General features: G+C 43.5%; 2 protein-coding genes and 2 pseudogenes across 4 annotated transcripts; 2 read left to right on the forward strand and 2 right to left on the reverse strand.

Moving 5' to 3' along the window:
- Nucleotides 1-8,547: 8,547 nt before the first annotated feature.
- Nucleotides 8,548-9,059, reverse strand: LOC308247589 (non-histone chromosomal protein HMG-14-like; annotated as a pseudogene). Its single transcript has one exon. The product of its transcript is annotated as a non-histone chromosomal protein HMG-14-like (transcript).
- A 10,577-nt stretch (nt 9,060-19,636) lies between these two features.
- On the reverse strand, nt 19,637-19,925 carry LOC308250202 (thymosin beta-4-like; the record flags this gene model as incomplete). Its single annotated transcript, XM_080672593.1, has 1 exon — nt 19,637-19,925. The coding sequence occupies one exon, from the start codon at nt 19,923-19,925 to the stop codon at nt 19,791-19,793; it is 135 nt and encodes a 44-aa protein (XP_080528719.1). The 3' UTR covers nt 19,637-19,790.
- Nucleotides 19,926-22,611: 2,686 nt separating this feature from the next.
- On the forward strand, nt 22,612-51,743 carry LOC308238769 (ribonuclease 4-like). Its single transcript, XM_080651094.1, has 2 exons — nt 22,612-22,740; nt 50,213-51,743. Exon 2 carries the CDS (start codon nt 50,230-50,232, stop codon nt 50,710-50,712), a length of 483 nt encoding a protein of 160 aa, XP_080507220.1. The 5' UTR covers nt 22,612-22,740; nt 50,213-50,229; the 3' UTR covers nt 50,713-51,743.
- Nucleotides 51,744-58,889: 7,146 nt separating this feature from the next.
- LOC308237240 (U6 snRNA-associated Sm-like protein LSm3) lies at nt 58,890-60,630 on the forward strand (annotated as a pseudogene). Its single transcript has 2 exons — nt 58,890-59,160; nt 60,331-60,630. The product of its transcript is annotated as a U6 snRNA-associated Sm-like protein LSm3 (transcript).
- The last annotated feature ends 318 nt before the right edge of the window (nt 60,631-60,948 follow it).

Below are 60,948 nucleotides of genomic sequence, written 5' to 3' on the forward strand. Positions count from 1 at the left end.
TGCCACAGGCTTTCCCTAGTGGAAGGGAGTCAGAATCTCCTGACTGCACTGAGCCCCAGTTCTGACTGCACTGAACCCCAGTTCCAGGCGAGCCCCTGGGGACCCATGCTCTTGTGGGGGGAATCTGGACTCTCGGGCGGAGACTCGGGAGCCGGGGAAGGCAGAGGTCTAAAGGCGCACGCACAAGGGCAAGGCTGACTGGAAGCCAAGACTGTCTGCTCCGCCCTGAGACTCCACCCCATTCAAACTGAGCACAGAGGCTATTGCAATTTGGCAAGTCTAATCTTATAAGGCTGTCTCCAGCACCGAACTTCTTCCAGCATAGACACAGCTGATCCTTACAGCCAACTGGCCTGGAGGTCAATTCCTCCCAGTGATACCAACAACAATCAAGACTTAACTACAACAAGGCTGTACACACAGTCCACAAAGGGGTGCACCAAGAGTATCCACCTAAGGTTAACTGGGGAGGCCAACCCAATGGGCCATATAGGAAACCTAGCACACAAATCTACCCTACCAACTCAGGGAATCAGTGAAAATGCGGTGTCAAAGAAACAGATCACAAAGGAAAGAAATGGAGGAAAACAAACGACTGGATATAGAATTCAAAACCACGGTTATAAGGCTTTTCAAGAATATCCTAGAAAAGGCCGATAAATATCATGAGACCCTCGAAGATATGAAAAAGGACCAACTAGAAATTAAACATACACTGAATGAAATAAAAAATATTATACAGAGACCCAACAACAGACTAGAGGAACACAAGAATCAAGTCAAAGAATTGAAATACAAAGAAGCAAAAAACACTCAACCAAAAAAGCAAAAAGAAAAAATCCAAAAAGTTGAAGATAGTGTAAGAAGCCTCTGGGACACTTCAAGCGTACCAACATCAGAATTATGGGGGTGCCAGAAGAAGAGAGAGAGCAAGATACTGAAAACCTATTTGAAGAAATAATGACCGAAAACTTCCCCCACCTGGTGAAAGAAATAGACTTACAAGTCCAGGAAGCGCACAGAACCCCAAACAAAAGGAATCCAAAGAGGACTACACCAACACATATCATAAGTAAAATGCCAAGAGCAAAAGACAAAGAGAGAATATTAAAAGCAGCAAGAGAAAAACAGTTAGTTACCTACAAGGGAGAACCCATACAATTGTCATCTGATTTCTCAACAGAAACTATGCAGGCTAGACGGGAGTGGCAAGAAATTTTCAAAGTGATGAACAGCAAGAACCTACAACCAAGATTACTCTACCCAGCAAAGCTATCATTCAGAATTGAAGGGCAGATAAAGAGCTTCACAGATAAGAAAAAGCTAAAGGAGTTCATCACCACCAAATCAGTATTATATGAAATGCTGAAAGGTATTCTTAAAGAAGAGGAAGAAGAAAAAAGTAAAGATAAAAATTATGAACAACAAATACATATCTATCAATAAGTGAACCTAAAAATCAAGTGAATTAAAAACCTGAGGAACAGAATAATCTGGCGAATATAATAGAATCAGGGGCATAGAAAGGGAGTGGACTGATAATTCTCAGGGGGAAAGCGGTATAGGGGGGTTCATGAAGAGACTGGACAAAAATCATACACCTATGGATGAGGACAGTGAGGGGAGGTAAAGGCAGAAGATGGGGTGGGAACCAGGTGGAGGGGAGCTATGGGGGGGAAAAGGAGAAACAATTGTAATAATCTGAATAAAGATTTATTTAAAAAAATAAATAATAAAAAAAGAAAAACTAATTGGAAGTTCAAAAAAAAAAAAAAGAAATGAAAGAGGTGAAATAACAACCGATAGGACAGAAATACAAACGATTATGAAATTATACTATGGACAACTCTATTCCAACAAAAAGGACAACCTAGACGAAATGGACATCTTCTTAGAAAAATACGAGCTCCCAAAACTCAACCAAGAAGAATCAAAACACCTGAATATACCGATAACTACTGAAGAAATTGAAACAGCTATCAAAAAGCTTCCAGCAAACAAAAGCCCTGGGCCGACGGCTTTACAAGGGAGTTCTACCAAGCATTCAAAGAAGAACTAAAACATATCCTCCTCAGACTATTCCAAAAAATTCAAGAGGAAGGCACACTGTCATGTGCTTTCTATGAAGCCAGCATTTTCCTAATCCCAAAACCAGATAAACACACCACAAAAAAGAGAACTACAGGCCAATATCCTTGATGAACATAGGTGCTAAAATCCTCAACAAAATTCTAACAAATCGGATTCAGCAATACATTAGAAAGATCATACACCATGACCAAGTGGGATTTATTCCGGGCATGCAAGGATGGTAAAATATCCGCAAATCAACAAATGTGATACATCACATTAGCAAACTGAGAGACAAAAAACACATAATCATATCAATTGATGAAGAAAAAGTATTTGACAAAATCCAACACTCTTTCTTGATAAAAACTCTCAGCAAAGTGGGAATAGAGGGATCATACCTCAACATAAGAAGGGCCCTATATTACAAACCTACAGTCAACCTCATACTCAAAGGCCAAAAACTAAACCCATTTCCTCTAAGAACAGGAACAAGACAGGGATGCCCACTTTCACCACTCCTGTTCGACATAGTTCTAGAAATACTAGGCATAGCAACCAGACAAGAAGAAGAAATAAAAGGCATCCAAATTGGAAAAGAAGAAGTAAAACTGTCCCTATTTGCAGATGAGATGATACTACCGTGTTTCCCCGGAAATAAAACATCCTCCGAAAATAAGACCTACTTACAGGTTTCCTTCTGAGTGAAATATAAGGCATCCCCCAAAAAATAAGGCCCCCAGGCTCTGTCTCAGAATAAAAATTAATTTACTGTAAACTGGTCGCTAGGGCCGCCCCAACTGGCGTCTAGCAACCAGTGACGTTACGCGGAGTCCTGACGTCACTGCTGTGTGGAGGCGGAGCGGAGGTTGGAGTGAGCAGTGAGCACGGGGCGGGAGATAGGAGGAGACTTTCACAGATGCGTGTAGAAGAACAGGAGGATTAGAGCGGACGGGACGCGGCGAAGGTGGTGAGTGCTGGTCTGTCTCTGGTGACACTACCTGATGCTCGCAGCCGCCTTCATGATGACTGAAGGTTCTCAGTCAGTGGCAGACCCTGCTCCAGCCCAGATCCAGGCCCCAGCAAGCCCAGTGACAGTCCCCAGGCAGGCCCCAGGGGGTAAATGTCTGATAAAGGGGTAGGGGAGATGTCTGGTGAAGGTGTTCAGTGGCACAGGGGTGGGGGGAGGGGATCACTTAAAATGACACAGGAGGATCAGAGGGGACAATCAAAATGACACAAGAGGATCAAAAGGGGTTACTAAAATGGTAATCCCCCCTCTGATTCTCCTGTGCCATTTTGATTCCCCCCTCTGACCCCGCTGTGTCATTTTGAGTGATCCCCTTCTCCCCACCTCAATACCCCAATTCCTTTTTTTTACCCCTAGAAATGAGCGCAAAAAGAAAAAGCTACTCCGTGGAGTACAAGAAAGGAATCATGGAAGACTCTTGGGGCCAAAATCTTACTGCTTTCTGCAAAGAGAAGATGTTGAGTATCCGATTGGTCCGAAAATGGCGAGCAGAGTATGGTAACCTCATTGAACAAGTGGACAAGGGAAATGCTAAAAAGCTCAAGTGTGGATCAGGTCGGCAACCATTATTTTCCGAGCTGGAAGACCTGATCTGTGAATGGGTTGTTGACAGGAGAGCAAAGGCTTTGGTTGTGAATAGGGCTCAGATTCAAGAATTTGCCCTTGCAATGGCACCACAGTTTGACATAGCCCCCAAAGACTTCAAAGCATCACAACACTGGCTGGATAATTTCCTTCAGCGAAGTGAACTGTCTTTAAGAAGATCTACAACATTGTTTAGGTTGGAAGATACTCAAGTTATTAAGGGAGCACTTGCATTCAAGTCCTTTATTGATGATGCTGACTTCTCTAAATACAATCTTTCCAACATGATTGCTATGGATGAAACTGCAGTGTTTATGGGCCAATCATCTCAAACAACAATTGAACAGCGGGGTGCCTCCTTAGCGTACATTCCCTCCACTGCTTACGAAAGTGCACGTGTTTCCTGTATTTTGGCAATTCGTCTGGATGGCACTAAAATCCCACCTTTAATCATTTCTAAGGGCAAGAAGGAAAAGATTGAACGTGTTTTGGGCGTTTTTATTCTTGAAACTGAAAAAGCCTGGGCCACACAAGCAGTTATAAGGAAGTGGGTCGATTTAATGCTGCCGCTTGTTATGCGAGGGAGCCAAAGAGGTCTGCTAGTCTGGGATGCAGCCAGCACTCACTGCGCTAAAGACATGAAGACATTTCTTCACGAAAGAAAAATAGATCAGATAATGATTCCCGCAGGAATGACGGCCTATCTCCAGACTCTTGATATTGCAATAAACAAGCCATTCAAAGACAATTTGCGCATGGAAATTAATGACTACATTGAAAATAGAATGGAGAGAAATCAGCGTGGAAACTTTGTGAAACCTAAACTGCAAGAAGTTGTGACTTGGGTGAAGAATTCATGGGAGAAAATCACTGACAGTTGCTACCTTGACAAGAAGTACTCATTTAAAGACAGTGCTATTGCTAAACATGAGAGATTTGGTCCACTGATTCTGAAAGAAGTGGAGTCACAAGAAATTCACCAGGAAATTCAGAAATTGGATTGTTATGATGATGTTCCAGAAGATGATTGTCATTGAATAAATGAGTAAATTCTTGATACTGTAGGATTCACAGTTTGTCTGGTTTGTGTTGACAACTACCGTACTACCGTACCTTATACAGGTAATAAATTTCCTTTATTTTCATTTAACAATAAATGTGTACCGTATTGGAAATGTGTACCTTATTTTTCATGGAAAAATAAGACATCCCCTGAAAATAAGACCTAGTGTGTCTTTGGGGGCAAAAATTAATATAAGACACTGTCTTATTTTCGGGGAAACTCTATCAAAAAACTACTAGACCTAATAAATGAATTTGGCAATGTAGCAGGATACAAAATTAATATCCAGAAATCTATGGCCTTTTTATACACCAATAATCAACTCACAGAAAGAGAGACTAAGAAAACAATCCCATTTACCATTGCACCAAAAAAATTAAGATATCTAAGAATAAACTGAACCAAGGACATAAAAGACCTGTACTTGGAAAACTACAGGTTATTTAAAAAAAAAGATAGAGGAAGACATAAACAAATGGAAGAACATACCATGTTCATGGATTGGTAGAATCAACATCATTACCTAAAGCAATCTATAGATTTAATGCAATATCTATTAAAATAACAATGGCATATTTCAAAGATCTAGGATAAACTCTTCAAACATTCATCTGGAATAAAAAAAAAAGACCCTGATTAGCCACAGCTGTCCTGAGAAATAAGAACAAAGTTGGAGGGATCACAATACCAGACATCAAACTATATTACCAAGCCACAGTTCTCAAAACTGCCTGGTACTGGCATAAGAACAGACATATAGACCAATGGAACAGAATAGAGAACCCAGAAATTGACCCAAGCCATTATACTCAATTAATATTTGACAAAGGAGGCAAGAGCATACAATGGAGTCAAAACAGCCTCTTTAATAAATGGTGCTGGGAAATTTGGTCAGATACATGCAAAAAAATGAAACTAGACCACCAACTTACACCATACACAAAAACAAACTCAAAATGGCTAAAGGACTTGAACGTAAGATGGTAAACCACAAAAATTCTACAAGACTCCATAGGTAGCAAAATTGCAGACATATGTCATAGCAATATCTTTACAGACACAGCTCCTAGGGCAAGAGAGACTAAGGAGAAAATAAACAAATGGGACTATGTAAAAATAAAAAGCTTCTGCACAGCAAAAGAAACCATTAACAAACAACAAGAAAGCCCACTGCATGGGAGAACATATTTGCCAATGTTATCTCTGATAAGGGTATAATCTCCAACATTTACAGGGAACTCATACAACTTAACAAAAGGAAGATAAACAACCCAATCAAAAAATGGGCAAAGGACCTAAATAGATACTTTTCAGAAGAGGACATTCAGAAAGCCAAGAGACACATGAAAACCTGCCCAAAATCACTAATCATCAGAGAGATGCAAATCAAAACAACAGTGAGGTACCACCTCACACCTGTCAGAAAGGCTATCATCAACAAATCAACAAATGACAAGTGCTGGTGAGGATGCGGAGAAAAAGGAAACCTTCTTGACTGCTGGTGGGAATGCATACTGGTGCAGCCATTGTGGAAAACAGTATGGCGTTTCCTTAAAAATTTAAAAATCGAACTGCCATTTTACCCAGTAATCCCACTGCTAGGAATATATCCCAAGAAACTAGAAACACCAATCAGAAAGGATATATGCACCCCTATGTTCAGAGCAGCACAATTTACAATAGCTAAGATTTGGAAACAGCCTAAATGCCCATCAGCAGATGAGTGGATTAGAAAACTATGGTACATTACACAATGGAGTACTACGCTGCTTTAAAAAAGAAGGAATTCTTACCATTTGCAGCAGCATGGATGGAACTGGAGACCATTATGTTAAGTGAAATAAGCCAGGCAATGAAAGAAAAATACCACATGATCTCACTCATTTATGGATAATAAAGAACATTATAACCTGAATAATAAAAACACAGATACAGAGGCAGAGAAGTATTAAACAGACTGTCAAATTACAGCGGGAAGGCTGGGGAGTGTTGGGAAGGGTGATAAGAGATCAACCAAAGGACTTGTATGCATGCATATAAGCACAACCAATGGACACAAGAAACTGGGTGGGGGCGGGGGAGGTGAGGTCATGTGCCAGGTGGTAGGGGAGGCCAGGCCGGGGAAGGCATGGGGGAAAGCCAGGCAGAGACCTCACCCTCTAGTGGAGTGACTCGCTGACTTTTCCGTCCCCTTTGCTTTTATTTACTAGAATATATATTTGCCCTTTTGTAAAGCAAACACACATATTAAAGGTAAGGTTTGGTAAACAATAAAATATCAGGTTAGGAGATTGCCTTCAGCCATCATTGTCTCGACAGAACAATCAATGCATAGCTTTTAGCCTTTGCTAAAGCCCAAAGGTCCATCAGCCTCTGACAGACCTCTCACATTTATTATGCTAACTACTTGTTGGTCTTTGCCTCCAGCAAGATGGGAACAAAAGGATTTAGAAATTTCTTGCTTTCTTCCTGTCATGCCTAAATGTCTAAAACCTTCACCAACCTCACCATTCTTTCATTCCTTGACATAAAGACACCTTAATTCTGGGTTCTCTTAACATGTATTTTCAGAAGCTATAAGGTGTTAAGTCTGATCAAATAATTGAATCAAGCCCCGCCCCCCACCCAGAACTGACCTTTAGACCATGTTACAACCAATATTCCCTTTTGCTTAGACCACATTTCACTTGCTAAGACCACATTCCTCTTGCTAGGCCATTATCTTTCCCCTCAGGACCCATCCAGAGAATTCTCTGCCCAGAAAAAGCCCACCTAGAGTCCTTTAAAATCTCCGACACCCTGTCCATGGGTGCTGGCACCATTTTGGGGCTCAGTTCAGCTGTTTTTTCAGATGACTTAATAAATTCATAATTCTTTTTTTTCTTTCATAATTGAGATTTTATTGTTTTGAGGATCAGTACACAGACATTTCAATTTGTACACAATTCTTAACATATGTACCAAAAATGTAAAGTCATGTAATTGTGATTCTTTTCTAAACAGTTATTCTAGTGACTTTTCAGCTTAAAATTTAGAGGCTAACTTTCCTTAATAGAGTATCAAGTACCAGTATCTTCAAATGTTGATACGCTGTTACATCAAAGTTCCACTAATACACAATTTAATATCATATATACTACATAATCAAATTTTCAATCTTTCACAGCACATTGACAAAGTTACTAGGAAAACTGGACTACCACACCAAAGATGTTACAGATTCACAAAATTCTGACAGGGAGAGCCAAGATCAAGGAGTGGTTTTCTTTTTTTTTTTTTAATATATTTTTTTATTGATTTTTTACAGAGAGGAAGGAAGAGTGATAGATAGTCAGAAACATCGATGAGAGAGAAACATCGATCAGCTGCCTCTTGCACACCTTCTACTGGGGATGTGCCCGCAACCAAGGTACATGCCCTTGACCGGAATCGAACCTGGGACCCTTCAGTCCACAGGCTGACGCTCTTCCACTGAGCCAAACCAGTTTTGGCAAGGAGTGGTTTTCTTTAGGAAATAATTCTACCAAAAACACGTGAACAGAAGTAATTTAAAATGTTCAAGACATAGCAAACACATGACTGACTCCAAATTGCCATTTAGTATGCTTTGTTTTATAGGATATAAAATTACCCCCATCTATGGAATGTTAAGTTGACACCCAAGACAATCAAAGTCTGCCATATTCAATATCCCACTATTTTCTGGTTGTACCAAAAAATAAACAACCAGCAAATGATTTCAGCTCTTAAAAAAAAGCATTTACACTTTAAAAAATGGGATGAGGTGGAATTCCCTCCTTCTTAAAAATGTTTCTAGAGCTGCTAAAAAACTTGCATTTACAAAATAATTGATAAAAATATTCCTCTGGATTGACAAGAAGGGAGACAGGGACCACTGATAAGACATGGTATATGACATTAATCAGACTTGGCTTCTTTTTCTCCTGCTTCATCTGAGGTTGGACTCACCCCGTTTTTAGTTTCTCCGTTTTCCTCAGGTGGATCTTTAGGTTCCTGGTCAGCCACTTCGGCCTGCTTCCCCTTTGCTCCCCTTTTCCCTTTCGTTTGCACTTTTTTGTCCGCAGACTTACCCTTCCCTGCCTCCTTTTTGGGCTTCGCTTCCACTTTTGCAGGAGCAGGTTTTGCTGACTACCTGGCCGACCTCCTCTTTGGCTCCTCCTTGGCCGCCCCCTCCGCAGAGCTGACCTTCCTCTTGGGCATCGTGGCGGCGGGCCGGGCGCGTGCTGGGTGCCTGAGGGCCATGGCGCGCCTAGTGGCTTGGCGAACCTGGGTTTCCTGGCCGCTACCGCGTCTCCCCTAAATTCATAATTCTTTATCCCCTTTGGCCTCAGGCGTGCTTCCTTCAGTGACACTAACATTTGGTGCCAAAATCCTGGAGGGTTCCAGGGGGATGGGGAGCCATCCCCCTGGCTTTGGTCACCCCGAGTTTGCTACTGGGAGAGCAGTAGGTAGCGGCAGCTCGATCTGGGCTTACCTTTGAATGCTACTCTGGTGACATGATTGCCAGCTTCAATTAGGCCTCCCTCCCTTAAGGGCCCTCCTGAACCAGCCAAGGAGGATTATGGGACATTGCTGATCCCACACTCAACACCAGCTCATTTCATCTCGGGTAAGTGACAATTGGATCACCCTTCTGGATTTCTGATTTGCCATTTGTCTCCAACACTAGGTCAGAAATCCTATGCAGTCCGGCTTCAGCCCCTGGGACCAGTCCCAGTCTTCCGTGTCGCAGAGGACACCCGCCACATGGAATAGTTGTGGGGATGCCCTCCCTCTAGTCTAGCTCCCCGGGTCTCCCTTTGTTGCTTAACTCCTCTTCCTAATTTACACCATGGAGAATTTTTTTTTCCGTCCCATCGCCCCCAAAAAACACTCCTCTGGGATATCTCCTCCACAACCTTAACACACTCAGCCTTTACATGGAGGTCCGGCAAAGTGCTTATCCACAATATAAATTATTCACACTGGCCTGAGATTTTCACATTCTCCAGGACTTAATTTCTGTCACTGCAATGGAAAGTTGTCAGAGAGCCCCTACATCCAGGCCTCTTTACACTCTGCATTCATCCTTCTCTTTGTCAAACTTGCTCTACTTATCAAATCCTACTTCTCCACTCAAAGCTCCCTTCTTTTAACCCCGGATCTTTCCACCCTAAGGCTTCTGATCATTCTTCTCCGACCCATCACGTCCCTCAGACCCTCCTGATCACTTGATTCTCCATTCTCCTCCAGGTCCCCAGAACCCACCTCCTTATGTCCTTCCTCTGACTGACCCCCTATCTCCACACTCAGCCTCCAGCCCCTGTTCTTCCTCTCTGAGAGGTTGCCAGGACCAAGGGTATCATCTGGGTACATATCCCATTTTCCAAGTACGACCTCATACAGATTGAGAGGCATCTCAGGTCATTTTCCACCAACCTGACCACCTTTACTAAGGAATTTAATACCTGACCCAGTCCTATGACCTGACCTGGCACAACATTTATGTCATCCTGTCCTCCTCTCTCACCCCAGAGGAGAAGGAGCATGTTTGGCTAGCAGCGCAGGACCATGCCGATGCCCCCATAGACAGGACATGGTGGCCAAATCAAGTTGTCACTGACACAGTACCCCAAAATGACCTGAGTTGGGACTATCAGGTCAGTTCTCCAGGTTGCTGGCTCTGTAGCCATATGACATCTGTCTCATTTCTGGACTCAAAAAGGTTGCCCACAAGGCCGTCAACTATGACAAACTTAATTAAATCACTCAAGACCCTGATGAAAATCTAGCTCTCTTTCTCTCCCTCCTCACAGAGGCCTTACAGAAATTTAACACCTTTGACCCCACATCCCCTTCTTCTAAACACCCATTTTATATCCCAATCAGTCCCCAATATACACCACAAACTTTGAAAAATAGACACAGATCCACAAACCCCTCTAAAAGACCTCATTAATCTGGCCTTTAAGGTCTTTAATAATAGAGACAAGGAGACCCAAAGCAAAAAACAAAGGTGAGATCAGGCCAAGGCTGAGGCCCAGAAGGCCTTTCAGCTCCTAGCCACTGCTTTCATGAACCCCAAAGAAGTGCCGGTCCTCCAACAAAGGTAAGTCAGGGGCTAAGCTTCCTTCCGGCCAATGCTTCAAATGCAACAAGGAAGGAAACTGGGCCAAGTCCTGCCCAAACCCGAGGCCCCTGCCTGGGCCCTGCCTAAGGTGCGGAAGGGAAGGCCAGTGGAAATCAGACTGTAGTCTGGCCCCTCCAAGCCAGACTTCAGCCAGTTCAGCAATCCTGCCCTTTGTATCCGGTTTGGAGCTCCCAGACGTCCTGGGACTGGCCACCGAAGACTGAAGCTTCCAAGGTTCTGACAGGGCCCCACAGACTTACGTCACCAGGACAGAGCCTCGGGTAACGATTATGGTGGCAGATAAGCCAATCTCTTTTTTAACTGACACCGGGACCACTTATTCTGCCCTCTCCGAATTCTCTGTGGCACTTGTCCCCTCCTCAGTCTCTATTATGGGGGTTAATGGACTAGTCTCACAGCCATTAGCCAATTCACCTCTACACTGCAGCTTACTAGTGTTAACATAAAAAAACAAACAAAACAACAAAAAAAAAAAAAAAAAAAGAAAACACACACACCAAAAAAAAACACACACTCAAACCTGTAAAGAATTTTTGTGAGTTTATCTGAGCCAAACTGTCAACAAATGCCAGGAAGCAGTATCTCAAAGGATTGGGATTATGCTCCAGAGAATGGTGGTTTCTCATCTGTTTTATCCACTGCAATCACGTGAAATCCATTGGTGATACCGTATTTCCCCAAAAATAAGACAGTGTCTTATATCAATTTTTGCTCCCAAAGATGCGCTAGGTCTTATTTTCAGGGGATGTCTTATTTTTCCATGAAGAAGAATACAGTACACATTTATTGTTAAATGAAAATAAAGGAAATTTATTACCTGTATACGGTACAGTAGTACAGTAGTTGTCAACACAAACCAGACAAACTGTGAATCCTACAGTATCAAGAATTTACTCATTTATTCAATGACAATCATGTCATCATCTTCTGGAACGTCATCATAACAATCTAATTCCTGAATTTCCTGGTGAATTTCTTGTGACTCCATTTCTTTCAGAACCAGTGGACCAAATCTCTCATGTTTAGCAATAGCACTGTCTTTAAATGAGTACTGCTTGTCAAGGTAGCCTGCTCACAGTGCATTTGCAATGCATCTGTCAGTGATTTTCTCCCATGAATTCTTCACCCAAGTCACAACTTCTTGCAGTTTAGGTTTCACAAAGTTTCCACGCTGATTTCTCTCCATTCTATTTTCAATGTAGTCATTAATTTCCATGCGCAAATTGTCTTTGAATGGCTTGTTTATTGCAATATCAAGAGTCTGGAGATAGGCCGTCATTCCTGCGGGAATCATTATCTGATCTATTTTTCTTTCGTGAAGAAATGTCTTCATGTCTTTAGCGCGGTGAGTGCTGGCTGCATCCCAGACTAGCAGACCTCTTTGGCTCCCTCGCATAACAAGCGGCAGCATAAAATTGACCCACTTCCTTATAACTGCTTGTGTGGCCCAGGCTTTTTCAGTTTCAAGAATAAAAACGCCCAAAACACGTTCAATCTTTTCCTTCTTGCCCTTAGAAATGATTAAAGGTGGGATTTTAGTGCCATCCAGATGAATTGCCAAAATACAGGAAACACGTGCACTTTCGTAAGCAGTGGAGGGAATGTACGCTAAGGAGGCACCCCGCTGTTCAATTGTTGTTTGAGATGATTGGCCCATAAACACTGCAGTTTCATCCATAGCAATCATGTTGGAAAGATTGTATTTAGAGAAGTCAGCATCATCAATAAAGGACTGAATGCAAGTGCTCGCTTAATAACTTGAGTATCTTCCAACCTAAACAATGTTGTAGATCTTCTTAAAGACAGTTCACTTCGCTGAAGGAAATTATCCAGCCAGTGTTGTGATGCTTTGAAGTCTTTGGGGGCTATGTCAAACTGTGGTGCCATTGCAAGGGCAAATTCTTGAATCTGAGCCCTATTCACAACCAAAGCCTTTGCTCTCCTGTCAACAACCCATTCACAGATCAGGTCTTCCAGCTCAGAAAATAATGGTTGCCGACCTGATCCACACTTGCGCTTTTTAGCATTTCCCTTGTCCACTTGTTCAATGAGGTTACCATACTCTGCTCGCCATTTTCGGACCAATTGGATACTCAACATCTTCTCTTTGCAGAAAGCAGTAAGATTTTGGCCCCAAGAGTCTTCCATGATTCCTTTCTTGTACTCCACGGAGTAGCTTTTTCTTTTTGCGCTCATTTCTAGGGGTAAAAAAAAGGAATTGGGGTATTGAGGTGGGGGGAAGGGGATCACTCAAAATGACACAGGGGGGATCAGAGGGGGGGATCAAAATGGCACAGGAGAATCAGAGGGGGGATTACCATTTTAGTAACCCCTTTTGATCCTCCTGTGTCATTTTGATTGTCCCCTCTGACCCTCCTGTGTCATTTTGATTGTCCCCTCTGATCCTCCTGTGTCATTTTGATTGTCCCCTCTGATCCTCCTGTGTCATTTTGATTGTCCCCTCTGATCCTCCTGTGTCATTTTAAGTGATCCCCCTCCCCCCACCCCTGTGCCACTGAACACCTTCACCAGACATCCCCCCTACCCCTTTATCAGACATTTACCCCCTGGGGCCTGCCTGGGGACTGTCACTGGGCTTGCTGGGGCCTGGATCTGGGCTGGAGCAGGGTCTGCCACTGACTGAGAACCTTCAGTCATCATGAAGGCGGCCGCGAGCATCAGGTAGTGTCACCAGAGACAGACCAGCACTCACCACCTTCGCCACGTCCCGTCCGCTCTAATCCTCCTGTTCTTCTACACGCATCTGTGAAAGTCTCCTCCTCTCTCCCGCCCTGCACTCCAACCTCCGCTCCGCCTCCACACAGCAGTGACGTCAGGACTCCGCGTAACGTCACTGGTTGCTAGACACCAGTCGGGGCGGCCCTAGTGACCAGTTTACGGTAAATTAATTTTCATTCTGAGACAGAGCCTGGGGGCCTTATTTTCGGGGGATGCCTTATATTTCACTCAGAAGGAAACGTGTAAGTAGGTCTTATTTTCGGAGGATGTTTTATTTTCGGGGAACACAGTAGATTAGAGATGCGGGAGAAAGCAAAGCGAGGAAACCTCTGGGATTGGACAAAAAGTAAAATGATAGACAGATACTTAGGTGGGTGCAGGAACAATTAACATGATAACAATGAAGGCATTTGTGGTATCTGTCCTGGCGCCCAGCCACATTAGGTTGTGCCCCAAGGGATCCGGAAAAAGGGGTGTTACAAGTTACCCAGACATTTCAAGGATATGGTATTATAGATGCAAAAAGACAGATAAGCTCAGTTAAGGTAAAGGTTGTCCTTGTCAGTGAAGATACCAGCCTAGAATGTAACTGCCCACCATAACTGCTTTTAGTTAAAGTTTAATTTCAGACCATCCTTTGTGGTTACTTTAGGTCTCTGAGTTTGCAAGACTGCCATGCAGGCCTCCCCTGAGCTTGTCAGGTTAGCATGTGGCCCCTTTCCTCCACACTAGACATCCCCTTTGCCACGCTTTTCTCTTCTACCTCAGTACCCGACCAGGGCTCCCGTGTATCCCTTCTGAAGCCCAGTTGTCCCAAACCACAATCACCTACCTCAGTTTCACTTTCACTCCACAAAGTCGAGCCATTAGCTTAGATCATAAACACCTTATCTCCTCCATGACTGTACCCTCCTCTAGATAGGAAATACTCTCCTTTCTCAGCCTCGCTGGGTACTTTCGCCTCTGGGTTCCTAACTTCAGTCTTCTCACAAAGCCCCTATATGACACAGCAAAGGCACCCCTCACTGAGCCTTTAGCAGTGGATCCCAAGGTCAGCATTCTCACCCCTTTAATGCTCTGAAATCTGCTCTCACCTCAGCGCCTTCTCACCCCCCTTCCCAAAAAGCAGTTTCTTTACTGAAAAACTGCAAATGTTTACTGAACAGTCTAGCTATTATCAGAAGCTGAACTCATCATGTTGTGGCAGAATGCACGGGAGAACGATGAGCCAGCACTCTGAGGGAGGAAAGTTTAATCTTTATTTCACAGATCTGCTAGTCCAGTGGAATTCTGGATCCAAAGCCTGAACAGAACTCGTGGGGAGGCTCTGACCTATATATCTCCTCCTGTGGTGGGCCCATGAGGGTCCCCACAGCTACACCCGTCAGTCTTGGCGGGGCCTTGGGGGCATGGGCCGCAGCTCCACCCAAGTCAGTCAGAGTGGAGAAGTAAGATTACAGTTTTAACCAGATATTGAACTAGGTTGTAAGTCCCCACCTCCCCTCCCCCCATTTTCCTTTTCAACTATCACCCAAACCTTTGCATGTTATTTCTAAGGAAAAATGTGGCAGTTTTAAATCCAAGTGGCTGGAGGCCTAGAAACTGCAGTCCTACAACAGGCTTCGGGGCCAGATCCCTCCCCCTCTCTGACTTTTCTCCAGCCTCATAGGCCTATACATCATTTTCCAAAGTCTTTGGTAACTTAAAAGCTTTGAAGCATTGCTGGGTTAAATGATAAACATCTAAATATTTCAAGTTTTAAGTTCACCTGATTTTAGCTTTTGTTATAGAAAATCTATAAAATAGATTTGGAACTGTTAATGTAATGTCTGGTGCTTTGTTAAAGGTATGTTTCTTGAAAGTGAGAGTGTTCATAAATGTCAACCTAAGAAATGCTGGCTGTTTACTTTTTGGTTATCATTGGAAATTAAGGTTTCTAAGAGTTAAGAATTCTAATTAAATTGGAAAGAAATTGTATGGTTTTGATAGCAGAAGGCATAGACATGCATTTTCTTTGTTTTTGGACGCATTTTGAAGGAAAAAGAAAGTGAGTTAAAGTTGTAAGAATGTTTGTGAAAGTTGTAAGAAGGCTGGCGAAGTTATAGAAGGTTTGTAGGGAGAAATATTAAAAGGAAGTTAGATAAGTGACACAGGCCAGTAAGCCAGGACAAACAGAACAGGGAAACTGAGATAGTTAAAACAGCAGGTAGCTGTTAGAAAATCCTATCTTCCCTAAACCAAGGACACGTGAGAGTAAATGATTTAAGAATAAACCTCATTTTGGTATAGTAGACTGCAACCCTCCAAACTAATGTCTCTTTTCTTCCAACAGACCATTTGTCATAATTCTTATTGTTATAGCTTTTGCCCTAGTAATACTAAAATTTATAGAACAGTTAGTCTCCATCAGGTTACAAGCCCTACTTGTACTCAGGAAATTGCAAACCTAGACACCATCACAATTTCCTTTTGTGTCCAGTCCTCATTGGCCCTTTGACCCCTAGAGCAAGGATGATGGGCCAGGTACAGAAATCTATCAGGGCAGAAAGCTCCAGCTGCCTAGCAAGGGAAAAAAACTGGGAAAGCAAGTACCTCACTCCTAGGGTAATCTGTCCTCCCCTTTCATATCACTAGTCAGGCAGTTTAGACCCCTTATCTTTTCCTCCCTGAAGAGAACATCTAGGCCTCAGTTGTATTTCAGTTCCAGGCCCAGAAAAGCAGTAAAACCGAATAAGTGATATGTGGCAGCATCGGGATCAGCCTTTACCTCCCATAAAACTCAACAGGACCGCTTTTGAGCCTTCAACCAACCAGTCTCTTGTGAAATCATGCTGCTACAACCCCTCACACCAACCATGAGGGATCTGTACAGTGTTCTAGCCGACTACCATCAAAGTCCATCCCCCTGTGATCTCAGCGTCTCCCCTCAGCAAGAGGTAACTATGGAAGATATGACCTTCATCCCTATCCCATAAAACAAAAAGCCTGGAATGATCAAATAATTGAATCAATACCCCCTCCCCTGGGAACTGACCTTTAGACCATGTTACAACCAACATTCCCTTTTGCTTAGACCACATTCCACTTGCTAAGACCACATTCACTTGCTAAGACCATTATCTTTTCCCTGGGAACCTGCCCAGAGAATTCTCTGCCCAGAAAAAGCCCACCTAGAGTCCTTCAAAATCTCTGACTCCCTGTCCTGGATGCTGGTGCCATTTTGGGGCTCAGCCCATCTGGTTTCCTGATGACTTAATAAATTCATAATTCTTTACCCCTCTTGGCCTCATGTGTTCCTCCTTTGGCAACCCTACCATAAGGCACCCTCCCCCGCCCCACCCCCATCTTCTTGAACTGGATCTCTTTGGTCAATGAGTCTTTGCTTACTTCAAATTCTGATGTTTTAAATATTGGCATTTTTTTTTGAAGCATTGGGCACACAAACCTTATACTGATAACATACCTTCTAGGTAGGATCACCATCATAAATGAGTTGTGCATGTGGAAAGCTGTCCCACATTCATGATCAATTCCCAAAAACAATGTTAAAGTGCTTTCTGGCATGAGTGAATAAATTCAGAGCCCCTAGTGATCCCACTTGCTCTGTGAGGTCTGACTCGGACTAAGGAGGCAAGCGTGGGGATTGGGAGCAGGCCTTCATTTCACAGAGAGAAAGCTCAACAAGCAAATACTGATGAGGCAGCTCTGGGAAAGAAGGAATCTGATATGATGATCACTTACTGTTAATTGAAGGACTCATTTTATTTATTTATTTTTAATTCTCTATTGTTGAAAGTATTACATATGTCTCTTTTTTTTTTCTCTCATTATGAAGGACTCATTTTAATTGTGGATTAATAAAGGACTGGGGGACTATTGACCGCTGGAAATGAAGGAAGAATTTACCACAGAGAGAGGCAGGAGAGAATCGACAGGCCAAGAGAGCAGAAGACAGTGTGATTTTGTTGATATGTAAACAGAGAACTACAGCAGATATTACACCTTGGTCCTTGAGTTGGGCTAAGAAAAAAAAATTCAGAGCCAAGAAACTTTAGTATAAGCAAAAGTTTATTTAGAAAGTCACAGGGGATAGAAGAAGTGAGCCATGGAATAAGTGAACCAGCTAGACTGCATGGACTCAGGAAGCAAGTTACAGAGGCAAAGAAGGGCCCTTGGAGCTTAGAAGAAAGAAAGCAAAGATAACTTTCCTAAGGGAAGAAAGGGGGAAGGAAAGGCTTTGGCATGCTCTAGAGCAGTGGTTCTCAACCTTCCTAATGCCGCAACCCTTTAATACATTTCCTCATGTTGTGGTGACCCCCAACCATAAAACTATTTTCGTTGCTGCTTCATAACTGTAATTTTGCTACTGTTATGAAACGTAATGTAAATATCTGTGTTTTCCGATGGTCTTAGGTGACCCCTGACAGCGGTTCTCAACCTGTGGGTCGCGACCCCTTTCACAGGTTGAGAACCACTGCTCTAGAGAAAGAGTGCACCTGAGCGCAAAGAAGGGGAAAGGGAAGGGTGTGTGTGTGTGTGTGTGTGTGTGTGTGTGTGTGTGTGTGTGTGAGAGAGAGAGAGAGAGAGAGAGAGAGAGAGAGAGAGAGAGAGAGAGAGATCTGGTCCTTCATCTCTAGTTTGACCCAAACTCTCTCTATGGTTAACAGATCCAAGGTTTGTTCATAAGATTATTTCATGTGGGTCAGAACCTCATTGTTCTGGGGCTTAATGCTTAAGGGAATGGTCATGCAACGGCTTGTATGGGAGTTGCATGATGCTATTCTCTGACCCCATGTTCCTCTTCTAAGGGCGTCTCTCCCATGACTAACAAGATACCAAGGAATGAAAGGTCAGAGGAGAATCTGAACTGTGTGGCTAACAATATGAAAGGTCAGGAGGTCTAAGCTGCATGCCTTCTTGCACTGCAATCTGGTCTGGCAGGAGTTCCCTCTCTCTGAGGTCTCACTTCTCCCGAAAGTATCATCCCTAATTCCTCTCTGCTTTACTGGTACTCTACTTTTCCCCCCTTTTTCCCAGTTTATCTCTCACAGAAGATCTAGAAAAGCAGACCTCAGCGTGCTATGGTTGTTTTATATGAGCAGGAGAGAGTATCCCACTCTCAGCAAGCGTGGGTGTGTGAGCATAAGTGTTGGTGCAGGACACCCAGCCCCCTCCCCCAGCTGGGACTCAAGGCCTCTGTCAGCAGGTCATGCAGTGACTGTGGTCAACCCACGTGACTTCTCTAAGCCTTAGAATTGTTTTCTGAGAAATGAAAGCCTGAAGAAAGATGATTTCTAAGATTGCACTCAGTTAAAACAATTTATCATTGTTTTCTTTTTCTAAAGATCTTCCTCTCAATACTTCCCAGAAAGAAAGATTGGATCTCAATATACGATCTATTTCCTTAAGACCTTTATGTTTTTCAAAAAGCCAAAGTTGCTTTTGTGGCAGTATTCACCAATTAACTGCCTTCAGTTTAAGTAAAAAACAAATATCATTCACACAGAAACACAGAAAGAGGAAGAAAAATTGTTATTTACCGCCACTCCCACCCTTCTTATTTCCTGTCAAAATGCCAGCAAAAGATGAATTTTTATCCCAATAAGGAATTTTTATATTTTCATATTAAGTGAAATGCACAAACGCTGTCTTTTAAAGAAAGTAAATGTCTTTAGAGTAGAAGTTTAAAGCTTTAATTTCAGAGCTGAGGTGACACAAACAATAAGCATTGCTATTTCATACACTACTTTTTTTCAGGTTTTAAAACTTTTTATTTGCATATTTAAAAAATTGTGCATTCCAATAATTAAAATCATTTGAACAAACAAACAAATAAGGCACTCTGATTAAACTGCATTTTACAGCCCGCAGGACCCCTTAGACCAGCTTGGTTTTTACTCTGGATTTCACCCTCGTCCCACCCAGCTTGTTCCTTCACCAACATGCAAGTTCTCCCCCTTCCCAGCCAGCCCAGCAGATGGGAGCGGCAGGTGCGGCCTTTGTTGTCAGTAGTTCTGATGTGAAAAGGGGCGGCACAGTCACTTAAACTGATCCAACCTCTTTGCATCTTACAAAGTTAAACAGCTAAATGAAGTAAAATAAGAAGGCAATGCTTGTGGAATGTACAGTGCATATTGGCGGCACGTGCCTCATTACAATTCGCCTGCTTGCTTCCCCTGTTCAATCGTTTCTTTTGAAGGCAGTGGATTTTTCTCTTGCGTTTCTGTCTTCTTCAATTTTGACTTATCGAATTTCTCAATCTCAGCCATATCGCGTTTATCAGACATGGTTGCAGAGGGAAGCCAAGCGAGCTGCACGTACGAGAGAAGTCCGATCTGCTCAGTGAGTGCCGCCGATTCTACACTAATTTATTATGTTGATTTCTATAGTGAGAAAAAACAATGTCAGCCTGTCTGTGGCTCCATCATCAATTCATTGAGTAAATGAAAATTTCAGGAATACAGTCTTATCAGAGATCCATAAATTAGAGATAAACCTAGGAATAGAGTTCATAGAACTACAGGCTCACGTTAATTAATTTTGGGAACAATTCAATAGAAAGTAATTATTCAATTAGAAAAGTTCCAGTATATATTTCTCTAAGTTACCAAGTGGGTGGTAAATATTGAGAAAGACATCAAATAATAAAATTCTTGATAAACAAATACAAATATGTTACTTATATTTTCATCACCTATAAAAACATTGATGTTTTAGTGCATAATTCTTTACACTTTTATCTATGCTATGTATATGTTTTTATAAAATATAGGAAGTTGTATACTATATGTATACGGCTTCAGATTCTGCTTTTTCTCTTAAAATGCATCTGGGCTCCTGTTAAAATTTAGTTTCTTAACCTAGATCGTAGTGAACAAAGATATGTTCACTTTGGATTAATTTATTGAGTTTTATACTTAATTTTGTTCATTTTCTGCTTGTAAGTTATCCATATAATAAAAGCCTAAGTGACCGTCAGGTAGAATGACCAGTCACTATGATGTGCACTGACCACCAGGAGGCAGACACTCAATGTAGAAGCTTCCCCCTGCTGGTCAGTGTGCTCCCATGGGGTGCATTGCTCAGCCAGAAGCTGGGTGCATGGATGGCGAGTGCAGCAGCGGTGGCAAGAGCCTCTCCCACCTCTGCAGCAGCACTAAGGAGCCGCCAGCCGAGCGGTAAGGAGCCAGCAGGTGGGTGGTAAGGAGCGAGGGGTCCCAGACTGCGAGAGGGATGTCTGTCTGCCAGCTTAAGCCTGATCCCTATGGTGGACATCCCCTAAGGGGTCCCGGACAGTGAGCGGGTGCAGGCCGGGTTAAAGGGGACCCAACACCCACTCTCCCCACCACCAGTGCACATATTTTGTGCACTAGGCCTCTAGTATTACTGTATATATAACAAAAAAAGCTTATTAAAAATATGCATCTTATTTATTCCAAGTAAAAAAATATCTATATTACTCTGAATGGCTCTGTAGTATTTCTTGTTAGGAATGTAGCATGATCCATCAAACAAATTCCCTATTTTGGATATTCATAGCATTTACAACTTTTTACATGTATGCATTCTAAAGTAAAAACCCATCTCGCCCAGCTGGTGTGGCTCACAGGTTGAACGTGGACCCATGAACCAAGAGGTCGTGGTTTGATTCCGTTCAGGGCACATGCCTGGGTTGCAGGCTGGATCCCCAGTAGGGGGTGTGCAGGAGGCAGCCAAAGGATGTTTCTGTCTCTCTGTCCCTCTCCCTCCACTCTCTCTAAAATCAATAAAAACATGTTGAAAAACAAACAAAAAACATCTAGCCCTGCTGGGTAGCTGTTGCTTGGAGCGTTGTCCCACACACCAAAAGGTCATGGGTTGGATTCCCAGTCAGGGCACATGCCTAGGTTGAGGGTTCCACTCCTCAGGCGGGACACCTATAGGAGTCAGCCAATGGATTTTCTCTCTCACATCAATGTTTCTCTCTCTCTCTCTCTCTCTCTCTTTCTCTCTTTCTCTCTCTAAAAATCAATAAAACCTATCCTCAGGTGAGAATTAAAACAACAAAACATCACATTTGCATTTATATTCTTTTTTAAAAAAAAACAACACATTTTTATTGATTTCAGAGAGTGAGAGAGAGAGATAGAAACATCAGTGATGAGAGAGAATCATTGATCTGCTGCCTCCTGCATGCCACTTATTAGGGATCAAGCCTGCAACCCAGGCATGTGCCCTTGACCAGAATCAAACCTGGGACCCTTCAGGCCCCAGGGTGATGCTCTATCCACTGAGGCAAACCAGCTAGGGCTGCATTTATATTCTTGTGTCATAAGTCAGGTTCCCTGGCTAACAGTCGCTGAGATAAAGATTTTCATTCAGGAAGTTTACTGAGAAGTGGGCTTGGGATCAATACCTATAGATGGGTCCAAAGGGAATCTAAGTGTGGGTCACTACTTAACTGGGTACTTTAGTGTAGGCGGTACAATTCTTGCTTTGGGTGCAAGAGGTTCTGGGTTCAAATCCCAGGCTAGCCCCAGCTTTTAAAACTTGCTTTTCCTCCTTTAAGAGCTTCTGCGAAAAGCTCTGTTCCCTGCCAAAGTTCTCTGTGCCAAACTGTCCTGCAAAGGAGAGGTGCACTGAACGCGAAGAGGAAGCGGGCTAATGACTTGCACTGGAGACGAAATTGCCTGGCTTCCTGGGTTCTGGGGGCCTGGTTGTTCCTGGGAGCAGCAGCCCCGGACCCTTCGGGCTTCTGCAGGCAGGGCGGGTGTCCTGCAACTTGCAGTCCCAGCCGGCCTCCTCTTCGCTGACCCTGTGTCTCCAATGCAGATCTCCAGGGTCGCTGGAGGGCTGGGCAGGGTCTCTCCCACTGCGCCTGGGGCGGGGGCTGTTGTGGCGCCACCTCCGGAGGCGGGGCCCGGACGCTTGGGGTTTTCTCAGAGAAACTGGGCGTGGTACCAGCTACCCAAGAGCTCGCCCCTGGGTCTCCCCTCCACACAGCACCCCAATCCCGTTAGTGTACATGCACGCGGACTCCACGCAGATCCAAAGCAGGAGTCAAAACAGCATCTTCCCGTTTTCTACCAGCTCCCCGTTTTCTTACAAAGGAGGAAGAAGCAGGTGAGAAACAAAAACTTCTCTTTCTAAGCCCTGCCCTTTCTGCAACTTTGTTCCCAGGCCCAGATGGGTTCAATTTCTGTTCCTCCTCCTGCTTCGTGTCCTCACTTTACCAGGGGCGCTTTGGCCGGGGTAGTCCCTTCCTAGCGGAGGTAACTGGGGAGGAGTTTGTGGGACCAGACTGGGAGCTGAGGAACGCGAAGGAGGCAAAAGTGCAGTTTTGTAAAGTTAGCGGTGCTACATCCCCACCCCATGTTTACTTCCCGCAGCTGGGCAGAGATGGCAGCGCGAATGCCTGTAGCCTAGAAGGCAGAACTGGAAGGGACCACTGCCTGGGCAGCCCAGGGAGGCCCGCACTTGCTCAAACCAGGGATTCTTTGCTTGCTACTAGGTTGATCGCCAGATTTATGGCGCAGAACTTGTTCAGTTCTTGCAAGTGGAAAGGACCTTTGATGCTTTCATTTTCTGTTTCTTCACCTCTGTCTCCTCACCCTTAACCCACCCACAGCCAGCGCGGTGAAATTCTTGGAGACACTGCCAACAGCCTCCTCTTTAAGCTTTCTTACTGCACCATTGGGATCCTCAGCCTTCTTACTGGGAGACAGCACACCCACACCACAGCACATGGGCATGACATGACATCTTTGTTTCCAAAGGACAGTAAAAACAGTCTCAGCACCATTGTGGGGACTAGGGAAATCTTCAATTAGCCAGGACCCACCCTTTGTGTCATTAAGAACCTTATAATCAAGTCATAAATGTAATCACTAGAAACCCAAGTGATATAATTATCTGAACAGCAGGTGGCCAGCTTCCCAGAAGCAGCCTCAGGTATTCCTAGAGCTACTTAAACTGCACAGCTACTCACTAGTTAGTTAGTGCAGAATAATTGTGTTACACTTCATTTCAAGCAACTTCATTTTTTACAGATAAAGTAATATATTTTTTTTTAATTCAGGGAAATACTCAAAGTAGGTTTCCCTTAAACAGCAACTTTCACAGGCACCTTTAGAATTAGCTTGGATTTTCTAGAAATCACTAGTTAGAAACTTATAGTTGAGTAGTGCATTGGGAAGCTTTTACTCTAGGAACCCTTTCAAAAAGTACCTATTTAGGTCCGTTGCCCATTTTTTGATTGGGTTGTTTATCTTCCTTTTGTTAAGTTACAAATAAAGTAATATATTTTTTGAATTTAGGGAAATATTCAAAGTAGGTTTTCCTTAAGCAGCAACTTTCACAGGCACCTTTAAAATTAGCCTCGATTTTCTAGAAATTCCTAGTATAGAACATGAAATCTGTGTAGATGTTCCTTGGGCCACACATTGTTCTCTTTCTTTGTTCCTCAGTTTCCTCATCTGTAAAATGAGGAGTTAACACAATGGTCTCTGAGGTCCCTCTCTCTCTCTTTTTTTTTTTTAAATAAATCTTTATTCAGATTATTACAATTGTTTCTCCTTTTTCTCCCCATAGCTCCCCTCCACCTGGTTCCCACCCCACCTTCTGCCCTTACCTCCCCCGCACTGTCCTCATCCATAGGTGTATGATTTTTGTCCAGTCTCTTCCTGAACCCCCCCATACCCCTTTCCCCCTGAGAATTATCAGTCCACTCCCTTTCTATGCCCCTGATTCTATTATATTCACCAGATTATTCTGTTCCTCAGGTTTTTAATTCACTTGATTTTTAGGTTCACTTGTTGATAGATATGTATTTGTTGTTCATAATTTTTATCTTTACTTTTTTCTTCTTCCTTTTCTTTGAGAATACCTTTCAGTATTTCATATAATACTGGTTTGGTGGTGATGAACTCCTTTAGCTTTTTCTTATCTGTGAAGTTCTTTATCTGACCTTCAATTCTGAATGATAGCTTTGCTGGGTAGAGTAATCTTGGTTGTAGGTTCTTGCTATTCATCACTTTGAAAATTTCTTGCCACTCCCATCTGGCCTGCATAGTTTCTGTTGAGAAATCAGCTGACAATCGTATGGGTGCTCCCTTGTAGGTAATTAACTGTTTTTCTCTTGCTGCTTTTAATATTCTCTCTCTGTCTTTTGCTCTTGGCATTTTAATTATGATGTGTCTTGGTGTGGTCCTCTTTGGATTCCTTTTGTTTGGGGTTCTGTGCGCTTCCTGGACTTGTAAGTCTATTTCTTTCACCAGGTGGGGGAAGTTTTCAGTCATTATTTCTTTCAAATAGGTTTTCAGTATCTTGCTCTCTCTCTTCTTCTGGCACCCCCATAATTCGGATGTTGGTATGCTTGAAGTTGTCCCAGAGGCTTCTTACACTATCTTCAACTTTTTGTATTTTTTTTTCTTTTTGCTTTTTCGGTTGAGTGTTTTTTGCTTCTTTGTATTTCAATTCTTTGACTTGATTCTTGTGTTCCTCTAGTCTGTTGTTGGGTCTCTGTATAATATTTTTTATTTCAGTCAGTGTATGTTTAATTTCTAGTTGGTCCTTTTTCATATCTTCAAGGGTCTCATTATATTTATTGGCCTTTGCTAGGATATTCTTGAAAAGCCTTATAACCGTGGTTTTAAATTCTATATCCAGTCGTTTGTTTTCCTCCATTTCTTTCGTTTGTGATCTGTTTCTTTGATGCCACATTTTCACTACTTCCCTGAGTTGGTAGGGTAGATTTGTGTGCTAGGTTTCCTATATGGCCCAGTTTGTCGGCCTTCCCAGTTAACCTGAGGTGGACACTCTTGGTGCACCCCTTTGTGGACTGTGTGTACAGCCTTGTTGTAGTTGAGTCTTGATTGTTGTTGGTATTACTGGGAGGAATTGACCTCCAGGCCAGTTGGCTGTAAGGATCAGCTGTGTCTATGCTGGGAGAAGTTCAGTGTTGGAGACAGCCTTATAGGATTAGACTTGCCAAATTGCAATAGCCTCTGTGCTCAGTTTGGATGGGGTGGAGTCTCAGGGCGGAGCAGACAGTCTTGGCTTCCAGTCAGCCTTGCCCTTGTGCGCTCGCCTTCAGACCTCTGCCTTCCCCGGCTCCCGAGTCTCCGCCCAAGAGTCCAGATTCCCCCCACAAGAGCATGGGTCCCCAGGGGCTCGCCTGGAACTGGGGTTCAGTGCAGTCAGAACTGGGGCTCAGTGCAGTCAGGAGCTTCAGACTCCCTTCCACTAGGGAAAGCCTGTGGCAACCTCCGCAGCGTTTGTGTGCACTGGCACGCGCGCCTTCAGACCTCTGCCTTCCCAGGCTCCCGAGTCTCCGCCCGAGAGTCCAGATTCCCCCCACAAGAGCGTGGGTCTCCAGGGGCTCGCCTGGAACTGGGGCTCAGTGCAGTCAGGTGCTTCCGACTCCCTTTTGCTAGGGAAAGCCTGTGGCAACCTCCGCAGCCTTTGTGCACACTGGCACGCGCGTCTCCAGACCCCTGCCTACTGGGGCTTCCCCGGCTCTCGCCCGAGTCTCCGAGTCTCCGTGTGCCTTTCTCTCTACCTGACAGTCCAGACGCCCCCTGTATGAGCCTGGGTCCATGGGGTTTCACCCGGGACTGGGGTTCAGTGCAGTCAGAACTGGGGTTCAGTGCAGTCAGGGGCTTCCTTCCCCCTTCCGCCAGAGAAAGTCAGCCAGGCTCTCAGCCACCCTTCCTCTCTGCGCGCACAAAGACCCTTTGCCATACCTCCAATTCTCTGTGAGCTTTTCTCTTTCCTTCTAGTTGTAGAATTTTCACTCAGCCAGCTTTCCTGTGGTTCTGAATGGTGTCCATTCTGTCTTTTAGTTGTAGTTTTGAAATTGTTGTGCGAGGCAGCAGTTTAGGTGCTTACCTATGCCGCCATCTTGGTTTCTCCATCTCCCTCTCTCTTATTCTATGACTGCACAAAGTGGCCAGGTATTGTAACAGGACTCATAGAAAAAGAAGGTACTCCAGTCATGAGGAGAAAAACTATCATTTGGCAAAGAGGATAGGAAAAGCCATTCCAGAAAAAGAGGAAGGGCTCTGGCTTTTGTCAAAAGTGCAGATGTCAGGTTATAAGCAGGCAAAGGTAAGAGGCTGGTCAAGTTATTGTGGGAAGTATTTACCAGTGTGATTCACAAATGAAAGTAGATGGCTAAGAAAGGGACCAAAGCAGGCTGGCAAAACCCCTCTTTAGGAGTTTCTATCATACTGTATTTGAGCAAAAAGCAATCTCTGTAAATAGTTATTCTCAGAAGAACACCTTGAAACATTTGGGAAAGAGAGAATGGGCATAAAGCCCCGAGTTTGTTGAAAAGTGAATGATTACTGTTTGTCTGGAAATAGAGCCATGTCAGCAGGCCTGTGTCCCATTCTCCCTCTAGCAGAACTGTCTCCCCTTCCTGGAAGTGGAGGCATGATCCTTCTTTTCACATGAGCATCATCCTCTTTAACCATTACTTCTCCTCTTAAGTAAGTTTCATGCCTATAGACTCAAACTATGTAAGAGTTATAAAGAAATGTGGAGATTAACCTCTTCCCTCCATCACACAATTTTACAATTAGTTTTTAGGACAGAATTAAACATATGTACTCTGTATAAAGGGGGAGAGTACACCAGCACTAGAGTCCTTAGAAGAAGAACCCACCCTGTATGTGCAGGGAAACTACTGGCTTGAAGAAGAGACAGAAAAACATTTCAGAAAAAGAAGAAAAACTTTCAAGTTCAAGCTGAAGAACATTTTTAAATATATGAGTGAATTTTTCTATTGGCAATTGTTTCACATCTATTGCAATCACTGTCGAAGATACAGTGTTTATTAATCATAGACTATAATTTCCTATTATATTTTGAAACACAAATGGATAAGCACTTCGATGCACTTTAATAAAATTGTAAACTTTCTTCTCAAAAAACCTCATTTTCTGTTCCTCATAACCTCATTGTGCCAAGCTGAAAATAAAACAATATGAAAGCAACCATTCACCCTTCACCTGACTCTGCACTGTCAACCGTGTAGGCAGGTTGTGGATCTCCCCAAGGCTGTTCAGTGAAATCCTCAGGCAGAGAAGGGATGTGGCTGTGGTCAGAGGCTGGAGGCTGCTCCCCGCCATCACTGCCAAACTAAACCCAGAGGCTGACCTGTCAGTGTGAGCTGGGCTGGACTGGTGTTTCAGGCCATGGGACTGTTTGTGTGTGAATGTGACATTGGAGTGGAGTCCCTTGTCTCTGTTGTTAGGCGATTCATCAGAGAAGGGTTGTGTTGATCAAGTCGTCTTGTCCCCAAGGCTGTGGGAGGTGGCTGCTGCCTCAGTCTCCTGGGACTGCTGAGGCACTCAGGGTGTTGGACTGGGCCTGGCAGCCATCTTCCCTAGCAAGTGACTGGTTGATAACTTTTTAGAACTCACTTCTCAGTGTCTCTTTAAAAAGTGATAAGTGATTAATTTAAAATAGGTCCCACTCTCAAATAGCTTGTCTGCCCACAAAGGACAGTGAGGATTTGGGCACTCTGCTAGGTGCTAGTAGAGACCCCACTCTAAGGACCCCATATCCTGTTACCTCTCTTTGCTCCTAAAAGACATTGAACTTTGGTGTTTGGCAGAACAAATGTTCTGGTCAGAGTCATGCCTGTCCCCCTAACTTTCTCCTTTTAGCTCAGGATTTGGTTGGGGATGAAGTCAAGCAAGGAGACAACAGGGAGGAAAGTGAAGCTCAGGCAGGACTGTGTCCTAACACAACTGAAAAGCAGGGGAAGTTTGTCCTTTTTGGGTTCTCCATGCTGCCCATGACACCAGAAAGGGACAGGACTAGGCCATCAGGACTGGGATGTGTGGGTTTTTGACTTCTGCTGCAAAGAATTCAAGTCACAAGCCCAGCTGATTTTGAGAGTATGTTTATTAAATGTTGGGACAGTGACACAAAGGACGAGCTTTGGGTAGAAGAAGCAAGATCACAGTAACATATGTGAGCCTAGGCTGGGCTGGGTAGACTCAGAAAAGGAAGACACAGCAACAGATGTGAGCCTAGGCTGGGCTGCTAAAGTTAGGAAAGGAACTCACAATAACAAAGTGAGCCTAAAAAAAAAGAAAGGAAAAGAAGTGAGCCCAGGCTGGGCTGCTAGATCACTGAGAAGGAAAAATCTTGTTATGGCAGATATCAGGCTGGTGAGGAGCAACAAACTATAGTCACTTGGAGGTTCAGAAAAGAACTGTTTTATTTGCACTGATGCTGGCTCAGCAGAGTCCCCTCCAGAGGCTGAGCCCTGGCGTCTGGGTTCTGACCTGTTTTTATACATGACTAATGGCCCGGTGCATGAAATTCATGCATGGGAGTAGGGGGAGGGTGTCCCTCAGCCTGGCCTGTACCCTCTCCAATCTGGGACTCCTCAGGGGATGTCCGATTGCCAGGGGATGTCCCTGTGGGATAGAGCCTACACCGGAAGTCAGACATCCCTCTCGAAATCCGGGACTACTGGCTCCTAAGCCTTCACCTGCCTGCCTGCCCGATCGCCCCTAACCACTCTGCCTGCTGGCCTGCTCACCCCAACTGCATCCCGCCCCCCCCCCACTGGCCTGATCGCCCCCAAATGCCCCCCCCCCTGCCAGCCTCATGCCCCACAACTGCCCTCCCCAGCCGGCCTCATGGCCTCCAACTTCCATCCCTGCTCCCCAGCCAGAGGCCCTCCGTACCTGGCCTGGCCAGAGGCCCGCCTACGCGGCCAGGTGTGGAATGCTTGCCTCTTCACTGGGGCAATGACGCAAGGGTTCAAACCCCAACCCTCTCAAACACCCCCCACTTCCCCCGGCTGCTCCATGCCCTCTGCCCAGAGGCCCTCTGCAGCCTGGGTGAAACACTTGCCTCATGGCCATGGCCGAGGTGATGAAACAAGCATTCCACCAGGTCGCTCACGCTGCCCGCTCTCAGCCACCCCCTCATCCCCCCTCCCCCCGACTGGGGGACTCCCACGGGGCTGAGAGGACTGGGCGCTGCCATCTTGTGGCTATGGGCACCGCCATCTTTGTGGCGGAGTGGCTGTGAAGTTGCATATTCCCTCTTTATTAGATAGGATAAGCTTCCGGGTACTCACGGGTCTTTTTATACACGTGGCAGCCTGGGCGGTTGGCTGAAGCAAGAAGCAAGCGAGATTACATAAGCCAAGGGCATGGTTATGGTGGAGCAAGTAAGGGGCGGGTTATCTGCTATTGGCATGCCTTCTCAGTCTGAGTGACAGAAGTGAGCCAAGCAGGGCCTGTTTTGGCTCACTAAAAAGTTAAAGAAGGGGAGGGCCCTGGGAGCTTAGGAGGAAGAAAGTAAAATTATGTGCCTGAGGAAAGGGAGGCAAGGGTGTGCTCAAGGGAGAGCATTCACTGGGTCCTTTGTCTTGAAGATTTTATGTTTTCTGTAGACAGGAATTTTAGTGGAGGACAATCAGAATACTGTATTTTTCCGTGCATAAGACACTATTTTTTTTCTAAAACTGTTAGCCTGAAAATCAAGGTGTGTCTTATACACACAAGGAGGGAGCCATCTGGATGGGTAGCTGCCCATTCCTTGTCAAACAGGCTTCCTCCAATCACAAGCCTTATTGTTACTGACATCAGCTGATGCCATGATTGGAGGTGAAGATGGAGAGTGTGCAGATGCAACAGGGACCAGAGTGTTCTGGGCCCATGAATATGTCAAAAAGTAAAAATAATAATTAAAATGTGTTCTGTTTTATGTTTAAAATATTGATTTTTAATTTTGGGTTGCAAAAATTGGGGCATCTTACACAAGGGGATGTTCTTATACATGGAAAAATACGGTAGTCATCAGCTTTTTAGGCATGTCTTTTAACATGCTTCTGTATCAAATGAGCTTATAGTGGGGTTTGAGATCATTCTCTCAAAGAGTGATGTCTGATTAATTGAAAATAGGTCCCACTCTCAAACAGCTTGTCTGCCCACAAGAGGAAAGTGAGGATTTGGGCATGCTACTAGGTATCAGTAAGGCCCCACTCTATGGACCCCCTATTCTGTTACCTCTCTTTGCTCCTGAAAGACATCAACTTTGAAGAAGAGACATAGAAAAACATTTTAGAAAAAGGAGAAAAACTTTCAAGTTCAAGCTGTCAGAACTTTTTTAAAATATATGAATATATCTTTCATATATTTTATCTCTATCTTGGATTTCTCTGCCACTAATTGTTTGTTGTTGTTGTTGTTGTTATTGTTGTTGTTTTATTTATTCCCCTGACTTCATTCATACTTGGGTTTGGCACTAATGGCACCACTGGGTCACTGTTATCTATCTCCCTGACTAGGGCGATTTTAGCTACTCACTCTCTGGTTGGTTAGGTGTCCTTCCCTAACCAAGAACACCTGCTCCTAAGTGCCCTTGGTTAGGGAAGATAGAGTCTTATGATTTATTAGTTGGCTGTTGATTGCTTGGCCCTTTGTTTAAATATTTTGTCTCTGTTTTCCTCATTCTACTTGTTAGGGAATTGCCCTAGTTTTTTATTAACCTGCCTCATCCACTTTTCTTCCTTCTTAAGTCCTCAGGCCCTTCCTGTTACCAAAACTGTTCCTAAGATAGGCTCTAGAGCAGGTGCCCAAGCATGTGTAACCCACTGGCAGCTGTTTAAAGAGTTAATCTCTCTAGGAGAGAGTGCTTTGGAACAGGGACCATACCTCCAAAGTGAAGGCACATTCATGGGTTTTTAGGATTTATCAGTAAGCTAGAAGCAGGGCTTTCCTGGGACTCTTGGAAGCCTTTCTACTCTACCTGTCTTGTTTGGTAACCACTACCAAACCCAGTTTTGCTGGTGAGCCCTGAGAGAAGCCAGGAGAATTTGCATGGTTGGGGTCCCCAAAGTGAGATCAGAGAATGTATTTTTAGACCTTGAAGATAATAAAAAGACATTGGGCCCTAGGTGTCAGCCACTGCTTTAGAAACTAAGACTGTAAAGATGATAAGACAGTTATTCTTCTCTCAAGGGGTTCTATCAAATGGAGAGACAATGAGATCAATTAACCATTAAAGGAGTGGTGGTTATCAGTGGAGATAATCAGTTTTCCAGCTGTGCTACAAGGAACAGAATATTGGGGGCTCCTGATTAGTCTCTTGTGAACAGCTGAGGATGAAGTAAGGAGAAGCCCAGGGATTAGTAGCTGGGAGGTTGAGGTCAAGGGCAGTGGGTACTAATAGCTGTCACATAACCTTCTCTACAAGTGCTTTCCTGGTTCTGTGAAATCTATGAATAACCTTCTTATTCGCATGGCATCCTTTCATGAAACAAAATTATGTGGGTAAATAGACAGTGCAGGGGAACAGCATTCTGCTGGGAGACTGGATTTACTCTATGGGGTTCTTCCAAGGCAGTTCTTGGAGTTGGCCCATAGATAAGAAACAATGTGTTCTGGATCCAGATAATATATGTGAACAATGAAACCTTGGTCCTGTCATGGGCAAGAGTAAGAACCACGGACATCAGAAAAAGGGCAGCTTTGGGACAAAGGGCCATGCTTACCAATATAAAAATTGCCTCCCAGAACAAATCTTTAATCCACTGCAATTGGTAAATAGTGGATCTAGTCATTCCCAGGAAAAAAGGTGGATTTCTCTCCTGGTTTGCCAAGGGCAGTGTCCTTGGTTTCCATATATCTGCCAGGATTAGGGATGTTTGGAACTAGTTTCCCCACCCAGTTCATTTGATCACTACTTCATCAGAACCAGAGGGACCTCAGTTCACACAGCTGGAACCCATCTCCAGTAACAAAGAGGTGGAAACCATCTTCAGTTGGAGGGACTCTTCCAGATTTTTGTAAGATTCTTACCCCTGGGTACTCTAGTGCTCTGTTTTTTTATTTGTACATACTATTTCTAGCCACTTAGCTATTTCAATAAAACAATTTTTCCCTTTTTAAAGCCTCTGGGGCCAACGTATGAATTAAGAAGAAAATGAACCAGATTCTAAAGTTTAAAATGAAAGCAAATTTCTTTTGGGATTGTCTATATGTGTGTGGATGAAGGGATATTAGTGAGACTGGGAGCAAGTGGAGGTTTAGGAGGGATTCCTGAATTGTGATAAAATCCCCAAAGTCCTGGGGAAGCCATTTGCTGAAGGGCATCTTGATGCCCCCAGGGAACAGGCATTAAATGTGGCAGAGCGAGGAAAGGAAAAAAGTAGGCTTTTAGCTCTTTTTTCTTCTAATGTTCCCTACTATATTTTTTCCTTAAAAATAAGTTTGATTGCTCTTTAAGAGCCAGGGGGAAAGAAGGTACCCTGGCAGGTTGAAGGGAAAAAAAGAAGAAAAAGAGATAAAGGGAGGAATATGTATTGGGTGTTATGCTTTCCGTTTTGAAAGACATTGTCCTAGAATATATAAAAGGTGAAGCTACATGTATGGAAATTATAAGCATAGTTACTTATCATAGACTGTCAAATTAACTCCCTGGTGTATAAAGTTGGATGGATCTCTTGAATATAAAACATTGCCTGTGAAGAGAGGAAGAGAATATTCATTCTTGTAAAGATTAAAGGATTGGTTTGAGACACGATAAAGTTAGTCTGAAGAACAGTGAGGACATATTTCACTGACAAAAAGCTGACTGACACTTATGTGCTTGAATATGGAAGGTTATCTGTGAGTGAGTTTGACCACCAGACGTGAGGCTCTAAACCAGTGGTTCTCAACCTTTCTAATGCCTCGACCTTTTAATACAGTTCCTCATGTTGTGGTGACCCCCAACCATAAAATTATTTTTGTTGCTACTTCATAACTGTAATTTTGCTACTCTTAATGAATTATAATGTAAATACCTGTGTTTTCCGATGGTCTTAGGCTCTACAGCAGCGGTTCTCAACCTGTGGGTCTAAACCAGCCGTGGGCAAACTACGGCCCGCGGAGCCGAAAGAGTGGAGGGTTCTCTTGCTCTCCCCTCCGCTCCTTCACCAGCAGCAGTGTTAACATGGCAACGTCGGGAAACACGGCCGCAGCTCCTTCTTCTGAGTGGGCCGATTTATATCCGCCCATTCAGTAGAAGGAACAACCTCTCAATCTTCCAGAGGCTCCTTGTAATGCCCGCGGATGCGTCCCCCGACATCACCCTGGGAATGCGTGGACACGTTATCAGTGATGTAGGGAGACACGCCCCTGGAGAGCACAGTATCAGAGCATTAGCTAAAAAGGAGACCAACAACACTGTTCCCACTGAAGTTGATGTTTTAAAGACCAAAAACCTTTCAACCCAGTCTACATTGCCATCTACATCTACGTCCTGGGCATAATTTGGAAATTGCACTAAAGAAAATGTTTAATTTACTGTTTACACATTTTGTTCTTCTCTATTTGTTTTAGTTTTAAATTATTTTATTATATTTAAGTTTAATTTGAAAGGCTTTTGTACCTTTCCTTTGTTAGGCAATTTTATTTTGCCTTTGCCATCTTCAATATAAGTTATTGTGCTATGATTCCTCCATTTTTTGAAGTTTCAAATTATAATAATTAGTGTTTACATTCTTCTTGTTAAAATGTTTGAAATGAATAAAACTATTGAAATAAAAAAAAAAAGACCGTACCCTTTTATGTAATGATGTTTACTTTGAATTTATATTAGTTCACACAAACACTCCATCTATGCTTTTGTTCCGGCCCTCCGGTCCAGTTTAAGAACCCATTGTGGCCCTCGAGTCAAAAAGTTTGCCCACCCCTGGTCTAAACCCTTGGCCTAGGCAGATTCACTTCATTAGCACAAATAATCTGTCTCATACTTGTTTTCTCCCAAACTCATTTGACCTCTTTTGGGGAAATTTAGGATTGAATATTTGAGTGAGCAAGTTGTGAGTGCGGGAGCAGATATTAGAAACTGGTGGCCATGGTGTGTACTGGCTGGGCTTTGCTTTCTGGATGTCTTAGGGATTCAAGATTACAATAAGCCTGAGCAAAATTTAGCTAAGTTCTTACAGAATTAATGTGCAAGTTCTGCAAGTTCGAAGCAAAGATTTTCCCTTACCTCTCCAGACTGGGATGGAAGGCCTTCAATCTCCAACTGGCAAGTGGCTTGGTAGGATATGAAGCCCCTGTGTGGCATCAGTCAAGGGCCTTAATTAGAGGTGTTGTGGGCTTGACTTATACGCTGAGCCTTAAGATACATCTTACACGGCTGGCGTGGTTCAGTGGTTGAGTGTTGACCTGTGAACTAGGAGGTCAAGGTTCGATTCCTGGTCAGGACACATGCCCAGGTTTCGGGTTCAGTCCTCAGTGTGGGGTGCCCAAGAGGCAGCCAATCAATGATGCTCTCTAATCATTGATGTTTCTATCTCTATTTGTCTCTCCCTTCCTCTCTGAAATCAATAAACAAACAAACAAAAAAAGAAATTATACATCTCAGTGAAATTGAGTCTCATGTCTTCTTATCATCTATTTCTTTCACAAGGTGCCTTCTGCTATCAACTAAACTTATACAAACTTGTCTCTGTAATTCCACTAGACTTTTGCTAGTAAAACAGGACATGATTCTCTTATGCTTAAAGAGAACCATGGAATTTCTGACTTTAGAGTTAGCAACTCTCTCATTCTGTAGATGAACAAACTTAAGCCTGGAGAAGAAAATGAAGTCAATCACTAAAATATATATATATACTAGTGGCCCTGTGCACGGATTCGTGCACATTGAAAGGAAAATAATTAGAAGAAATATTATAATATTGCTATTTGCCCTTTCTCCCTCAGCTCCTGGGAGCCAGGTGGCAGCCCTGCCCCCCCACCTCTGCTGCTGGTCGTCATCTGCAGGGTGATGAGTGGGGCGATCAGCTCCCGCTCGCACCCACTGTGGGGCGCAGCTACACTGTTTTGGACAGGTTCAAGCCTTGGACTGATGAGAGGGCACAGTCCTCTCGTGGCCACATGCAAGTCCCAGCTTGGAGGGCAGGGCCCTCCCAGCACAATTATAGCCAACAGCTGTAGTTGTAAGCTTGAAACTATCTATGGTCTGAACACGTGGCCCCATGTGCCTGAGTGATAGAGTTCAGGTGTATGTAGTTGAGTAGGATTGAAACCCATGAGAATGTTGTAAACATCTTGATCATGCCCTTACTTTGCCTCGTGGCATCCACTATAAAATAAAGACACAGCTTGTGGGGTGCGGCGCGGTCTCTCAGGAAGCAGCGTCCCACTGAGACCCAGCTTTCATTCTCTTGCCTGTCTTTTCTAAGCCTTTCAGCCACCCCCACTCAGGTTGACCCTTGGCCGTGCCGGCGCAGCACAACCCACCTTGGCCTGGCACTGCCCACTCACCTGATACACCATCCCACCATGGTCCCCCTCTCATTGGGGACCATTGGGGCCGGCAGTGCCTCCACTGCCGCCCCCTGGTGGTCAGCGCCCATCATAGCAAGCGGTCAAATTCCGGATTGAACAACCGCCTGAGGGAACAATTTGCATATTAGGCTTTTATTATATATAGTGACCTGGTGCACGAAATTCATGCACATTAAAAGGGGATTAATTAGAGGAAATAATTTACTATTGCTATTTTCCCTTTCTCTATAATAGAAGTGTCAGAGATGAAAGAAAATTAGTAAAATGTATACGAAAACCTTCCTCCTATCAGAGTCTGGGGCGCACCACGGGACCTAGAGTCAAGTCCCCACCCACCACATGCACCTCAAAATCGCGTGAGACCCAGACCCGGCCGGCCCCCCCTCATTGGGCTAGATCCAGACCCGGCCAGTCCCACCCTTGTCAAGCCCTGCCAGGCAGGGGGCATAGCCTCAGGTCCCCTGGCTCAGTGCCAGGACAGGAGGCGTGGCCTGAGGTCCCCCAGCCCAGACCGGGGTGGGGGGCATGCCTTGAGGTCCTCCATCAAGCCCCACCAGGTGGGGGACACAGCCTGAGATCCCCTGTCAAGACCCGCTGGGTGGGGGGCACGGCCTGAGGTCCCCTGTCAAGCCCCACCTGGTGGGGGGCCAGGCCTGAGGTCCCCCGGCCTGGTGCTGGGGTGGGGGAGCATCCTGAGGTACCCTAGCCTAGCACCAGGACAGGAAGCGCATCTTGAGGTCCCCTGTCAAGCCCTGCCAGGTGGGGGGCACAGCCTGAGGTCCCCTGTCAAGCCCTACCTGGTGGGGGGCCACGCCTGAGGCCCCCCGACCTGGTGCTGGGGCGGGGGGAGCAGCCTGAGGTACCCTAGCCCAGCACCAGGACAGGAAGCGCATCTTGAGGTCCCCTGTCAATCCCTGGCAGGTGGGAGGTGGGGCCTGAGGTCCCCTGTCAAGCCCTGCCGGGTGCGGGACACGGCCTGAGGTCCCCCGACCCAGCACTGGAGGTCCTCCATCAAGCCCCGCTGGGTGGGGGCCAAATACTTGTCAAGCACTGCCAGGTGGGGGACATGGCCTGAGGTCCCCTGTCAAGCCCTGCCGGGTGGGGAGCACGGTCTGAAGTCCCCTGTCAAGCCCCACCTGGTGGGAGGCGTGACCTGAGGTCCCCTGGCCTGGTGCTGGGGCAGGGGGAACAACCTGAGGTCCCCTAGCCCAGCACCAGGACAGGAAGCACACCTTGAGGTCCCCTGTCAAGTCCTGCTGGGTGTGGGGCGTGGCCTGAGGTTCCCTGTCAAGCCCTGCCAGTGGGGGGTGAGGCCTCAGGTCCCCTTGCCTGGCACTGGGCAGGGGGTGGGGCCTGAGGTCCCCCAGCTTGACGCCAGGGCAGGGGACGTGGCCTGAGGTCCCCTGTCAAGCCCTACAGGGGCAGGGGAGGGCGTAGCCTCAGGTCCCTGCTGATTGCTCATTAAAGCTCCTTATGGGAACTTGGCCTCAGCTATGGGTGCAGCCATCTTTGTGATGGAGTGATGGTCAATTAGCATATTCCCTCTTCATTAGATAGGATATATATAGAGAGAGGGTCTACTGTGAGGCAGGCACTGTGATTCGAGGTGCATAATATGGGCTCTGCCCTCCTGTAGAGTGTGCACCAGTAGGAAACACTGACATGGAGACAGGTGATTGGCTGAAAGGTTGGAAATGGCACCCTTGGAAATTGGAAATAGGTATATCTTTATTTTGCCATATCCTTGTGGGCAGATCCTGAGCTTTATGACTTTTGCTTTGACATTTGTATCTAATGCTGTATCCTTGGTCTCAATATCTAAGCACAGAATGTTTGTACAGACTCTAGACAGGCCCAACATCTCAGACCCCCTTCTTTGAACAACAATATCCCCACACTTGTAGAGCACTGGCAACTCCTACCAGGACCCCTGGTCTCCACTACAGCATGGAAAACATTGGCAACATTTCTGTCCACCACTGCCACCTAATGACTCTTTTGGCTACTACAGCTCTGGTTCTACTTCCTGATTTTGAACTTTGGGATTCTGGCCCCAGGCAGAGAGGTGTTGACTTGGTGACCCTAAGGTCCTGTTCCATCTTGGGAGCCTGAGATTCTATAATTGCCTTTGACATTAGGAGGCAATATTTGTCTATCGGAGAACAAGAGACCTAAGTGAATCCAAATCAATAAACCTTTGATGAGGTCTTCCCCAAAACTAGAAAAAGAAAACACACCCAGAAGACTAAAAAGCACAGTGTAAATGTAAAGAGCTTGGCAAATGGGGAGCATGGCAGGCCAGCAGCGGTGTTGAAGCAGTGGCCATGTATGAATACTTGTTATTCTTTTAGGGCTGGCTCTTCTCTCTTCAGTCATGAACCACGTTTTTGCTCAAGTCCCAAGAACATGCTTTCACTTGATTCTATTATAAATTATAATTAATGTTCCTAATGGAAATATTTTCAGTTGTTATTTATTTTAGTATTGTGGAATGACCAAATATTTTCTTAGTGTATAATTTGGAATTCTTCAACAGTGTGCCAAAATGTGTATCATTATTATGAAACAGACAAGGTGTATCAATGCCGAATGATGATGAGAAAGAGTGTTCACTTTGGTCTCTCTCTCACATGCCTTCCCAGGAAACCATCAGAACCCTGGATTTCCTGGTCTTTCTAGATTCACAGACATACTTCAAGGGCTGTTTAGTAATACTACAGGCTTAATGCTAGAACCTGTGGCATCTTTAAGGGTATAAAAATACTTGACCTGAAAATAATGTTTATTGACTTAGAAAACTACAAAATAAAGATTACTAATTAATTTAATGTCTGTGAAAATGTACCATTTGTTTTCTTTTAATTTAGGATTTGTATTAATTACATCACACTTAAGAATAACTTGAAAGCCAAATTTTTCTCCCATTGTATGAATTTCTCATTAAGTGTGATAGTTGCTAAGAAATCATAGCCAGTCATAAAATAAATAAGTTCCTCATTCACAAACAATTTGAAAAACAAAATTATAAAAATCAGTTTCAAATTTTTGTGAAAAGTCACTTTTATTATTGGATGTGGGAACACTCAAATATATTTGATATAAGTGGGGGGAGATATGATGGTTCTTAAAGGCTCTGAATGTTGTTTAAATTTTTCTCCAAAGAACTAAAAGTATTGTCAGAAACTACCTGCTGCGAACACCAAATAGTTTTCAGTTCTCAAATAGTCACATTTCTTAACGCATAAAGTTTTAAAAGTTCATAAGAAATTTGTTTCCTATTTTGTTATAATCTATACTTGATTAATTCTATTTTTAATAATCAACCATTGAGATAAACTCATACTCCAGGAAGAAGCATTCTATTTACTTTATGGGTGTGTTTGAGTGTCTGTGACACACTGCCCTGGGAAGTGTGAGTTCTACAGTTAGACTGAAAATGCTTGAGAGATGATGGCAGCAATCCCCTTCTCTTTCCTATTCTTCATTTGAGGAAGATTTTAAATCATTACAGCAAATTGTAAGAACTTTGACTTGAGGAAAAGTTCTGAAGAGGTTTTCTTTGTTGGCGTTGTTTTATATCACATAGTAACATCATTTACCTATTGTATAACAGTCTATATACATTTATAGGGGAAACTAGAAAATATTCTCTGGAATAATCCACATTGTTCCAAAAAATAAGCTTGAATTCCTCTTCCTGCAGTCTTCTGTAGAACTTGACCCCAGATCTATTTCCAGACATTGCATCGATTCTTCCATGCTCCTCTCTGTTTTTTTTTTAAATAGTACAGAATAATTCCACCTTTACCTACATAACAACTAATTCTTGGAGAATTGGGTCTGTCTCCCTTCATCTCAGGGCAAAACTGCATTCCTTATAGCCAGCTGATTTATTGACTTGAATACCTGCAATCCTGTCTTTAACAAACCTCTGACTCACCCTTCTTTGAGCTCGGGGTTCCTTAGAAGTTTCTCTTTGACCTGGTCAGTGTGGCTCAGTTGGTTGAGTGTCATCCCATGCACCAAAAGGTTGCTGGTTGGATTCCTAGTCAGATCAAACCCCTGGTGTTGGTTTGATCTCTGGTCTGGGTGCCTATGGGAGGCAACCGATAGATGTTTCTCTCACATCAATGTTTCCCTTTCTTTTTCTCTCTTTCTCTTTCCCCCCTCCCTTCCTTTCTGTCTAAAATCAATTAAAGATATTTTTTAAAGTCCATCTTTTTTATAGTTCTCTTATCTTACTGTCTCATCTCAGTGAACTGGAGCTCCTATTCCTTCCCCATGGATGCTACATCTCCTTTTGAGGACTTGGGTATGTCTTAATGGTCTCTGTGTGCCAGGACCTAGCACAGTGCCTTGTACCCAGAGGAGCTTATGTAATGTTTATTATTCAATTAATTAATAAATGAATTAGAGTGTAAATGGATATCGCAATGTTATGACTGATAGAAAGGTAAGTACTCTGTGAGTCTTAAGGGATAGGAAAGAATGGTTGGGGCTAGAATTTGTGTTCAGGAAACTTAGATTGATTTTCCAAAGGAAAGGATTGACAAAAAATGTGAGATTAGTGAGGAAGAGAAAATAAAATATGTAATTTAGGTGACTGAGGATACCTAACTCATGATGCCCTGTCCTTTTACCCTAATTTGCCTTTTTAGCCTAATTTGCCCCAGCATACCTTTTTCCCTTGGCAGGAGCCTTTGTCAGTAGAGGTAATGATGGGCCTGGGCTCTCTGTTGCTGGTCTTCATGCTGGGTTTGGGTCTGACCCCACCGATCTTGGCTCAGAATGACGACAGGTACAGACTGTTCCTGGCCCAGCACTATGATGCCAATCCAATTGGACACAATGGCAGATACTGTGAAACCATGATAAGGAGATGAGGGCTGACTTTACTCTGCAAAGACACCAGTAACAATATCAAGGTTGTCTGTGAAGATGAGAATGGAATGCCTTACAGAAAAAATTTTAGAATAAGCAGGTCTCCTTTTCAGGTCACTACTTGCAGGCATAAAGAGAGTCCCCCTGAAGATGGCAGCATAGGTAAACAGTGTATTTGCTGTCTCACACAACCACATCAAAACTATAACTAAAAGACAAACAACTATCATCCAGAACCGTGGGATAGCTGGCTGAGTGGAAGTTCTACAACTAGAAGGAAAGAAAAAAGCGCACTGAGACTGGCAGGAGGTGTGGAGGGACAGAGGTGCGGAGGCACACGCAGAATGAGCTGGCAACTGGGGGCGCTGTTTGTTTGTTTTTCAATCAGGAGGGAGATACAAGCTTCCGATTGCTCTGAACTCCAGTTCCGGGCGAGACTCTGGGGACCCAGACTCATACGGGGAGAAACTAGACTGTCTGGCATCGGGACTGAATGTGAGGGCAGCTTTCTCTCAGAGGTGCTCGCAGCGATCATTGTTTCTGCATGGGAGTGCAGGATGCGGAGACACGGGGACCTCTCCGGTGTAGGGCTGACTGGAAACCATTGCTGTTTGCTCCACCATGGTGATTCCCAGAGACCCTGCCCCACCCAATTTACAACCCCACCAAAGCTGTGAGCAGCAGGTTTTGCATATGAATGGCCTGTCCTTTCTCAGTCTAAAACCCATCAAACTGCAGCTGGGTCAGAGAGCCCCAAAGCTTCCAAAAGAAGGCCCAAGGCCCAGCAGCAGCAGCCTGCCTTGCTTCACAGCTGTACCTCATCTGGGCATTTCGAAACCCTATACCAAGTGGAGGAATCTGCAGATCTCTCTGCAGCTCCTGCTGGGTGGCCTCAGGCAGTGGCTGACTTTGCACCTCCTTGGAGATCCAAGAGCCAGTGTACCCAGTGGTCAGTGTGAGACCATACCAGATTACAACTCTTCACATCCATAAGTGACACACTCAAGGGGCAGACTCAGTGAGCACCAAAACACCACTGAAGCAAGTCCTGCGCCATAAGGGTGTCTCCTGCACAGCAGTTCTTCCATTGTAGACACAGCTGGTCCTCACAGCCAGTTGGCCTGGAGGTCAGTTGCTCCCAGTGATACCAACAGCAACAAGACTGTGCACCCAGCCCACAAAGGGGTGCACCAAGAATGTCCACCTCAGGTGATTGAGGAGGCTAAGCCACTGAACCCTATAGGACACCTACCACACAAGGCCACTCTGTCAACACAGGGAAGCAGCCAAAATGCGGAAACAAAGAAACATGTCACAAATGAAAGAAATGGAGGAAAGCAAACTACTGGATATAGAGTTCAAAACCACAGTTATAAGGTTACTCAAGAAGCTTCTAGAAACCTCTGAGGAACTTAGTGAGACCTTCAAGGATCTTAGTGAGAATGCCAAAAAAATGAAAAAGAACTAGTCAGAAATTAAGCATACACTGACTGAAATAAAGAATAATATACAGATAGTCAACAGTAGACTAGAGGATCCCATGAATAAAGTCAAAAATTTGATATACAAAGAAACAAAAAACACCCAACCAGAAGAGCAAAAAGAAAAAGAATCCAAAAATATGAAGATAGTGTAAGGAGCCTCTGGGACAACTTCAAGTATACCAACATTCGAATTATGGGGGTGCCAAAAGATGAAAGAGAGCACGATATTGAAAACCTATTTGAAGAAATAATGACAGAAAACTTCCCCCACCTGGTGAAAGAAATAGACTTACAAGTCCAAGAAGCACGAAGAACCCCAAACAAGAGGAATCCAAAGAGGACCACACCAAGACACATCATAATTAAAATGCCAAGGGCAAAAGACAAAGAGAGAATCTTAAAAGCAGCAAGAGAAAAACAGTTAGTTACCTACAAGGGAGTACCCATACAACTGTCAGCTGATTTCTCAACAGAAACTATGCAGGCCAGAAGGGAGTGGCAAAAAATATTCAAAGTGATGAATAGCAAGAACCTACAACCAAGATTACTCTACCCAGAAAAGTTATCATTTAGAATTGAAGGTCAGATAAAGAGCTTCACAGATAAGAAAAAGCTAAAGGAATGCATCACTGCCAAACCAGTATTATAAAAAAATGCTGAAGGGTATTCGTTTAGAAGAAGAAGAAGAAGAAGAAAAAGGTAAAGATAAAAAATTATGAACAACTGCCAAAACCGGTTTGGCTCAGTGGATAGAGCGTCGGCCTGCGGACTCAAGGGTCCCAGGTTCGATTCCGGTCAAGGGCATGTACTTTGGTTGCGGGCACATCCCCAGTAGGGGGCATGCAAGAGGCAGCTGATCGATGTTTCTCTCTCATCGATGTTTCTAACTCTCTATCCCTCTCCCTTCCTCTCTGTAAAAAATCAATAAAATATATTTAAAAAAAAAATTATGAACAACAAAGTGACAGCAAATACATATCTATCAACAAGTGAATCTAAAAATCAAGTGAATATAAAATCCGATGAACAGAATAAACTGGTGAATATAATAGAACCAGGGGCATAGAAAGGGAGTGGACTGACAATTCTCAGGGGAAGGGGGTGTTGAGGGTGTGGGAAGAGATTGGACAAAAAAAAAAAAGAGGGTCCCCCTGGCCTCCCTGCTGATACAGAGCCACATCAGGGTCCAGAGACTTTGTTGTTGCCTGTGAACATGGCTTGCCTGTCCCTTTGATGAGTCCCTTTACCATCCATAACCAGCAGGCCAGTGGCCCCGAGTTGGCTCTGCTCTCCATTCCTGGCACTTACCCTACACATTCCAAAACAGGGGTGAATACATTCATTGCCAGGGGCCCATAAAATAAACTGCCTGGATTTTTTTGTTTTCTGTGTTACAATCCTATATAATAAAAGGCTAATATGCAAATTGACCAAACGGTGGAATGATCTATCACTATGATGCAAACTTACCACAAGGGGGAAGACACCCAATGCAGGAGCAGCCCCCTAGTGGTCAGTGCACTCCCACAGGGTTGCGCAGCTCAGCCAGAAGCCCTGTGCCAGGCTTATGACTGGTGAGCTCAGTGGCGGTGGCGGGAGCCTCTCCCCGCTCTGCAGCAGCACTAAGGATGTCCGACTGCCGGCTTAGGCCCGCTCCCTCTATGGGGAGCGGGCCTAAGCCGGCAGTCAGACATCCCCCAAGGTCTCCCAGACTGTGAGAGGGTGTAGGCCGGGCTAAGGGACCTCCCCGGCCCCAAGTGCACGATTTTTGTGCACCAGGCGTCTAGTATGCTGATAAATAAAAATGTCTATGAAATTAGTAAGAATCAAACTCTTTTCATCAATTCTTGGCCTATTGATTTTTCCCCATTTTCTCTACTCAGCTGCCCCCAGAGAGGATGGCATGGAATACAAATGCCCTTTTCCCTATCAGTTAGTGCCTTCTCAGTCAATAGGGAGTTAGACTTTCCCTTCCTGTGAGTGGAAGGATGGATATAAATTTATCTTACAGAGAGAGCTAGGAAATTCCAGGGCTCATGGCTGCTAAGCAAAATTTTCATGAGAGGCAAATTGTTCTTCCTGTCAAATAAGCCAATATTACTTTTACAAATGTTAAACTAAAAGGAGTAGTGTTTAGAATTAAATACCAACAGATTAACTAAGCTTTCTCTCTCTCTCTCTCTCTCTCTCTCTCCCCCCAACACGTACACCAACACACCAACACACACACACACACACACACTCTCCTGCATGAATACCAAAATTCACTCCTGATACCCACCTCTTGTCCTAGGCAGGAGGTAATTTTGAGTTGCTTTGACTAGACTGCTCCCAGGGCATTCTCGTGGTTATCTATACTAATCTATATTAATAAAAGGGTAATATGCTAATTAGACAGGGAGACCGGACATCTTCCTACCGTCCGACTTCCTTCCAGACAAAGCCACGGTGGTGGGGGCCGAGGCAGAGGTGGTTAGGGGAGATCAGGACATCAGGGAAGGGCAGTTGGGGGTGATCAGGCGGCAGGGGAGGGCTGTTGGGGGCCATCAGGCTGGCAGGGGAGGGCAGTTGGGGGCCATCAGGCCAGCAGGGGAGTAGTTAGGCAGCAATCAAGCTGGTAGGCAGGCAAGTAGTTAGGAGCCAGCGGTACCAGATTGCGAGAGGAATGTCCAACTGCTGGGATGGGGCCTAAACCAGCAGTAGAACATCCCCCGAGGAGTCCCGGATTAGAGAGGGTGCAGGCTGGCTGAGGTACCCCCTCCCATGCATGAATTTTGTGCACCAGGCCTCTACTTTCATATAAAGATAAAAAAAATGGTTACTTTACATTATTTTCTCTTGAATCTTTTACTTTATCAACAGATGTCAGGCAACTGTGAGGTCTTTGGGAATTCATAGAGAGATTCCAAGTTTATCACTTATTCTTCTTCATCTAGATTTGTTTTTAAGTAAAGACACCTTAGGTAAACAGACACTTTCTTTATAAAATACTAGAGGCCCGATGCATGAAATTTGTGCAAGTGTAGGCCCTCGTAGACCTGGCTGCCTCGCAGCACCACTCACCACCCACTGGTCATTCCTGAAGGTCTAATTAGCATATTAGCTTTTTATTATATAGGATACTAATCAATTCACAGATTTAGTGGTTAATTTTCTGTTACCTAATTTCTAGCAACAGGTGCCTGAATATTTTATTTAGAAAGTATAAATATGTCTCTTCTCTGCATCCAGCACAGCTAGAGAGCAGTCTGGTTCCTGAGTAGGGGTGACGGGAGATTGAGAAAATGAAAGACACAAATACAGTAAGAAGAGTTGGGACTGGGTGGGACCACTGTCCTCTGATGGAGAGACAGGGACTCAGAGCCAATACATTGCGTTTATTTTATACAGCAATAACCAGGAAGTTTTACTAAAGCCCAAGACAAAGGAGATTATGTGCATTCTTGTAGGTTCTTTGTAATTGTCACTTCTGGGTGGGCCCGGATAATCATGTTTGTTCCTGGTGCTTGGCTGGATTTAGATAATGAAACCCACCCCCTGGCACCTGAACTGAAGGTCAGGCTGACAACACACCTGCCTCTGGCAAGGTTTGTTTCCAGGACGTGGCTCTGCCAGCGCCACTGGATTCAGCTGACAATAATTAAAGAAATGCTCATGTGCCTCCCCAGGCACTATCTACAAAAAACTAGTTGTAAATAACCTACAATTATATATCACTAGTTTTGCTTTTTTGTGAACATATGACTGTACTGGTCATGGTATTCACAATGGTACCCACTCCTGCTGCCTACATTGCCTTGAAATGGGCCATAAGCCTTGCTTTTTCAATACCCAGGTTATAGATCAGTTTCCAGGTGCCACCTGGGAGAGCCCAGTCTCACTGAAAGTATTTAAATTTATGGAGGAAGAAATGGAGAAGTAAATTACTGGTGTACACTCAGCACATGAATCTTTCTTCCTTGAATTAACCTATTTCAAACTTGATATCACTGTCATTTGATATCACTGTCTTACTTCCTAAGAAAGTAGGAAGAAGAGTTTTCCAAATCTCTCCTAATAGAAAATTTGCCTTATTGTAAAAATCTCAAAAATCCCTTAGTAAGTGAGAAAGGTCCAGATTTTGGCAGAATATTTGGACCCTTTTCTCAGGTTCTCCAACCAGTACCTTCACCCTGATATGATGCAAGATGACTTCCATAGAGATCATTGACCTACTCAAGGCCTTTTTAAGGCAGGCCACAAGTATGGACCATTAATATATTGAGTGTGCCATAGCTGTGAAAACACATATCTTCTCCAAATATCTGCTTAGAGTATTATCATTGCATTCTCTGATCTGGTGTTAGGGCAAATGACTGTTGCCTAGGAAATCATGTGCCAATGGATGGGGTTGCTTGCTGACCTGCTGATGGAACTAGAAGCTGGGTAGCCAATCCTAGCCCTTTTTGCTCTGGGTCTCTTGTTTTCTCACAACCTAAAGCTGCTTAAAATGAAATGTCATGTGACAGGCAAGTCAGTCTGTAACTCCAGTGAATCATTTGAGGAATTGAAGTCCTGGTCATCTGTATTTTGTTAACTTTGCAGGGAAAAGAAAACAAAAACCTCAAAATGCCCAACCCCTTTGAAGATGTTGATATGCAAGGAAGAAAATTCCACTCAAGTGCCAAGGAAATTTTTCTATAGGGACACAGCTTAAAATCTAGTAGCTGAGATATTTCAACTTAAAAACAGCCTTCTACTTTTGAAGGAATACATGTACTCTACAAAATAAAGGAGAGGGGAGCAATGATATATACAAATTGGTGTAGTCATTCATTATTTTATCCAGATTGAAGCAAGCAAAGGAAACCAAGAAAAATGGAAATTGCAAAGTGATCGTTGCCAACAGTTACTGAGCACTTACCATGTACCTGGCATTATGATAAGCACTTAACATTGATTTTATCATTTATTCCTCATAACCTCCCTAAGAGGTAGGTATTATTATACTCACTTACTAATGAGGAATAATGATGAGAGATATTAAGTAATTTTCCCAAGATCATATAGTTAAAGTGGCAGAGCTAGTTCTTTGGGATCACAGTATCAAAAGAAGTTCATATTGAGAATCAATGTGGTAGAGTGAAGAAAGACTTTGGGACAGGTTCTGACCAAAAGTATGTGTTGGGATGGTTTGGGGATCATTTCATTTTCTGTTGTAGCTAGAGTCTTGAGATACACCCATTAATGTCTACATTGGACTTGTTGGCAAATATTTGTTGATGTCTTATTAAATCAGTTGGTTATGTGGCTAAGGCTGTGGGTTTGCTCTTGATGAATAGTTTAGATCTTCTCTGTAGCCAGTTATCTTTCTAAATCATATCTTGGACACAAAGAAGCAGGATGAGAAAAAGTTAGACAGTACCAGGCAAAATCAGAAGTGCAAGATTAACCATGCAAGATTAGATTTGGGGAAAATAACCCAAACTACATTGTTGTGATGAAGCTATTACCCAAGTGCTAAGTGTACCTTCAGAAGTTCTATCCATTAGTCTAAGGATGAGGAGTTAATCAAGCATCATTTCTCCCTGTTACTCTTCTTCCCACAACTGTTCCCTTCTCTCTCTTCCTAAGTCCATATCTCATATCTATAGTATAGGCACTGAAATGTGACCTAGAGCCTTCTAGCCTTTTGTATACAAGCAAAAGGTGGCTGTGACTATAGGAGACAGCATTTTAGAGAATGAAGTTATGTTTGAAACTGGTATGCAGGTCCCTCATCAGCCATTTCAGTCACCCAGACTGTGTGACCTGCCATAATGAAGCAGCATCTTTGAAAACAAAGGATAGTAGTACCCATATACATCAAACCAGGACTTCAGCTACGATCAGCCCATGGACTGCATATGTAGAAATGGGCCTGTATGACCCTCAAAAAACTGTCCTTTCTGTTTTGGGTTGCTCACTTCCTGTTGAGTCAGAGATTAATTTTATTTGCTCTAGTACAGAAATTTTCAATGGGTATGCCCCAAGAATTTTTAAAACATGCAATATCTGACTATTTAGTCAGGAGCACTGACCTCTTTTCCCTTAGATTGTCAAATTAAAAAATTATAAACAGCACAATAGCTGCCTGGTGTGAATGAATCAAAATTATTCCTATTTATTTTGGCAGATTGTAAAATAATATATTTTTTGGTGTACTAGAGAATTTTAGTATTTAATTTATGTGTGCCATGAGATGAAAAAGGTTGAAAATCGCTGCTCTAATGAGTCAGTCCTGTCTCATTGCCAGGGTCAAGGAGATTCACAATTCATGAGTTCATGCCAATCCCAGGAGTGACCAGCAGGTGGAAACATCTAGCTAGTTAGTGTTGGTGAGGGATTCCCACTTCCACTCTTACCCTATTCAACTCTTAAATTAAACTGTTTCTAGAGAGAAGCAACTCTGAACATAATTGTCCTGAATATCCTGAATATTTGGGGAGTGGAAAGAGAGGCAGTAGAAGATGTGGAAAAAGCACTGATTTTAGAGTCAGATAAGTTTGGGTTCCTTCCTTTCCTCGGTCGACAGAAGCAATGTTCTGACACAATAGAGCAATGCTTTCTTTGTTGTGGCTCTGAAGGTTTTTGCTTAGTTTTTGTGTTGTTTTAAACTTTATTAAACATATGTTTATTTTCCACTGCCAAAAGTGTCAACAACATGATTCTGCAACTAGAGGCGACAGAAAACTAACAATAGCTATTGACAAGATAGACATAGCATGAAGGATACATGCATGATAATGAAATACATCACCAAGGCCTAGTTTTTTATTGTGCATAGAAACAGCAAGGAAAAAAGTCATGGTCCAAGTCCTCTTTTGTGGAGTTGGTGCTGTTGACATTTATTTTTTAAATTTCTTTTTTCAGTCAATTCCACAAGCCTGGGAAACACCTTTATTCCTGATACCCATATCATTTCATTTGTTCATTAGTTCCCTCTTTTTGTTTATTAGTTCACTCAACCAATATTTACTATCTTCAGAGCCTCTTCAGAGCCCTTTGCCTGGATACCCCCTTTTTTACTTTTTTTTTTATAGGATTAGCAAGATTTCAAAAAAAACTTGATTTTAATACCGTTAAAAGAATGCCAACTGGGTGAAAAAGGTGAAGGGATTAAGAATACAAATGGCCAGTTTTAAAAATAGCCATGGGGATGCCAAGTCAGCAGAGATAATATAGTCAATAGGATTGTAATAATGATGTATGGTTCAGATGGGTGCTAGACTTATGGGGTGATCACTTTGTAAGGTATATAAATGTGTAATCACTGTGTGGTACACCTGAAACTAATATAATATTATATGTCAACTGTAATTGAAACTTATTTTTAATTTAAAAAAGGAATAGACACATCAGAGGACAGGCTAACCCTAAACATTACTCTATCCTTTTTTCAACACCTTCCTCAATTCCCAGATTTCAGGAATTAAAACCAGTTCGTAAACTCTCATTGGCATATCCTGTCTATCCAAACTTTTGGGAATCAGAGTCTCCAGGGAACCAAATACTCTCCAAAGATCACATGACTAGAGAATTTCCATAAGAGACAGACAACTCCAGTTTCATTCAAATCTGCCTTTTCTCCCTTTTCACTCCCTGACCATACAGGGCATATACACCTGGACATCCAGCCCGTCAGTCTCTGCCCTGAGTCATTGTACTGGCTACAGCACCGTCTCTCTATAAGAGAAAAGCTCTTGCTTTCAGAGAATATCCTGTTTGCAAACCTTTTACTCTTTGGGAAGCAGTGATGAGAAAAGTTGTGAGCAGAGAAGTGGGAGGAAAGAGTGAACTATAGAGCTGAGGAAATATCAACTTGCCATTCTCAACACCTCTCTGGTGCCCATTTGTTACCTTCCTTTCTCCTACCTCTTGGTTTCTCTCCAGGCACCTCCAAGGCAGTGATGGCTCTCCAGAAGACCCTTTCATTGCTTCTGCTCTTGCTGCTGACCCTGCTGGGGCTGGGGCTAGTGCAGCCCTCCTATGGCGAGACCATGTATGAACGATTCTTGCGGCAACATGTGGACTCTACAGGGACAGGTGGCACCAACTTGTACTGCAACACGATGATGCAAAAACGGGGGATGACTTCGCGTGGTTGCAAGGATTTCAACACCTTCATCCATGAAAACATCGGGACCATTATTAGCATCTGCAACACCCCAAATATCCAGTGCAAGAATGGCAAGATGAACTGCCATGCGGGTATAGTAAGAGTCACAGACTGCAGATATACAAGAAGTTCCTCGTCCCCCTACTACTCAGACAGGGCGATAATGGGAGGTGACCAGCCCCCCATATGCAATTATCAGGCCACAGCCAGCACTAGGCGTGTGGTCATTGCCTGTGAGGGTAACCCCCTGGTGCCTGTGCACTTCGACAGCTAGATGCTACCCTGCAGGGGTTATGGCCCCGTGGTTGACCTTTTACTTACTCCTTGAATAGCAATGTGTAATGCATTTGAGCTATCTCAGGCTCTGCTTCCTCTGCTTACCTGGTATTACTCCCTTTTCTCTATATAATCCATTCAGTTAAATGCACCAAAGAGAAATGGAGACATAAACCTATAATGGGACTAGGCTTTTCTGTAATAAAATTTTCTACAAACTCTGTTTCCTTTTATAATACTGGTCAGTTTAGCCCTCTCAGATCCCATCCTCTGGAATGTAATCATTATATGTATGATATAGCATTTTAAGTATTTTAAGGTGCTTCCATCTCAGTTATCTCATTTTAATACCACGCACCCCTGTGATGCTGATGTTGCCACATATAGGGCCCAAAGTTAAAGGATTTGCTGAAGAACATGAAGATAGTGGAAAAGCTGAAGCAAAAAATCCATTTCAACTGGCTACTAATCCAGTACTTTTTCTACTTCATCACAAGGAGTGTTTTTTTTTTGTTTGTTTTTTTTTTACAGAGAGGAAAGGAGAAGTATAGAGAGTTAGAAACATCGATGAGAGAGAAACATCAATTCAGCTGCCTCTTGCACACTCCCTACTGGGGATGTGCCCGCAACCAAGGTACATGCCCTTGACCGGAATCGAACCTGGGACCCTTCAGTCCGCAGGCCGACGCTCTATCCACTGAGCCAAACCGGTTAGGGCACAAGGAGTGTTTTGAAAGTATCTTCTTTTTGGTATTCCCAGCAGTCAGCTGTTGGGGGAAGCATTAAAAAATTGGAAATATAAATCGGGAAAATGAGAGCTCTGTCTGTATAATTTGGCAACCTTGTTATGTTTGGGTCTAAGATTATGATACAAGGAACTTTCTTTTTCTCTTCCCAAACTTCTGAATCACTGTAGTAGTAGGAGTATTAACAGTGCACAAGATCATTAAGACTCACTCACTCTTCCTGACTAGAAAGGTTTTTCATATTTCCCGTGTAAGAAAGAACTCAAATACAGATATCTCTGAAAATGGTGCTATGGTTCTTATGTGGAAATTTTTTTCTTCTTTTAATTCTTTTCTAGTTTATAAACATGCAGCAACACCTTATTACCCTCATAAACTGGTCCATGACAAAACCCTATTGGATCAATGGCCACAACACAGAAATATTTGTGTCATTTACTAAAGACAATTCTCACACCCCTTCCTTCTCCCTTTGAATATTTTGAAACAAATTTGGGATCAGAGTTGTATGAAGAAGCTAAAGAAGGGTAGTATGTATGTGAGACTATGCGTGGGTGTGGGCGTCTCTGTGTGTGTGCCTGTGTGTGTGTGTGAAAGGACTAACCTGAAAATATTTGAATTACAGTGGACATACATTGTTTATATTTAAGGTGTGCAACCTGATTCAGTATAATATGCATTGTGAAAGAATCACTACAATCAAGGTAATTAACGTATCTGTTACCTCACATGGTTACCAAAAGTGACTCCATTTAGGACTGTTTTCAACCATTCTTTTTTTTTTTATTGTTTAAGGTCTTACAAATAGTAGTATATATATCTCCTTTTTTCCCCATTGACCTCCCCCCGGCCTCCCCTACCCCCCGGAACATGCCCTCCTCCCTCCCCGCAGTGTCTGTGTCCATTGGTTATCCTTATATGCATGCATACAAGTCATTCAGTTGATCTCTTACCCCACTCCAAACATCCCCTGCTTTCCCGCTGTAGTTTGACAGTCTGTTCAATGCTTCCATGTCTCTGGATCTATTTTTGTTCATCAGTTTATGATGTTCATTATATTCCACAAACGAGTTAGATCATGTGATATTTATCTTTCTCTGAGTGGCTAATTTCAATTAGCATAATGCTCTCCAGGTCCATCCATGCTGTTCCAAATGGTAAGAGTTCATTCTTTTTTACAGCAGTGTAGTATTCCGTTGTGTAGATATACCACAGGTTTTTTAATCCACCTATCTGCTGATGGGCACTTAGGTTGTTTCCAAATCTTAGCTATTGTAAATTGTCCTGCTATGAACATAGGGGTGCATATATCCTTTCTAATTGGTGTTTCTAGTTTCTTGTGGTATATTCCTAGAAGTGGGATTACTGGGTCAAATGGCAGTTCCATTTTTAACTTTTTGAGGAAACCCCATACTGTCTTCCACAGTGGCTGTACCAGTCTGCATTCCCACCAGCAGTGCATGAGGGTTCCATTTTCTCCGCATCCTCGCTAGCACTTGTAGTTTGTTGTTTTGTTGATGATAGCCATTCTGACAGGTGTGAGAAGGTACCTCACTGTTGCTTTTATTTGCATCTCTCAGATGATTAATGACTTTGAGCATTTTTTTGTATGCCTTTTGGCCTTCTGTATATCCACTTTAGAGAAGTTTCTATTTAGTTTCCATTTTTTGATTGGATTGTTTATCTTCCTTTCGTTAAGATGTATGAGTTCCCTATACCTTATCGGATATAACATTGGCAAATATGTTCTCCCATGCAATGAGCTTTCTTGTTGTTTTGTTGATGGTTTCTTTTGCTGTGCAGAAGCTTTTTATTTTGATATAGTCTCATTTGTTTATTTTCTCCTTAGTTTCCATTGCCCTAGAAGCTGTTCCGGTAAATATATTGTTACAACATATGTTTGATATTTTGCTGCTAATGGATTCTTCTAGGATTTTTATGGTTTCCTGTCTTACATTTAAGTGCTTTATCCATTTTGAGTTTATTTTTGAGTATGGTGTAAGTTGGTGGTCTAGTTTCATTTCTTTGCATGCATCTGTCCAATTTTCCCAACACCATTTACTGAAGAGACTTTCTTAACTGTATTGTATGCTCTTTCCTCCTTTGTCAAATATTAATTGAGCATAATGGCTTGGGTCGACTTCTGGGGTCTCTATTCTGTTCCATTGTTCTATATGTCTGTTCTTGTGCTAGTAACAGGCAGTTTTGAGAACAGGGGCTTTGTAATATAGATTGATATCTGGTATTGTGATCCCTCCAACTTTGTTCTTCTTTCTTAGGATTGCTGTGGCTATTCAGGGTCTTTTTTTAATTCCATATGAATTTTTGGAGAGTTTGTTCTAGGGCTGTGAAATATTCCATTGGTATTTCAATGGGGATTGCATTGAATCTATAGGTTCATTGGGTAGTATGGACATTTTAATTATGTTGAGTCTATCAATCCATGAACACGGTATATTCTTCCATTTGTTTATGTCTTCCTCTATCTCTTTTTTTTTTTTCAACGTCCTGTAATTTTCTGAGTACAGGTATTTTACCTCCATTGTTAAGTTTATTTCTAGGTATCTTAATTTTTTTATTGCAATGGTACATGGGATTGTTTTTTTTAGTTTCTTTCTGTGAGTTCATTATTGGTGTATAAAAAAGCCATAGATTTCTGGGTGTTAATTTTGTATCCTGCTACATTGCCATATTCATTTATGAAGTCTAGTAGTTTTTTGATGGAGTCTTTAGAGTCTTCTATGTACAATATCATGTCATCTAATAAGGACAGCTTTACTTCTTCTTTTCTAATTTGGATGCCTTTTATTTCTTCTTCTCTGATCGCTATGGTTAGCACTTTCAGTACTGTGTTGAACAGGAGTGGTAAAAGTGACATCCCTGTCTTGTTCCTGTTCTTGAGGGAAATGGTTTTAGTGTTTGCTCATTGAGTATGATGTTGATTATAGGTTTGTCATATAAGGCTTTTATTATGTTGAAGTATGATCCCTCAATTCCCACTTTGCTGAGAGTTTTTATGAAGAAAGTGTGTTGGGCCCTAGCTGGTTTGGCTCAGGGGATAGAGCATCGGCCTGAGGACTGAAAGGTTCCAGGTTCAATTCCGGTCAAGGGCACATGCCTGGGTTGTGGCTCATACCCCAGTGTGGGGCTTGCAGGAGGCAGCTAATCAAGGATTCTCTCTCATCATTGATGTTTCTCTCTCTCTCTCCCTCTCCTTTCCTCTCTGAAATCAATAAAAATATATCTTAATAATAAAAACCCAGGATTGTAACGACCGCTCACAACCAAATGCTGACCATCCGGAAGTCAGCACTGGGTTGCCCAGCTGCAGCCTGGCAACCCAGCACTGACTGCTCAGGTGGCTGAGACCAGAAAGTGAGTCAGGGTCTGATCTGCAGCCTCAGTGGAAGCTGTTGATCAGTGTACTTACCTCTCTCTATCTCTCTTTCTTTCTGATCTTTGCCAGCAGCCAGGCTTTTCTTTCTCTCCCAGCCTCCTGGTGGGGGGGGGGGGGGGGGGAGAGGGGCCTGCCATTAAGCCCAGCCTCTTTGATCAGGCCCAGAGATAGACTTGGAGATGCTGGCTGGCATAGGAACCTACCAATCAGAACCAAAGGTGGGTGCTGTGGGGAACCAATGGCTGCCTAGGAGGTGGAGCTTCTGATGCTGACTGGCATAGGAACTGACCAATGAGAACCAAATTGGCCAGCAGAGGAGGGCAGTTGGGGTTGACATCAGGCCTGCAGGGGTGGGCCATTGGGGGTGAGATCATGCTGGCAGGGGAGGGCAATTGGGGGCAACCAGGCCAGCAGGGCAGGGCAGTTAGGGGCGATCAGGCTGGCAGGGGAGGGCAGTTAGGGGTGATCAGGCTGGCAAGTAGAGGCAGTTAGGGGCAATCAGGCAGGCAGGCAGGTGAGCAGTTAGGTGCCAGTGGTCCCAGATTGTGAGAGGGATGTCTGACTGCCTGAGATCGGGCCTAAAATGGCAGTCAGACATCCCGCAAGGGGTCCCCAATTGGAGAGGGTGCAGGCTGAGTTGAGGGAACCTCCCCTCCATGCACGAATTTCGTGCACCAGGCCTCTAGTTTAAAAAATAAAAAGAAAGAAAGGGTGTTGGATTTTTGTCAAATGCTTTTTCTACATCAATTGATAAGATTATGTGATTTTTGTCTCTCAACTTGTTTATGTGATATAGCACATTTACTGATTTGTGGATATTATAACAGCCTTGCATCCCCGGAATAAATCCCACTTGGTCATGGTATATGATCTTTCTAATGTAATGCTAGATCTGATTTGCTAGAATTTTGTTGAGGATTTTAGCATCTATGTTCATCAGGGATATTGGCCAGTAATTCTGGTTTTGGGACTAGGATAATGCTGGCTTCATAGAAAGAGCTTGGAAGTGTTCCTTTCTCTTGAATGTTTTGGAATAGTCTGCAGAGGGTAGGTTTTAGTTCTTCTTTGAATGTTTGGTAAAACTCTCCTGTGAAGCCATCTGGCCCAGGGCTTTTGTTTGCTGGAAGTTTTTTGATTACTGCTTCAATTTTCTCCATAGTTATCAGCCTATTCAGACTTTTTTATTCTTCCTGATTGTGTTTTGGAAGCTTGTATTTTCCTAGGAATATGTTCATTTTTTCTAGGTTGCCCAGTTCCTTGGAGTAGAGTTGTTCATTGTATTTTTTATAATCCATTGTATTTCTCTGGGGTCGGTTGTTACTTCACCTCTTTCATTTCTGATTTTGTTTATTTGGGTCCTTTCTGTTTGCTTCTTGGTGAACCTGGCTAGAGGTTCATCACTCTTGTTTATCCTTTCAGTCAGCCAGCTCTTGGTTTTATTGATCTTTTGTATTTTTTTAATCTCTATGTCATTTATTTTCACTCTGATCTTTATAATTTCCTTTCTTCAGCTCACTCTGGGCTTTTCTTCTTGCTCTCTTTCTCATTTTTTAAGTTGTAGAGTTAGATAATTCATTACCAGTTTTTCTGGGGTTTTTTTCATTTGTTTGTTTGTTTAGGTAAGCCTGTAATGTTATGAAACTCCCTCTCAGGAATGCTTTCACTGTGTCCCATAGATTTTGGATTGTTGTGTTTTCAGTCATTTGTTTCCAGGATATTTTTTATTTCTTCTTTGATCTCTTTCATAACTCAATCATTGTTTAATAATATGCTATTTAGCCTCCAAATGTTTTATTTTTTTAATTGTTTTTATTGTAGTGATTTCTAACTTTATGCCATTGTGATCTGAGAAGATACCTGATATGATTTCAATCTTCTTGAACTTGTAAAGACTTACCCTGAGTCCTAATATGTGGTCTATCTTTGAAAATGTTCCACGTGCACTTGAGAAGAATGTATATTCCATAGCATTGGGGTGAAATGTTCTGAAGATGTCAATTAAGTCCTTCTGATCTAGAGAGTCATTTAGGATTGCTGTTTCTTTGTTGATTTTTATCTAGAAGATTTATCCAGTTTGGTCAATGGGGTATTAAAGTCCTCTACTATTATTGTATTGCTTTCACTCTCTCGCTTGATATCTTCCAGAAGGTTTTTTTTATGTATATGTGTGCTCCTGCATTGGGTGCATATACCTTTACCTGAGTTATATCCTCTTGTTGTATCTATCCCTTTAGTATTATGAAGTGGCATTCCTTATCTCTTATTATGGCCTTCACTTTGAGGTCTATTTTGTCAGATATAAGTATTGCTACTCCAACATTTTTCATCTCCGTTTGCATGAAAAATATTTTTCCATCCCATCACTTTCAGTCTGTGTGAATCCCATGTTCTGAAGTGGGTCTCTTGTAGACAGCATATATGTGGGTCATGTTTTCTTATCCATTCAGCCACCCTATGTCTTTTGATTGGAGCACTTAATCCATTTACATTTAAGGTTATTATTGATATGTTCTTGTTAGTAGCCATTTTTCTTCTTTATGCCCATGTTCTTTCTTCCCTTTCTATTTCTTCTTTTCACAACAGTTCCTTTAGCATTTTTTGCACTACTGGCTCAGTAGTGGTAAACTCCCTTAGCCTTTTTTTTTTTTTCTTTATCTGCAAAGCTCCTGATTTCCCCTTCAATTTTGATTGATAGTCTTGCTGGATAGAGTATTCTTGGATTCAGTCCCTTGCGTTGCATCACTTTGTATACTTCATTCCATTCCCTTGTGACCTGATGTGTTTCTGTTGAGAAATCATTTGATCATCTAATGAGAGATCCCTGTTGGTAACTCTCTTTCTCTCTCTTGCAGCCCTTAAGATTCTCCCTTGGTTATTATCATTTGCCATTGTAATTATGAAGGGTCTTTTTGGGTTCATCTTGTTTGGGACTCTGTGTTTGTGTGACTTTTTTCTTCCCCAAATCAGGGAAGTTTTCTGTCATTATTTCTTCAAGCAGGTTTTCTAATCCTTGCTCGTCTTCTTGTCCTTCTGGCACCCTTGTCATACGGATTTTACTTCATTTCATGTTGTTCCAAAGCTCCCTTATGCTCTGCTCCTGCTTTCTAGTTTTCTTCTCTAATTGCTGTTCAGATTGAGTGTGTTTTTCTACCCTGTCTTCTAACTCGCTAATTCGGTCTTCTGCTTCTTCTAGTGTACTGTTGAAACATTCCATTGTGTTTTTTATTATTGCTATATAAGTCTTCACTTCTCCTTGATTCTCATATGTTGGTAATTTTCTCAACCAGCAGGTTTAGGAACTATATGACCCTTACTCTGAATTCTTTCTCTGACATATTGCTTGCCTCCATTTCATTTAGTACCTTTTCTGGTGATTCCTCCTTTTCTTGACTTTGGGAGTTGTTTCCTTGTCTCCCCATTTTTTGCTGTCTCTTTCTGGCCCTGGGCTCCCTTCTTGGGGTCCAAGGGGTTGAAGCCCTTAGTAATTCAATGATCCACGACTCTCTAGACCAGAGGCTGGGTCTGGCTTGAGTTTCACATCTTTATTGTATCTGCTCTGAGTTGTACCCCTTTTCCCCCAGTTCTGGTCCCTTAGTTATCCACTTCAGATTCTTGGGGTTGGTGTGGGCACATACACAGTTCCTCTGGTGTGCGACTCCCTATGAGTCCAGAGCCCTTTGGCATGCAATTTACTGTGTGGCCCTGGTACCCAAGGCAGGATGGCACCCTAGGACCCTCTGGCAGCATACATGCAGCATGGTCTTATGGCCTGTGTCTGGGCACACCAGGTTGCACCAGCAGCTCTGACCTGGGCCAAGGGTAGGGAGTGTGCAGGGTGACAGCTCTGTCGTCCTGGGGGATGGAACCCAAAGGCTATGTCTATGCTGGTGGCAGATAGCACACTGTTCTGCCCTCTGTACTGGGATAGGGGATCCGGCAGGAGTTAGGTACCCCTGGGTTTTGCTCTGGTAAGGAGGCATAGCTCAGGAGTGTCTCTGGCTGCACTGTCTGCAGATGTCTGGGTTGCGCAGCATGATACTGCGCTGCTCACTGCTGGGGCATGGTGGTGGTTCCATGCTGGTTATAGTTGCAAGCAGCTCCATGCGCACAGGTCTGGAGATGGTGTCTAAGGTCAGTCTGGGTGTTGGTGTGGCTGAACTTCTGGCCTCCATTGTTTCCCTCTACAAGATGGCATTGGTTCTCTTCCACTGCAAGGCCAATGGGTCCAGGAGCCGAGGCGTGGGTCACCCAGGGTCTGTGGCTGAAGCTGCCAGGAGTGGTGCACACCCTGAGACTCACCGAGGTGGCCAGGTGCTGAGTCACACGAGGTCTGCAGCTGAAGCAGCATGGGCTTGGCAGGAGGGGCATGCACTCTGGGACTCACAGGAGCCTGTAGTGAGGGAGGCTGGAGTCCCACGGTCTGTAGGTCTGCAGATTAGGTAGCAGGTCTTTGGCCAGAGTGGCTGCAGGGTCTTGAATGGTGTTTAAGGCCAGTCTGGGTGGTGATGAGGCTGGGTTGCTAGTCACAGCTTCTCTCCCCTTTAAGAAGGCATAGTTTCTGTGCCAGAACCGGCCACCCCATGAGTGCCTGAAGCCGTAGCAAGAGCTCCCCATCCAGGACAGCCCAGTCTGCCAGGCCCTGAGACTCCTGCAGGATCCAACTGTACCTCAGTCACACATACACACACCACACACATCCACACACTCCCCTTTTATCCACTCACTCACACTCTCTGCCTCAGTGCTGTCCTGCTGGCCGCCATCTTTAAGTCCCCCACCTACCTTGTGTTCTTTAGCCGCCTGTATTACTGAATGACTTCAGCCTTGAAACAATTAGAGAAAAGGCCATGGTATTAACATTTTCAACTAGGTGACTGCACACCTACCTGGATCTCAGGCCTCAATGAGTAACCAATAAATGTAGCTTTGTCATTATGTCTCAAGGGCAGTTCCTTAGCTTTGCAGTTTTTCAGTGCACCTGGGGATGAGCAGACACCTGGGTGATAATGACCTATACCAATCAAACTCACAAGAGATTAGTGTTAACCCAGTAGTTCTTCATCAATTATCAATTCATATATGGAGAATACTGATTGTCTTTCTCACTTGGTAAGTGCTGTTTCAAAATGTAGTAACATATTTTTAGGTGACATTTTCTGATTTCCTACAGTGAGTTTTCACAAATACCTCATTTAAAAAACTCTTTTTAAAAATATATATTTTTTTATTGATTTTTTACAGAGAGGAAGGGAGAGGGATAGAGAGTTAGAAACATTAATGAGAGAGAAACATCGATCAGCTGCCTCCCGCACATCTCCCACTGGGGATGTGCCCGCAACCAAGGTACATGCCCTTGACCGGAATCGAAACTGGGACCCCCCAGTCCGCAGGCCAACGCTCTATCCACTGAGCCAAACCGGTCGGGGCTAAAAAAAACTCTTTAAAAGTTGCTTTTATTAAAAAAACCTGATAGATGATGTGGTCCAGCAACAAACTACCAATACTGTAGAAGAGTTTTAGATCTTATCAGGCTCAGCCTGTATGCACGAAATTATGTGAAAATGAGACATGACAGAGAGCTTCGAGGTAGATTACATGCTTATGGTCACCTTTAAATATTATATTGGGAGATATGGAAGAAACTGTGCCTACTATAGAAATGGATGGAGGAACAAATAAAGAGATATATAAATCAACAAAACAAAATATTCTAATGCTTTTTCTCTGGGAAGATGGTGTTGCGCTAGTTGCCCCTCCTTTGAGAGTTGGCTGATACAAAGAATATATCCTGTGTGGAAATTAGGAAAATTTATGATTACATCTTTAAAGGTAGGAGATATTCAAAACAGAAATCTGTATACATACATTAAGAAATGACTCACTTAGGAGAGAAACCAAGATGGCGGCATAGGTAAGCACCTAAACTGCTGCCTCGCACAACAATTTCAAAACTACAACTAAAAGACAGAACGGACAACATCCAGAACCACAGGAAAGCTGGCTGAGTCAAAATTCTACAACTAGAAGGAAAGAGAAAAGCTCACAGAGAATTGGAGGTACGGCAAAGGGTCTTTGTGCACGCAGAGAGGAA

This window comes from Plecotus auritus, assembly GCF_963455305.1.
Source record: "Plecotus auritus genome assembly, chromosome: 1".
In the NCBI taxonomy this organism is placed as follows: Eukaryota; Metazoa; Chordata; class Mammalia; order Chiroptera; family Vespertilionidae; genus Plecotus; species Plecotus auritus.

What these genes read in the sequence shown, in the direction of transcription:
- LOC308238769 (XM_080651094.1), top strand. Translation starts at nt 50,230, where the DNA reads ATGGCTCTCCAGAAGACCCTTTCATTGCTTCTGCTCTTGCTGCTGACC.